Below are 70,126 nucleotides of genomic sequence, written 5' to 3'. Positions count from 1 at the left end.
TCAAACCACAATTTGAATACTTCAATAACTCAGACATAGGTTAGGGGTTTGTTATAGAAGGGGATGGTCAGGATTCTGTGGCCTGCGTTGTGCAGGAGGTCAGACTAGATGATCATATTGGTCCCTTCTGACCTTAAAGTCTATGAGTCTATAACAGCAGGGTTTTGTCTAAGTTAGCCAGTGGGAGGCACTGACCAGAGAGGTGTGTCCTAAACCCCCCTCTCTCAGATTTTAGTGCCTACGTCTGGGCTTCAGGGAGGCACTATAGGTGGCTGCCTCACTCCAAACCAAATGGCTGCGGGAGCAGAGGGAGGAGGTTGCGGCTTCCCTTGAGCCCAGTGGTTATGGTCCTCACCTGCAATATGGGAAACCCCCATTCAGTTCCCCTTCTCCCTACCCAGTGAGGAAAAGGGATTTCCCACCTCCCAGGTGTCCGCTCTAGCCGCCGAATTACAGTCCTTCTCACTCTCTCTGGTCCAATTAATATTAATTAAAGTGGAATGGCTGCCGCAAGTGAAACTCTCAACAGACCATCCCAGAGCCTGTGCTTTGGATGTGGAAGTCTGGCCAGGGTCATCCAGGATATTTGTAGCAAAGCAAGGAATTGCACCCAGGTTTCCAACAGCCCTGGCAATGGCCCCCATCGCTGGACCACCCATGTAAGTACTAAGCAGCATTGCCCCCTTTTGACCCAGGTGGCGAGTCAAAGTTCAGGGCACTGGGGTTGTTCCAGTTGGGCGTAGACACTGATGGAGTCTGGTGCTTTCTTTGATGCCGCATTGTTTATTTACCTGGAATGTACAAGATCCTGCAGAAACTGTGAACAAATGAATAGCCCCTTAGCTTACCGCCCTAAGGTTCTTTAGCCAACATCAGACCCAAAAGCTCTTTCTCCAGCCTTTTTCCTAAGGTCATACACTGTGTCCACAGGCAGCTGTTTGGCCGTCTTGCTTTTGCCCGTCTGTCTCAGTCTCCCGTGTTCTGCCTTCCCTCACAAAACAATACTCAGCAAAACCCCCTCCACCTACTCAGTCCAAAACAAGGCAGGTTCACATTATCTTTTTCTGGAGGACGGGGGAACGAGTTTGTGATTAACTTATCCTTTTCTGGTGGAGGTGGGGGGATTGTGATTAACTTCTTACAGTTATGTGAATTGAAAGGTCTGTGCACACCTCATCAGTCTCACTAGGCTTTTGTTCAACCCACAAAAAGATGACACCCAGCACATAACTGTATTCTTGCAGGTACTAGTGGAGCTCTGGCAGCCAACATCTGATTATTGTTTCAGGTCCAGGTTACACTGCCCAGTTGCCCCCAATTAACAGTTCTCACAGCTCAGGTTAGGTGTCTTAAATAGAAGCAGATTTTATGACTAAATTACAGAAAGAGGGAAAAATCCCCAAATCATTTGAGAGGTACAAAACAAATTTAACTTGGTAATGTGTAAAATGGAAAGCTCTGCTGGGTAGAATAAGTTGCTACTATGCAGAGCTGAAAGTAAGCCGGTATGCCCCAGTACGTCGTACCTGCAAGAGCTGGTACGCTGTGCTGGACTGGCTTCCCCAGGCTGGAGCCCCGGGACCTTTAAATTGCCACCAGAGCCCTGATGCCAGAGCCAGTGGAGATTTAAAGGACCCAAGGCGGTAGCAGTAGCTGGAGCCCCGGGCCCTTTAAATCACTGACCAAGCCCCGCTGCTGGAGCCCCGGGGTAGCAACGGTGGCCAGGACCCCCAGGGCTCCATCGGCTATTTAAAGGCCCCAGGGCTCAACTGTGGTAGCAGCGGCTGGGAGCCCCTGGCCCTTTAAATCACCACAGGCGCCCCCGGCTGCCACTATTACCCCAGGGCTCCGGCAGCAGGACTCAGGTGGCGATTTAAAGGGCCCAGGGCTCCACTGCAGTAGCAGTGGCCGGAGCCTTTAAAGGGCCCCGAGCTCCCAGCCACCGCTACCGCCTCTTCTGATTGAGGCCGTGCCCCTTCCAGTTGAGGTCCTGCCTCCTACTGAGGACTCCGGCGTACCGGGAAGTCCTTTAAGTTACTTTCACACCTGCTACTAAGCAGTATGCCTGCAAAATCTTGCCTGGTTTAGAATAAACCTGAATGTCTGCCCTTTTTAAAGTGCCCCCCTTTGACACACGGCCCAGAAAAGTGCTGGTTGGTTCCACAGCTGGTATAAGTCAGTGTAACCTCATTGATATCACTCGAGCTAGGCCGATTGACACCAGCTGTAAACAAAGCAAAGCTGAGCAAATCGTTCATATTTCTATTATAGTGCCACTGTCATGAACATCCAGCTAAGGGTAGCATAAAATCCCTCCTTTACCTGTGAAGGGTTAAGAAGCTCAGATAACCTGGTTGGCACCTGACTCTTTCTTTATCCTCCAGGGCTCTCTTGTAGGCAGCTTCTTCTACCTTCATCTCCGAGTGTCCTAAGGCCACCTGTCTATCATGTTCTTTTTGTCTCTCTTCTGCTTCAAATCTGGCTAATCCTAATTTCTTTTGAACTTCACTGTCCATCATCCAAGCCTTCCTGTGCTTAACCTAGCCTAACCCGAGAGCTAGAAAGAAAAAAAAAAACACTTGTGAATTCCCTTCCAGGAAGTTAACTACCCTGTCCTCAGGCAGAGAAAAAAAACTCCAGCTGCTCACAGCTTAAAAAAAAATAAATCCTTTAAAGAAGCTTGCTTGCTTTCCAAGCAGCCAAAAGGAAAAAACGTTTTTTTCCTTTTAAAATCCTACTGTGCTTTTGGTTCAAAATGATCCCACCACTCTGCCATCATGTCAGGGTTCCTTCCCCACTCTGAACTCTGGAGTACAGATGTGGGGATCTGCATGAAAGACCCCCTACGATTATTTTTACCAGCTTAGGTTAAAAACTTTTCCAAGGCACAAATTCCACCTTGTCCTTGAAAAGTATGCTGCCACCACCAAGTGATTTAGACAAAGAATCAGGGAAAGGACCACTTGGAGTCCTATTCCCCCTAAATATTCCCCCAAGCCCTACACCCCCTTTCCTGGGGAAGGCTTGAGAATAATATCCTACCCAACTAGTACAGGTGAACACAAACACAAACCCTTGGATCTTAAGAACAATGAAAAATCACCTCTGTAAAATCAGGATGGAAGATAACTGTACAGGGTAACAAAAGATTCAAAACACAGAGGATTCTCCTCTAAGCAAAACTTTAAAGTTACCAAAAAAAAAACCCCCAACCATCCAGGAATAAACCTTCCTCCTAGCACAGGGAAAATTCACAAGCTAAAACAAAAGATACTCTAACGCATTTCCTTGCTATTACTTACTATTTCTGTAATATTAGATGTATCATTTCAGTGGGAGCTGGATTACTTGCTTGGTCTCCCACCTAATGGCCTCAATCCAGATCAGGCCCCATTGAGCCGGATGCCTTACATATACATGGTAAGAGACAGTCCCTACCCCAAAGATCTTAGGCCAAGATCCACAAAAGGGCTTTAGCACTTAACTCTCCAAATGTAGGCACCTCTGAGATCCTCAAAATCCCTGCTCCTCATCCCTGATGGTTCCTACAATCCCTCTGCACTTAAATTTTCACTATACAAGTCCTCATGGTGGAGGCATTTAAGTTTCAGTGCCTCCGTCTAGGCACCTATCTCATGCCTAACCTCAACAGATCCACAAACTGGGCCAAACCAGACGTTGCTGTGTCATTCTCAGATCACACCTAACTCCACACAAGCCTCTCTTGTTAGCTCAGTGGTTAGGACGCTTGGCTGGGATTTTGGGGGACATCCTGTTTCAGTTCCTCACTCTCTCTGATGAGGAGAAGTTTCCCCACCTCTTCGGCTAGAGCCCTACCATTGTGCTATAGAGCCATTCTCAAGCTCTCTTTGGCCCAGTGGAACAGCCTCACCAGGGGAGACCAAGCAAACCCCTCAGCAGAACATCCCATAGCCCTGTGATTAAGCAGGAAACCCCTTTTCCACTCCCTGCTCCTCATCAGGCAGAGGGGGTCTCCCACATCCTGGGGAAGTGCTCTAACCACTGGGCTAAAGCTTATATGGGAGGCCACCTCTCCACCAGTATAGAGTTAAGCGTGTGCCACTGAAGTTCCTGTGAGACCTGGCTTAGCTGCCTGACTGCAGAACAGGGGTTCCCTGCAGGGGTGGTAGTACAGGGGGGATCAGGGGGCCATGGCCTCATCACTTTTTACCTGCCTTAAGGGTGAGCAACAGGGGGAGGGGTGGAGAGAAGTGAGCAGGGGGCGTGAGGCCCTGGGGGAAGAGGCAGAGCAGGGCCACAGTTCAGGTCTCGGTGGCCCCCATTTCTAGGGAACTTCCGGCACTCCTGGTTCCCAACTGTGGCTCCTAAACTGAGACTGATGTCTCATTCCAGCCCACATTTAGGCAGTGTTTCCCCAGGAATTGAAATTCGAGGGAGTGTTTGAATTTGCGGGGGAGGTCAGGGCCATGGGGCGAGACCATGAGGGTGAAGGTGTGCCATACATTTTCGTCAGCAAAGCAATTCAGCCCCACATTTTAAACATCATGAAGCACCAGTAAACATTAGCATTCGAATTTACACTGATTTATGGTTCTTTATAAATCATCATTTGAAATTATGAGGTTGGCCAACATGGCCAAAATGATTGCACTGGCACTGTCATAACATACGCAGCTATGTGAGGAAGCTAGTCTTTGTATAATTTTCAAACCGATCCCGCTTTTTCAGACACAAGTATTTGATCATATATTTGCTTTTAAAGTATGTCTTAAGGTTTCAATTTCAATTCAAATTTCCAACCAGCAACTACGTGGAATTTTTTTCCCACAAGAAAAATTTAAAACAAGATCTAGCTGGGAAATGACTAAATTGGCAACACTTCAATATGACTAGTTGACCACTGGGTGGAGGTGGGGGAGAAATCAGAGGGGGGTAGAGAAATCCCTGGACTTAGGCACCAATCTCCTCTTGGCTAGCTCAGGTGGCTCCCTGCCTAGCATGCTGGCTTTTGTGCATCCTCTTCTCAGGCACCGATCTCTCCCCGTACATTGTATAGGGAGTTTAGGGGCTTAAGCCAAGGTTTGTAGATCCCCTAGGTGACGAGGCTTTGCAATACCTGAGTCCCTTTGTGGATCTGGGTTTTTTAAACAGACACAGGGCAGAGGAGAAACAGAGGCATAAGGAGGTGAAGTGACTGACCCAGTCCAGTCCTTGGCCACTAGATTACACTGCTTCACGATTATATGGGCATGAATTCAACTCGTTGATTTACTGTGGCCACTAGAGTGGAGATACATCAGGGATCAATTCTGCTCCTTCCCCCCACAAAAGTTGTAAGCTGAGGTCCCCCTTCCTTATCTGGGGTACCTGGGGAGGAATGTATCCATTACATCATCCTAAAGTTAGTGAGGTTGTCTTATTCCTTTTTGCAGATCAATTTTATGATGGATGGTTAAACAAAACAAAAATTGGTGGAAATATATTTTTTTTAAAGGTACTGACTCTTGAACTACTTCACTCTGACTCTAATCATAAAGCACATTTCTCCATTCCTCGCTACTTTCCTCTTGATCTTCTGTGTTTTTTTATAGACCACACATTGACAGACAATCTCAGGCCGTGACCAAAGCTGAGTTGATCACCAGCAAAGAAGAGGAGCTGTGGAAGCAGACTCAGTTAGTTATGAAGCCCTACACCAACTGGGAGGAGTTCTTCATGCCGGCCCCCATCTTCATCACCAAGTTGGGAGAGCTGATGTCCATCTCTGCAGGTGAGGAACATGTCATCTTCAAGGGGAACACCACAAAATTGTCAAAATCCTTTGGGGCTTGCTTGCAGTTCATGAACAACCAAGTCTGGTGGTTCTTTTTCAACACCGAAAAGATCATGACTGAAATCAATGGGCATTTCATGGGTGTCCCAAAGAAGATGGCAAAGATTGTCCTAGCCTTCTTCCAGGATGAAGTGGGAAAGGGTCCCTCCAAGGAGGAGCTTGAAAGCATACAACTTGTATTAAACAACTGCAGAGATTCAACACAGAAGTTTAACAGCACATTCTCTCCTGTGATCGACCTGATTGAGAAGCTGCTGCAGGCCTGTGAAAAGGCCAGGCAGGCCTACGAGGATGAGCTGAAGGAGGTACAGAATCTGAAGGCAGACATCATCAGGATGAAGCCGGACAAGGAGGAGTCAGAGCAGGATGGAAGGAAGAGGAGACAGCAGCTGGAAGAGGCCTTCCAGAAGTACAAGGCAAGCATCCCCACTTCGGGCAAATCTGTAGGCATGTGCTTGCTGCAAATGATAAAAAGCTATGTCACTGACCCTGGAGCAGCACCTGGACCTGTTTTCGAAGAGCAGGATGGAACTGCGCTGACAGAGACTTTCTTAAAAGTGAAGGAGAACTGGGAGGTGCTGAGGTCAACCCTGGAGGAGGAGGAGAAGAAATTTCAGCTCACCGAGGAGCAGAACCAGGAGCTGATGAAAACCGAATGTGACATAAAGACATATGAGACAAGAGAAAAAGAGTTAGAGATAGCTGGAAGGATACTGGGCCAAGGGGTGGAAGCCCTAAAGAGCATGAAGAGGCAGTGGGACAACATGATGCTGTTCTTTCAGATGATCTCCAGTGAGATCGAATCCTGCTTCAGGGAATATTTTGATTTTGTTAAAGCTATCACAAACTGCTCCACAATGGACCCAATCTACACCCCGGCATTCAAAGCTCCCAACATGGCTCAGTTTGTGTACGTGATCTCCAAGACCTATGTCAAGGTATCTAATGAACACCTGATGCCTCTGCTGAGCGAGCTGAAGGAAATCTCTACAAAGCCTTCCAAAGACAGTTTCAAATCTGAGGAGGCTGAACTAGCTAAGTGGTGTGACATCTCCAGCCTAGTGCAGGAGAAGGAGGAAGAGTTCAAGAAGAATTTAAAGGGCCTGGAGGAGACCATCAAAAAAGATATGAAGGCCATGCAGCCCCCAATGAATGAGGATAAGCTGAAGGCGATTGAAGGCGCCATGCAGCAGGCAATGAAGGAGCTGAGAGTCCAATAGAAAGATCAGTATGAATATAACGTCCCAGTGGGGTCCCAGCTACTGGCCCAAACTGAGATTAAAAATTTCCACCTCTTCCTGTCGCTTGATTTTCTGCTTGGAGATCCCCACCAGATGCTTTCTCAACGCTCACCTTGGGAAAAACTCCATTCGTCTACTCTTCGACCCTCTGGGGAAAGTCTCGCCAATTCCCAACTCAGCCATCCCCGTCAAGCCCTTGTCATGATTGTTCTTTTCAGTCTATGTCCCCAGGGCTCTAGCACTAAATGTCCCAAGTGATGCATCTCCCAGCCCTTCCCTTGAGGAGATAATTCCAAAGTCAATGACCCAGGAGAACAATGAGGTTCTCCGCTAACTCAGCCCAGGCACTGGATGGTTATTGGATACACTCCAGAGGAGATGTGGTCCATAGCCAACATCAGGGACTCACCTTATTTCCCTGGTTAGAGGAGACATCAAAGATATGCCATCTCCATTTCTTCCTTCCCTTTACCCCACTGAACCCATAATGAAGTGTCTTGAATCAGCCCCACTGCAAGAAGTGGGTTTATGCAGATCCTGTCACGTTAGCTTAGTTTAGAGGGGGAATCAGCAGCTGGGAAAGGGAGGAGGAGGAGGGGAATTGGAAAAGGAATTGGCAGCTGGGAGGAAGGTGGGTCATGAAAATTGGTGTGTGTGGAGGGGTCAGCTTATTATGGATGAACCCCATGTTCCCTCAAGGGGACAGGAGAAGCCAGACACCTTGACAGGGATGGAGACAGAAGAAAATGGACCCAGAGTGCCCTGAAAGAGAAGTGGAGGCCTAATGGTGCCACCTGAGCTGCTGCTGGGTAGGGTTCAGCTTGGACCCTGTCCTGACCCCTCAAGAGCCACTAGCTTCCTAAGCATAGCAGCTGGTGAAAATATTCTTGGGGTAGGAGCTGATCCCACCCTGCACTCACCCCACAGCAGTGACTCCTGTCTTTTAGGGATGGGTCCAGACACCTCAGAATCCCTTTCTCCCCTTGGGCGCCCCCCGTCATCACCTCAGGTTCACTCTCCTCCCCCAGGACTCTCACTTCGTCCCAGTGAACCTGTCCAGGAAGAAGCAGTCAGAAGCCTGGGCCTCCTGGTGGAACTGAGGAATCTAGCTCCACCTGCCTGGAATCCAGTGTGCTGATGGGGCCTTCCCCCCATGACACCCCACCTCACTCCCTTCTTGGCCATGTGGGGCTTCACCTGTCAGGACAAGTGCATGGGGTGGCTCAGAAAATAGATTGGAGGAGCTGAGCCCCCTAGCCACCCTCTGCCTATGCTTCCAAGGGAGTTGATCATCTAGGGCTTGTTTAGTTTATTGTGTCTGGTGCAAGCTCCTGATATTGATCAGCTGCAGAGGGAGTGGTTGGTCCCCAGCCAAAGAGAGAACCATTAACCTGAACTTTTGCTCTGCTGTATTTGCTGATGGTTGTCTCAGTAGGTTCTTAGCATGTTGCTGCACTGGTACATACAGCATTTGCATTCCTGGAAAATAAACTGGGAGTGCCAGCTAATGGTTAGAGCAAGAGATTCAGAGCTGGGACTCCACAGCTCTATGACTGCATGGTCTAGCGGTTAGAAAGGCAGGCTGGGAGTCAGGACTTCTGGGTATAGACCCAGCTCTGAGAGGGGAGTGAGCTCTAGTAGTTAGAGCAGGGTGGGGCTGGGAATCAAGTGCTGGTTCCCTGTTGTGGTGGGTGTGGGACGGCTGAGTTCATTTTTATCTGCAGTGCATTTCTGCTGCGATTCTTTCCTGTCATTCGCTCTGTGGCGCTGAAGCAATAAAGCAGTGGTGATTGCAATGAACCAAGGCATCTGAGTGTCCTTCTGTCTATAACGACTTGGCTGCACCCCAAACACCAACATTCTGGGCCCTTTGGGTGCCGAGCCAATAGCAACAGTGTTAGATCATCGTGATGTTCCCATTACGCCTCTGCCTCCCAGCCAGCGGGAATGCGGAGCCGGTGCTCTGGGCAGGGGCAGAGCGCGGACCCCCATGGCCCCCCTGCCTAGGAGCTGGACCAGCCGCTGGTCACTTCCAAGGCGCAGCGCGGTGCCAGCCCGGACAGGTAGGGACTAGCCTGCCTTCATGCCGTAGCACCGCCGATCGGACTTTCAATGGCCCGGTCAGTGGCACTGACTGGAGCTACCAGGGTCCCTTTTTGACCCGGTGTTCCAGTTGAAAACCAGACACCTGCTCACCCAGAGCCCACACCCCCAGCTGGAGCCCACATTCCATCTTGCACTCTGAATCCCCCGGCCCCAGCCCAGAGCCCCCTCCTTCGCTCCAAACCCCTCATCACCAGCCCCATCCCAGAACCTGCACCCCAAGCCAGAGTCCTCACCCCCTCCCGCACCCCAACCCCCTGCCCCAGCCTGGTGAAAGTGAGTGAGGGTGGGGATGAGTGAGAACAGAGGGAGGGGGCATAGAGTGAGCGGGGACGGAGACTCAGAGAAGTGTCAGGGCATGCGGGGGGCCTCAGAGAAGGCTGAGGCTTTATGGCAACCACGTTGTAAAATCAAGCAGGATGTTTAGTTTCTTCCGCAGAAATCTGCAATGTTTGATATTCATGGGAACTCATAGTCCTGTTTGCAAAGCTTTGGCACATATTTACCAGGCATTCTTGGAGGTGCCTAACCCTCTTCCCAAACAATAATACATACCCTTTATCAAAGCATTAGGCAAGGTTAATTGGTTATAGTTCATAAGAGTGGAAGTCAGGACTCCTGGGTTAGAAATCTAGTGGGTTAGAGTAGCAGGGGAGGCTGGGACTCAGGACTCCTGGGTTCTGTTCCTGCCCCTGGGAGGGGAATGGGATCTAGCAATGAGAAGCAGTTGGCTCTATTTCCAGCTGTGCTATCAGCTGGTTGACTTAGGAGAACCTACGTGGAAGGGAATTTTCAGCAGGGCTGCGATGGGAGATCTGTGCTGGAACAAAGCCCCCTCTTTATCCTTTGTGGGTCTGAGGTCAGGGTTCTCTATCACCAGCCAAGCCTGGGAAGGGAGCCTAAGGCTCCCCCAGCAGCGCCCACTCCAGCCTTTTTCTATCTGAATGGGCACATTGGGCTCGGTACGTTCAGTAACAAGTCTAGAGAGAAAATGGCATCCACAAGCCTGGATGAGAACAGCTGCATTTCTGGTTCATTCACCCCCCAGGGATGAGGCCATAGGCTTCCTGCCCCTGTATTGTGAAATCAAATGAGATTTTTGTGGTTTATTCCATGGAAGTGCACAGGGTTTGGTGTTCGTGGGAACTCACTCCCATGTTTATAAGTTTGGGAGTGTCTGAAACATGAGACATGGCTACAGTGAGCCCAGTCTGTCCAGACGGGCAGTTCCCATAAACCTGCCACTGAACACTTGATGTTATAGCATGAACAATGGGAACTATTTAGACATTATTTTAAATGGGAGAAGCAAAGGATGGTCCACGGTCTGTGAGACCAGCACTCCAGTTAATGCAGCCCTTGTCCCCACCTTATTCTGTCCTTGTGAACTGCATCGCTTTCCCAACACTGCCCTTCCTGCACACCCCCCATCCCCTTCCCACCCTGCCCCGGTTTCCCTTGTGTGGCCCAGTGGCCACGCTATCCCTCACAAAATGCCATTATCATGAAGGACGTGCATAGGTGCCGGATCTGTAATGTTTTTGGTGAGGCCCAGGGGTGTGAAGATTCCAGCAGGGGTGCAAAGTCTTACAACCTGGGCTCTGGGAGGGGAGTGGGGCTTAGTGGGTAGAGCAGGAGGGCTCTAAGCAAGGATTCCTGGGTTCTATCCCTAGATCTTGGAAAGGGAGGATGGATCGAGTACACCAGAGCGAGGGCCGGGACACCAGAACTCTGGGTTCTGTACCCAGCTCTGGGAGAAGAGGGGGGGTCAAATGGATCACAGCAGTGGGGGCTTGGAGTTAGGTCTCCTGGATTCTATTTCTGGGTGAAGAGTGCGGTTGGTTGTCATAACTGGGCCTACACATGTATCCTAATTGTGAGCCCAGCTGTAAGAAACTGAGTAAAAGTTCATAAAATACAGTGAGTGCAAAGGAATCCTCATATTATCCTGTATTTTACAGATAGGGAAACTGAGGCCCACAGAAATGCAATGACTTACCCAAGATCACACAAGGCATCGGTGGCAGAGCTGGGAACTGAGCCCAGACCTCCGGCGTCCCAGCCCAAGGCTGTAAGGTCGAAAGAGGGGGAACAGGCGCATACTTAAGACATTAGTCTGGGAGCTGAAGATTTTGATTCAATGTCTGGCCCTGATCTTGATAAACGATTCTGTTTTGGCCCTGTCCTTGGGAAGGTATTTGGGGTGAAGTCTCATTGCTTAGTTGTGTACTGACCAATATGACCTTCAGCCATGCCCCGACTACCCAAAACCAATCACACTCTACCCAATAGTCCCTAGGAAATTCACTCTTTGTTAACCAGATGGAACAACATGAGGGTTTTCAGAGGTGAGGTTAACAGAGCCGCCTGCTACCCTGAGTCAGTGCAGGGTATTGGAATTGATTTTTGTTAACAGCAGCAGAAAATATTCCAGGCCTCAGATCACTCCCTTCATTCGCTCACCTTTGGCCAGTTCCCAGCAAGCAGAGATACATATCACCCTGCGTGTATTATTTCACTAGGAGTGACTTCCACAGAATTAGCTAATTCAGCCATAGGTGCCTGGCCCTGGGCCCAGGAAGCAAAGAGACGCACCTTCCTCGTAAATCTTCTGGCTGCCTCATCACATTTGTTCTGTTTGTACAGAACCATGTCTGATGGCCCTGGTCCGTGACTGGCTTATTGCAGGACAAAGACTAAATACGAAGAGGAGGGTGGGAATGTTTGTAAGAGACAAAATGGTAAATCTGAAGCTCTTTGGAAAGCAGAAAAATAAGTTCACAAAAAATATTGACATTTCAAATTTGTTACCAGGTTTTTTTGATATTTTTTCAGAGAAAATTGATAGTTATGAACATTTTGTTTTTTTCTGTTTTTCTTCCCCCCCATTACAACTCCTTCTTCTCCCCAGCTCACTTCCCCCACCCCCCCTTTTTAATGCTGCAGAAAAAGAGAGGGAAGAAAAACTGAAAAAAAATGGAAAAGTATAGGAAAAACCTCTTTTGCTGAGGAATATTTTCAATGCTTTTCTTTCCCAAATACAATATCTTCACTGAAAAAGCTTCAACTAGCTCCAATTCTCTGGGACCCCTTCACGCAGCTGGAGAGATGACAAGGGACATTAGATTTAAGAAGAATCAAATACAAGGGGGTCTGATCCTTCCCTATGTTAGTCCAGATACAGCCCGTGCAATGATGCAGCGAGGAGGGTAAACATGACCCTTGGAGGGAGAAGCAGGGGGATCCTGAGTAGGAGCAGGGATGTGGGATCATCTCTGCACATGGCGCAGGTGACACCATTTCTAGGGTCCACACCTGACCAAGGATGTTGAAACACTGGAAAGGGTTCAGAAAGAGCTACAATAATTATATGAAAACCTACCACATAGTGAGAGACTCAGGAGCTAAATCTCTTGAGCTTAATAAAGAGAAGCTTTTATGTTGGTATAATACATCGTGAGCACCTGACAGGCGTGTATGAAGGAATCTTCACGGTATCCCTAGTTTTACCGATGAGGAAACTGGAAGCCCAGAGAGCTGCACTGACACAGGGAACCAATGGCAGAGCTGGGAACTGGATGCAGATCTGCTGAGTCCCAGCCCACTGTTTGAACTTTAAGAGCAGGGGAATGAGCTTGTGGGGGAAGCATTGGGCTGGGTTTTGGAGAGCATTATTCAGTTCCCAGCTCTGACATCACTAAGGTTGGGGTTAGTCCTGCTTTGAGCAGGGGATTGGACTAGATGACATCCTGAGGTCCCTTCCAACTCTGATAATCTATGATTCTTCTACGATTCTCAGGTTATGCCCATGCTACAAGCTCACATACACATACCCGTGCTGCCTCTCCTCGAGCTAGCGTGACTATAAATAGCAGTGTGCCATGTAACAGGTGCAGAGAAGGGCTACTAGGATGCTCAGTGGAATGGAAAACTGACCTTATGAGATGAGACTCAAAGAGCTGGGCTTGTGTAGCTGAACCAAACGCAGGCTGAGGGGAGATATGCCTGCTCTCTATGAATACATCAGAGCGGTAAATGCCAAGGAGGCAGAGGAGTTATTCATGTTAAGAGCCAATGTTGCCACAAGAACAAATGGATTTAAACTGGCCATCAACAAGTTTAGGCTTGAAATTATACAAAGGTTTCTAACCATTAGAGGAGCGAAGCTCTGGACAAGCCTCCCAAGGGGAGCAGTGGGGGCAAAGACCTGAACTGGCTTCACGGCTGAGCATGATAAATTGATAACGTTGCCTGCAATGTGGCTGATCTGCAACTGCTAGCAGCAAATATGCACAGTGGTCGTGATGGGACACTAAATGGGGAGGGCTTTTGATTCACTGCAGAAAATTCTTTCCCAGGTGTCTGGCTGCTGGGTCTTGCTGACATGCTCAGGGTCCGACTTACCAACATACTTGGGGTCAGAAAGGAATTCCCCCCCACACACACACAGGTCAGATTGGCAGAGACCCAGGGTGTTTTTCTCCTTCCTCTGTAGCATGGGACATGGGTCAATTGCAGGTTTAAAGTACTGCAAATGGTGGATTCTCTGTAACTTGAAGTCTTTAAATCACTATTTAAGGGTGTCAGTCACTCACCCAGAAGTTTGGGATCTATCACAGGAGTGGGTGGCTGAGGTTCTGTGGCTGCGATTTGCAGGAAATCAGACAGATCTTCACGATGGTTCTCTCTGACCTTAAAGTTTATGAGTCTATGTAGCACAGGCAGCAGCGACAGAGGTACAGCTGAGCTGGGTATGTACTCAGCACAGCTCAGCCATATCTCTGATCCCCATGCTACCGCATCTACACTGCTGTTGGCACTTGTGTTACCTCAATCAGTGAACACAAGCAGGGACTCACACCCCTAAGTCCTAGTGTAGAGACAGGCTGCGTCTACACTGCACTTTCAGCCTTAAAACTTTTGTCCCTCTGGGGTATGAAAAAACACCCCCCTGAATGACAAAAGTTTTAGTAACAAAAAGAGCCAGTGCGGACAGCGCTTCATCAGTGGGAGAAATAAAATGAATAATGTCCATCTTTGTTGGGGTTCCCCCCCAAAAAACTTTTTCCATTTTTTTCACTCTAATTTTTTTAAGCTTCCTCACCTGTGGAAAGTAACACACTTGTGTAGTGACTGGTTTCATTTTTTTCCTTTTGCGGCTCTGTCACTTCTCCAAGGTTAGAGACACTTGGACAGGTAACTACATGGAAGAAAGAAAAAGGAGGGGAAATGAGGGTAAAAATCTGAAAATTCCATTTTTCAAAAATTAATTGAAATTGACGTTTCTAGTGAAACAAACGCAATCATTTTTTTTTGTTTTATTCCGAAACTTCCCACCCCATAAAAGAGAGAGAAGGGGGTGAGGTGGTATCTTTTATTGGACCAACTTCTGTTGGGGAGACAGACAAGCTTTGGAGCTTACAGAGCTCTTTGCCAGCTCTGGGAAATGTACTCAGTTCTGGGCTACTCCATTTACGTCGGTATAACCACATTGCTCAGCGGTGTGAAAAATCCACCCCCCTGCATGACATAGTTATACTGAGCTTAACCCCCCTGTGCAGACAGCGTTATGGCGATGGGAGACCTTCTCCCCCAACATAGCTACTGCTCCTTGGGGCGGGGGATTAACTACGCCAACGGGAGTGCTCTGTCCCGTCAGCATACAAGAGTCTTCACGTAAGTGCTGCTGCAGTGCGTTAAGTATAGACCTCCCCTCCGAGTGCCACAGCTAAATACAAGAGATAAAGGAGAAGTAACGCTAATGCTTGTGCCATCAAGTTAATAAAATACGCCTGTGCTGAAAGAGGCAGTAAATAAAAGGAACCGAATAATGTGCTTTCAAACACTTGCCCACAGAGGGGAATAATCAGAAATGTAACTGGTTGGTTAATGCACAGACTCAGCTCAGCCAGACGTACTAAGGTGCCACCATTTGTTGTTAAAAGGAGAAGAGCAATGGAAGATTCCTAGAAAACCCAGAGATTTCATGCAAAAACATTTTCCACCCTCAGAAAAAATACAAAACATTCCCTGCCTAAAATTGACATTTCCCACCCAAAACCATGACACTTCCTGTTTTAAAAAATCATTTTCAGTGAAATCACAGGAAAAAAAATCTTTGTGCGAAAATTCTGCTGGCTCTAGTTAGGGATTGAAAAACCTCCAACTATCAATACATCTGAGCATGAGAAGTGGAGGGAAGGGAGATAAAATTCAATATTGTGTGTTCACACAGGGGCTGGTATAAATGCAAATTTGGAGGATATGTTTGGATTGCGACACCTGAGTAAACATCTTATGAATGTTGACACTCTTGAATTTCCTTAATATTTGTCTAGCACGATGTAGGTGTGTGTTTTCTTCTCATTCCTCCCCTCCACCTCATAAACCAATACTCTGCCACCATATGATCTTTGGGTGCTCATTATAGCCTCCCTCGTTAGACCATCTTTGCCCCTCAGCTCTTGGAGAAGCAAACCTTACTTGGGTGTTTGAGGTGGCATTGCCATGTAACTTGGCTATCTCTACATTGCACACTACAGGCGGCGGTGCGGAGGGTGTGTATAGCTTGGCCCTTTCCCCACTGATGGAGGCTTTCCCTATTGCCTCCCCACTGCCAGAGCTTCTCCTCATTCCTGGAGTCTCTCACTGCAGCAGGGTTCAGGCGTGTCCATCCACACTGCTATTCATCCCTGTTCAGTGTACGGACTGTACACGCCACCTAAGAAGTGTGCAGTTTGGAATTTCTTTGGGGCAGGCACCATCTTTTTGTTTGGTTTGTACAGCACCTAGCACAGTGGAGACCTGGTTTGTGACTCGGCCCTGAGGCACTACTGCAAAGCACATGATAATGCTATGCAGTCCTGGCTTCTATTCCCAACTCTGGGTGAGGCTTATTGGTTAGAGCTGGGAGCCAGGGCTCCTAGGTTCTATTCCTGGCTCTGCAAGGTGAGCATGATCTAGTGGTTAGAGCAGGGACAGCAAAGTTTTATTCCCATGGAATGTGTGGACAGAGAGGTCCTGAAAATGAGATGATTTTCAGCTTTCTGGTAACCTATTCAACGGGGAAATGACAGGATGGAAAGATACAGCAGTGCTGGGGCCAAGGAAGTTATCCACTCAGCCTTCTGTGGTCAGTTCACTAGCTCAGGTGGCCAGAAGCTGAATGAATTACAAAATCCAGAAGTACTGGGTTGTGTCAAGTCAACCAGAAGAGGCCCTCAGAAGAAGAATGTGCATACCCTGTGGATAAATGCAATGTTGTGCCCAGGCTGTAACTCCAGTTCTGTTTAGGGGGGTATGAGAAGTAATTATTAAATCAAGATGAAATCTTTTTTTCTAGAAGACGTGCAGTAATTCAAACCGGAATTAATTCACGGAAGTCCTGTGGCATGTGCTATGCAGGAGATCAGATTACATGATCACAGCGGTACCTACTGGTTTTATAGATAGAGATCTATAAAGCAGCAATCATTGTTGAAGTTTGAGAACTGTATGGAAGGAGCAGGATTGCTGAGAGGGGGCAGAGAATTAGCAGTGAGGAAGTCCTGTCTGGTGATCAGGAAACCTCACCTAGAGCTGAGGAGATCAGTGCAAGCAACATTGCAGGGACTTTGGACTCTTGGGTTTCCAAAAGGAGAATCCTGTATCTATTTGGAACTAGCTTTTAGGGAGGTTAGATGGAACCATCCCAGCTGCAATTCATCCACGGAGGCTGAGGGTCAGTGCTCACCTTCTGGACAAGTGATCAAAGGTGTTTTCCTACGTGTAACCTCATTGCATGTTGAGATTTCAAGATTCAGCTGAGGTCATGCAGAAACACTAACACACCATTAGGCAGAGTCCTTGATCAACAGAGCCCTGTATAAATATCACCGCAACTCAGGCACTTGGTTCAGTTACAGAAGGGAAGAGGTTTGAAGCGAGCAGAAAGGTAAGTGGTGGTGGTGGTGGCGGCGGCGGTGGGTGGGGTAGAGATTATTTCATGGTACTTTTGCAATGGGGAGCTTGGGGAAAGCCTGTCCCCTGGAGGCACTGTCCAGTGTTGTACTGGGGGACAAAGAGAAATCAGAAGGTCTAATCCAGTGTGTGGGGCGGGGGGTGGGGGGCAGATGGGAAATACTGAGCTAGATGATCCCATTGGTTTGATCCTGGGTGGTGGTGGTGGGCTGCAGATTGGGCTGGATGGGCACACTGATTTGATCTGGTGTGGCAGGGGATGGGCAGGGGATGGCAGGGGATGGATTTAAACTGAGCTATAGATGGTCCGATTTGGTCCAGGAAGGCAGCCAGGATTGTGGGTTAGACAGACTTGGTTCCAGATGGCAAATTCAGTGGGACAGATTCTCCTCTCAGTTATTACACTGTTCATGCAGAGTCAGTAGGGTCATTCAGAATTTACACCGTGGGAGTGAAGTTTAGAATCTGGACTTCACTCCAGTGAGCTCAGTGAGGTCAATCTAGTCTTGCACTGGACTAATTAAGATCAGAATCGGTCCCAGAGTCCATTTAGTTCCATGTAGTCACTAGATTTACTGCAGGGTAACTGAGATCAGGATGTGACCTTGACTGCATTGACTTTGGTGGAGCTCCGATTTACACCAGGGATTAGTTTTTAGAGGCATTTCCCATCCCCTAGCTCCTTCTCAATCACCTTCATTCCCCATCGCCTGGTTTTCTAACCATTTAATATCCCACATGCTGGAAGGGTACAATGTTCAGAAGGAACTAATTGCCTTCACAATACCTTTTTTTGGGTGGGCATTCAACCCTAATTGTAGAGAGACTGCCATTGTTTCCTATGGGTAGGGCACTTGGAGCTAGGGTGAGAGTTCCTATAAGTAGGGCACCTCAGCATAGTGTTAGCGTTCGTATGCATAGGGCATTTGGAGCTAGGGTTAATCTGCACCTTCCTATGCATCTCCCTTCATGGGAGTTGTAGTTTGGGTGCCTCATCCCCTCATTTTTCCCTATGGGCCAGGCTCCCTGGCTGGACTACATCTCCCATGATGCATCCATGGTAACGTGACTCCTATGATGCACCACACAACAGGCAGACCCTGGTGCACCATGGGACATGTAGTCCAGCCAGAGAGCCAGTCCCAGAGAGGTGAATAGGAGCATAAAGCATCCGAACTTCAGCTCTCATGTTATAACTCTGAACTCAGAAAATGTTTTATTATGACCGCAAAACAGACAGACACACACTCAGGTATTTAATATCTCATAACTTAAAAACAATCTCCAAAAAAAAATGAAATCTTACCCTCTGTGTGTGCTCCTAGGGATTCCCCAGTTTGGGTCTCCAGTTCAGATGGCAGCGTGTCTGGCGGGGGAAAGGAGAAAAGAGGAGATTTCAGGCTTTCATATTTATAACACAGAACTCTCATGTTTATAATGCTGAACTCAGAGAACTGGGTTTTAATTATAACAGCGAAACAGACAGACCCACACTCAGATATTTAATATGTCATAACTTAAAGACAGTCTCCACCTGCAATCTCACTCTCTGTTTGTGCTCCTAGCGATTCCTCAGTTTGGATCTCCAGTTCAGGTGGCAGCATGTCTGGCAGGGAGAAGGAGAAAAGAAAGGAGATTTCAGATTTTCATAGTTATAGCAGTGGAATTCTCATGTTTATAACTCTGAACTCAGAGAAACTGGGTTTTAATTATGACAGAGAAATAGACAGACACACACTCGGGTATTTAATATAAACTAATCTGAAACCTTCTATTTCTCTCTCATTCAGGCATCTCTTAGCCATGGAACCAACATCTATGAAGCCCCACAACCATCCTAGGACAGACAATCTGTAAGAGAGATGTACTTTTTCCCTCCTCATCTCTTCCCACCCTTCAGACTCCAGTTGGTCTGTCTCATTCATTTCCTGCCTTTGTCATAACTTAGACCCCACCCCCTGTTATGCAAAGACTTTGGCATGAAAGTAACTTTACCCATGTTGGTTCCCTTGGCACAGGCTGAGGAAGTTCTGAAGCCAGCCACAGTTACATGCCTACGACAATGGCCCCCATGTGTCTTGGCCAAGGAGCTGAGTATCAGAGGCCCAGCTCCATTTTGCCCACTTCCCTCTATCCCTCGTCCATCCCCTCCCTCTTCCACCACACCCCCACCAATCCCGCTCCATTTCCATCCCTCTCAGGAACACGCCCTGTGCCGAAGTTCCCGTGGAGGAGGGATTCCTTACCCCATGGAAGGGGCCATACGGCACCAGAGCACAGTGATGGGCTGGGTCCAGCTTTAACAAATGGCCTTTAATGTAGCATCTAGATTTTGGACAGCGACCTCCCAAGGCCTGGTTCTCAGAGGGGTTGGGCACCTGCAGCTCCCATTGACTCTACCTGCGGCTGCGGAGGTTACTCTGCTCTGGAGAACCTGCCCTGCAGTTCTTTAGCTGGGAGCGAGAAAGCAGGTGTCCCAAGTTAGGCCAGTTTGCTAAATTGGGGCCTGTATGTGTGACCTTTGGTAAATCCCAAATTCATGGAGTTCAACGGGGAGCCCTGCAGCTCTCAGCTGCTGCTGGCAGCAGGCCCCCAGGAGTTCCTAGTCCCGGCGGACACTGAGGGAACCCTGGAGCTCCCAACTGCTGTGGGAGACAGGGAAGGGGACCCTCCTTACTCTCCATTTTACAGGGATATTTTTAGGAAAAATCCCAGACAGGTCATGGGCTTCCATGAATTTTTGTGATTTTTACTAAAAATATCTGAGACGAAATCTGAATCTTAATAATAATTCAGTCAGAAAACAGAACAAGAACAGGCACATGGCCTGGACATCCAAAACCCCTCCAACTAGAAAGTCTGTGTATGTGTATTGGATGGGTTACATAATCTACTAATATTCCTAACTCTCAAAGGTGTTTGGAAAAGAACCAATACATACCTAATTTGGATCTGTATAATACATCAGACACTGGAAGGAGTTGTCAGAGTTTCATAGGAGAAATTCAGTGTGACCTGCCTGATATCGGAATTTCATATTCACATTGTCTCCCTCTCTGGGCAGATCATGTATACAGTGCGGGGACCATCATCCACAGCGTGCGCAATGCACTGTGGGTTCCGCTCAACACCTTCTGTCGCTAGGTGTTGTGGGAAGGCAGAGCGTAGTGCAGTGCATCTTGGGGCTGAGCTAGATGTCCCGTGATGCATTGTTCTGTCCCAGCACTCCATGGGCTTCTGGCTTTCTTTCATAGCATTTTTGCTATGCACCTTGGCATCTTTGGGAGAAGGGATGGATCCTGCACTGCTCCTCTACGCTCTGTTAACTGCCATGAAGACGTCACAGAAGGCAGTGCAGTTAATCGTGAAGTTGCTACCTGAAGAAGACTCTCAGGTGCCCGACATTCTGCGTGATACGGATAGGAGCAAGCTTAGATTTTGCTTTTGGCAGTCACAGAGCAGCTGAAGAGGGTAGACGGTCGCTTTTTGGCTCAGGAAACAAGCACTGAATGGTGGGACTGGGATTGCAGCATCATGCAGGTGTGGGATGAGAAGCAGAGGCTACAGAAATTTTGGATGCAGAAAGCCACCTTCCTGGAATTAAGTATCAGAGGGGTAGCCGTGTTAGTCTGGATCTGTAAAAGCAGCAGAGAATCCTGTGGCACCTTATAGACTAACAGACGTTTTGGAGCATGAGCTTTCGTGGGTGGATACCCACTTCATCAGACGCAGGTAGTGGAAATTTCCAGGGGTAAGTATATATATGCTAGCAAGCAAGCTAGAGATAACGAGGTTAGTTCAATCAGGGAGGATGGGGCCCTGTTCTAGCAGTAGAGGTGTGAAAACCAGGGAGGAGAAACTGGTTCTGTAATTGGCAAGCCATTCACAGTCTTTGTTTAGTCCAGAGCTGATGGTGTCAAATTTGCAGATGAACTGAAGCTCAGCAGTTTCTCTTTGAAGTCTGGTCCTGAAGTTTTTTTGCTGCAGGATGGCCACCTTAAGGTCTGCTATAGTGTGGCCAGGGAGGCTGAAGTGCTCTCCTACAGGTTTTTGTATATTGCCATTCCTGATATCTGATTTGTGTCCATTTATCCTTTTCCGTAGTGACTGTCCAGTTTGGCCGATGTACATAGCAGAGGGGCATTGCTGGCATATGATGGCGTATATTACATTGGTGGACGTGCAGGTGAATGAACCAGTGATGGTATGGCTGATCTGGTTAGGTCCTGTGATGGTGTCGCTGGTGTAGATATGTGGGCAGAGTTGGCATCGAGGTTTGTTGCATGGATTGGTTCCTGAGCTAGAGTTACTATGGTACGGTGTGCAGTTGCTGGTGAGAATACGTTTCAGGTTGGCAGGTTGTCTGTGGGCAAGGATTGGCCTGCCACCCAAGACCTGTGAAAGTGTGGGATCATTGTCCAGGATGGGTTGTAGATCCCTGATGATGCGTTGGAGGGGTTTTAGCTGGGGCTGTATGTGATGGCCAGTGGAGTCCTGTTGGTTTCTTTCTTGGGTTGTCTTGCAGTAGGAGGCTTTGGGTACACAGTCTGGCTCTGTTGATCTGTTTCCTAATTTCCTCGTGCGGGTATTGTAGTTTTGAGAATGCTTGGTGGAGATTTTGTAGGTGTTGGTCTCTGTCTGAGGGTTAGAGCAGATGCGGTTGTACCTCAGTGCTTGGCTGTAGACAATGGATGTGTGATGTGCCCGGGATGGAAGCTGGAGGCATGAAGGTAGGCATAGCGGTCGGTAGGTTTTCGATATAGGGTGGTGTTAATGTGACCATCACTTATTTGCACCGTGGTGTCTAGAAAGTGGACCTCCCGTGTAGATTGGTCCAGGCTGAGGTTGATGGTGGGGTGGAAGTTGTTGAAATCGTGGTGGAATTTTTCTAGAGTCTCCTTCCCATGGGTCCAGATGATGAAGATGTCATCAATGTAGCGTAGGTAGAGAAGGGGCGTGAGTGGACGAGAGCTGAGGAAGCGTTGTTCCAGGTCAGCCATAAAAATATTGGCATATTGTGGGGCCATGCGGGTGCCCATAGCAGTGCCACTGATCTGGAGATATATTGTCATCAAACTTGAAATAGTTGTGTGTGAGTATAAAGGCACAGAGCTCAGCAGCCAGTTGTGCTGTGGCATCATCAGGGATACTGTTCCTGACAGCTTGTATTCCATCTGTGTGTGGGATGTTTGTGTAGAGAGCCTCTACATCCATGGTGGCTAGGATGGTGTTTTCTGGGAGGTGACCAATGCATTGTAGTTTCCTCAGGAAATCAGTGGTGTCACGGAGATAGCTGGGAGTGCTGGTGGCATAGACCAGTGCCAAAAAAACAAATAACAAACTGCCCATCCATGTACTGGCTTTTGAAAAATGCTACATACGTAGAGTGTCAACTTCGGCCAAGTTGAGACCGCCTGTTGTATTTTATTTAGCAGTTCAGTTCTGCTCACCCCACTATTCAGGTGATTTCTTTTGTCTGGTGTTCATGGAGTTGGCTGGCATAAGATTTTACATGTAGATATCTCCAGCGGACTGCTCCAAAAAAAATGCAAACCTGCTTTGCTGCAGGCGGGCGTGTCTGCTGCTTCAGACAGTTGAGCAGCCCGAGCCTAATGCCTCAAGACAGAGTAAGCGGCGTGTAGTGAATGGGAAGGCCGTAGTTTAGTGCATGTTGGTCCCCAGTTAGATGCCCAAGTCATCTGCCTTTAAGCACCCTCCTTTGGCGACGCCTCTTACACGTGTAGGTCTATGAGACTGCTCTTGACTCATGCAATGACGTGCCCACTCCTTGGTTCAAGATGGTGAGTGTCGCGATCGATCTCATGCGCGCAGCGAAGATGGCTGAATATGGGAAAAATGAGTGACAGTGAGTCTCGTGGGAGACAATGCATGTCATATTCGCTTTCAGTTACTTGGCATGTCAGAATGAAAGGCAGACCGTATCAAACTGGTATAGAGGGGGCCGCGGAACTTAGTATGTAGAAGCCATGCAGTGTCTAGTCTTATGAGTGTGTGGAGTCCACCTCTCGGGCAGTTTTCCAAGTGCAGGGAAATCCCGCCTCATAAGCCAGCGCCCTGCAATAGAGTTGCTTTGCTTCAACTCAGTTGCGTGTCTGTCAACGCAACAATCCGTTACTGTGATGATTTGAATTTAAGACTTTGCGTCCTCCACAGTAATGAAATCTTGACAGAAACGTTAGCTTGGCCAAAGAGGGTTCCCTGAGTTCGAATATCCCTTTCCAGGAGCCGGGATTCGCTATCGAGCGAGAGTGTGTTGGCGTGATCCCTCCAGCCCCGCATATAGTGGGAAGCCACCTAACTCATCATTCATTAATGATACTATTATGCTAGCAAGGCAAGCAATCATGCGATAACGAGAGCTTAGTTCAAATCAGGGATGAGATGGAGCCTCCTCTTGTGTCTCTAGCCAAACGTAGAGTGGTGATATATATATATACCAGGGTACGGAAGAAACTCGGGTTCTGTCAAGGATTGGCAAATCTCCAATTCCATCACTTCTTAACGATCGTTCTGTGACTGATAGTGCGGTGTATTCACCCACGAAAAAAGCTCACGCTCCAAGAGCAGTACAGTACTTAAAGTATAGTCCATATAAGGTTTTCCACAAGGGGATTCTCTGAGCGGGCTGTTCTGGTAATTGTTGCAGTTGAACTGGCCCTAGGCCTGCGGCACAAGGATACCAGAATGAGAACTGCCCTCTCGGTAAGCAATCGCTGTGTGGAAGCTAGTGACTCCAGACTGCTACCAGTCGGTCACGTATACATTTGGAGTGGGGAAGTTGACCGTTGAGGCTGTGTTAACACAAGTGTGCCAGGCAATAAATCGCATCCTGCTACGGAGGATTGTGACTCTGGGAAATGTGCGTGAAATATTGGATGGCTTTGCAAAAATGGGTTTCCCTAACTGTGGAGGGGCGATACTTGGCACACACATTCCAATTTTGGCACCAGACCACTTTGCAATGGATTACATCAGTAGGAAGGGGTACTTCTCCATGGTGTTGCAGATGCTTATGGATCTCTGTGGGCATTTCACTGACATCAACACAAGGTGGTCCGGGAAGGCGCATGACACATGCATCTTCAGGAACACCAGCCTATACATGAAGCTGCAAGCAGGGACTTTCTTTCCAGACCACAAGATTATCCTGAGAGATGTTGAAGTGCTTATCTGGAGGAGATGCTTGGCCGGCGTGCGTGAAGTGTTCCTGAAGGCCACAGCTGGCAAAGCATACACAATACACAGAAGCAGGTTTGTTCAATTCACAAGTAATATTGAAATATGACAGCTAAATACACCTTTTGCAACACTGCAATCACTTTCACACTGACCTTAGCCAGGCCCAGACACACAGAGAGAGACAGTCCCTGCCCCAGCTGAGATCAGGCCCCGTTGTGGCGGGCGCTGCACCGACACACAGCGAGAGACAGTCCCTGCCCCAGCTGAGATCAGGGCCCCGTTGTGCCGGGCGCTGCACAGACACACAGGGAGAGACAGTCCCTGCCCCAGCTGAGATCAGGGCCCCGTTGTGCCGGGCGCTGCACAGACACACAGGGAGAGACAGTCCCTGCCCCAGCTGAGATCAGGGCCCCGTTGTGCCGGGCGCTGCACAGACACACAGGGAGAGACAGTCCCTGCCCCAGCTGAGATCAGGGCCCCGTTGTGCCGGGCGCTGCACAGACACACAGGGAGAGACAGTCCCTGCCCCAGCTGAGATCAGGGCCCCGTTGTGCCGGGCGCTGCACAGACACACAGGGAGAGACAGTCCCTGCCCCAGCTGAGATCAGGGCCCCGTTGTGCCGGGCGCTGCACAGACACACAGGGAGAGACAGTCCCTGCCCCAGCTGAGATCAGGGCCCCGTTGTGCCGGGCGCTGCACAGACACACAGGGAGAGACAGTCCCTGCCCCAGCTGAGATCAGGGCCCCGTTGTGCCGGGCGCTGCACAGACACACAGGGAGAGACAGTCCCTGCCCCAGCTGAGATCAGGGCCCCGTTGTGCCGGGCGCTGCACAGACACACAGGGAGAGACAGTCCCTGCCCCAGCTGAGATCAGGGCCCCGTTGTGCCGGGCGCTGCACAGACACACAGGGAGAGACAGTCCCTGCCCCAGCTGAGATCAGGGCCCCGTTGTGCCGGGCGCTGCACAGACACACAGGGAGAGACAGTCCCTGCCCCAGCTGAGATCAGGGCCCCGTTGTGCCGGGCGCTGCACAGACACACAGGGAGAGACAGTCCCTGCCCCAGCTGAGATCAGGGCCCCGTTGTGCCGGGCGCTGCACAGACACACAGGGAGAGACAGTCCCTGCCCCAGCTGAGATCAGGGCCCCGTTGTGCCGGGCGCTGCACAGACACACAGGGAGAGACAGTCCCTGCCCCAGCTGAGATCAGGGCCCCGTTGTGCCGGGCGCTGCACAGACACACAGGGAGAGACAGTCCCTGCCCCAGCTGAGATCAGGGCCCCGTTGTGCCGGGCGCTGCACAGACACACAGGGAGAGACAGTCCCTGCCCCAGCTGAGATCAGGGCCCCGTTGTGCCGGGCGCTGCACAGACACACAGGGAGAGACAGTCCCTGCCCCAGCTGAGATCAGGGCCCCGTTGTGCCGGGCGCTGCACAGACACACAGGGAGAGACAGTCCCTGCCCCAGCTGAGATCAGGGCCCCGTTGTGCCGGGCGCTGCACAGACACACAGGGAGAGACAGTCCCTGCCCCAGCTGAGATCAGGGCCCCGTTGTGCCGGGCGCTGCACAGACACACAGGGAGAGACAGTCCCTGCCCCAGCTGAGATCAGGGCCCCGTTGTGCCGGGCGCTGCACAGACACACAGGGAGAGACAGTCCCTGCCCCAGCTGAGATCAGGGCCCCGTTGTGCCGGGCGCTGCACAGACACACAGGGAGAGACAGTCCCTGCCCCAGCTGAGATCAGGGCCCCGTTGTGCCGGGCGCTGCACAGACACACAGGGAGAGACAGTCCCTGCCCCAGCTGAGATCAGGGCCCCGTTGTGCCAGGCGCTGCACAGACACACAGGGAGAGACAGTCCCTGCCCCACCTGAGATCAGGGCCCATTGTGCTGGATGCTGCACAGACACACAGAGAGAGACAGGCCCTGCCCCAGCTGAGATCAGGGCCCCATTGTCCTGCACAGACCTACAGGGAGAGACAGTCCCCGTGTCGAGGGGCTTACAATCTCAATAGGCCCAGGGTCAGGGGAAGGATTATGACACACAAGTGGAGCATGGCATGTTAATTGTGTAATATTTCTGAGAGGGTGGAGTTTACTAAGGAGGGCACAGAGAGGGGCCAGGAGGACAGGGCAGAAGAGATATGAGGAGCAGGTGTGGAGTGAGGCTGAGGTGAAGCAACCCTGGGACAAAGCCCGGGATGGGGTTACAGCAAACAGCCAATCAACCAGGGCTGAGGAAAAGAAATCAACCAACCAAGCCCCGTTAGCTATTTCAGTCTCCCCTTGTGAGCCCCCGATCAGTTTACTGCCCCTCTCTGAACTCCTTGAAGTTTGGCAGTAACTACCCGCTGTTCAGCTGGGGACTTCGCAGAGGGGCTGAGTGCACAGTCCAGGTAAGGTCTCCCCTGAGATTTGTGATGACCGAAGAGCATATTCCAGGTATGGTAGCTCTCAGCCAGGCTGATCTTCACCAGAAAGCAGGCTGCAGCCAAAGACCCCTGAAGGGGTTCTCATTTTCCAGCTCCAGCCTTTATAACATTCGTTTGATCCATTCTCATGCAGTGTAATGGCCTTTTAAAAAAGCTTCTGTTGTTTTTTAGATCAAACTAACTGGGAACTGTATTTAATTTATGTGGGGGGTGGAAGGATGTTTATGAGTCCACAGAATTACGGTTACATTGATTTGATTATTTTAAAGTAAGTCCTTCTGATCATGTTAAGATGTTTTGTATCACTTGATTAGTCTCATGGAAATCAGGGAGATTACTCACACGAGTAAAGCGACTGATGTGTCCACAGGATCAGGGCCCTCGAGATAAAAAGCGTTTCTCCACTTTTACTCTCCAGTGGGATCTCTCTGCATTTGACAGCACTTTGTGGACAGTCTCTCTCACAATTTCTCCTACACACTTTGTCAGTTTCCCGTGTTGGTGCCAGTTTTTCACAGAGCAGCTGGGCAGAAAAAAATAATCCTTTAAGATAGTAAAGAGTGACTATAAAACTGTATATAGAAGGACATCTAAGAAGCAGACGCAGAAGCAGAAACTGCTGTTAACCTGTTTTGAAACAGACTCGATTTCAAGCTGGCAGCAGGATTGAGCCCCACACAATCAAATACCCCCTGTAATACCATACGGACAGAGAGCTGCTAAGGACAAGCGTTCGAGATGTGCATCGTTCAGATTGCCTGATGCTCGCCCTAATAATCCGCTATTTTCAGTTGTTTATAACTTTACCTGTTTGTTCCTAAAATCTCTGCCCCCGGGATTCGGGGTTTGGTTGGTTGGGGGGGTTTAAGTTTCAGCCAAACCAGGGCAGCCATGTTGAATAGCAAAGAACGCCAATGTTAACTATTTCCCCCCTCACTGTCTAGTTTGAAGAGCTCTCTCATCTCCCTGGTTTGGAACAGGAACTTGGAGATCTGACAGTGGGTAGCTCTGACATCAGGCCTTTTGCGTGCTCTGTGAAAATCCACCCCACACAGCCACATTATAAACCAGAGGGAGGGAGTCACCGTTTGCGTGTAGTTCGCATTGTCAGAATGGTAGAGATAGAGAACTATCATTGGCATGGTACCTAGGGGAATATCTGTTTGCCTACCTTCAATTTATTCCACCTTATCCCCTTTCGGTTGCCTCCTTTCCAAAGGGGCAGTATAGGCAACCAATGCACACAAAAAATAACCCCAGGAGACAAGCACAAACTTCACATTCCACCATCTCTCTCGCAGGAGCAATGGAAGACACAAACTCTGTCCAGCATCTCCGGGGGCTCGTTACTTGTTCTCTCTGCCTGGAGCGCTGTCGAGATCCAGTGATCAGACACTGCGGCCACAACTTGTGCCAGGCCTGCATCAGCCGGCCCCGGAGAGAAGTAACAAAGCAAATCACCTGCCCGTGGTGCAAAGAAGATTTTCAGGAGGGAAAATCCAGCTCTGACAACCAGCCCTGGAAGGCAGAAGAAATAGACAAGCAGCTGCTGTTAGAGGAGCTGAGTTTGTGGCCAGAAAGGGTGTGTGAGAACCACAGGGAAGAGCTAAAACTCTACTGTGTAGAAGATCAAACCTTCATTTGCGTTGTCTGCATGGAGGCCCAGAATCATAAATCACACACAGTGATTCCCAGAGAGGAGGCTGATGCCAGCATAAACCAGGTAGGATATTGTGCTAATTGGGAAATTATCACGTGTGTTACAGCAGCTCCTGGGGACCCCAGCTGAGATCAGGGCCCCGTTGTGCCAGGCGCTGCACAGACACACAGAGAGACAGTCCCTGTCCCAGCTGAGATCAGGGCCCCGTTGTGCCGGGTGCTGCACAGACACACAGGGAGAGACAGTCCCTGCCCCAGCTGAGATCAGGGCCCCGTTGTGCCGGGCGCTGCACAGACACACAGGGAGAGACAGTCCCTGCCCCAGCTGAGATCAGGGCCCCGTTGTGCCGGGCGCTGCACAGACACACAGGGAGAGACAGTCCCTGCCCCAGCTGAGATCAGGGCCCCGTTGTGCCAGGCGCTGCACAGACACACAGGGAGAGACAGTCCCTGCCCCAGCTGAGATCAGGGCCCCATTGTGCCGGGCGCTGCACAGACACACAGCGAGAGACAATCCCTGCCCCAGCTGAGATCAGGGCCCCATTGTGCCAAGTGCTGCACAGACACACAGGGAGAGACAGTCCCTGCCCCAGCTGAGATCAGGGCCCCATTGTGCCGGGCGCTGCACAGACACACAGCGAGAGACAATCCCTGCCCCAGCTGAGATCAGGGCCCCATTGTGCCAAGTGCTGCACAGACACACAGGGAGAGACAGTCCCTGCCCCAGCTGAGATCGGGGCCCCATTGTGCCGGGCGCTGCACAGACAGACAGGGAGAGACAGTCTCCGCCCCAGCTGATATCGGGGCCCCGTTGTACCGGGCGCTGCACAGACACACAGGGAGAGACAGTCCCTGCCCCAGCTGAGATCAGGGCCCCGTTGTGTCGGGCGCTGCACAGACACACAGGGAGAGACAATCATTGCCTTGAACAACTCGCAGTATAAATAGACAAGGCAGACAACAGAAAGCTCATTATCCTCCGAGCACACTGACATTTTTTCAAAAAAACCTTTTTTTTAAAAAAGCCAGGGAAACGGGCCATTTTTCTAAATGAAAATTTGGGGTTTTTTTTCCAAATGGACAATGAAATTGGTATCAAAAAGTTTAAGTGCCCCACCCCACCCCAGTTTTCCTGCTGCCCTTAGGAGTCTACGTGTAATACATATGTACCATGGCACTCTCTAGTGGCCGGTCGACATAGTGGATAACAGCCTCCTACCGCTGCCAACTAATGGGTTACCCCCATATGGTTATCACAAGCTGTACAGGTGACAACCTAAGTAAAGCGCTCAGAATCTGAGGGTAACAAAAATACATTTTTAATAACAATAGGAAACACATGAACAATGTGAACGATACGCAATGGAGGTCACCCATTCACAGGCCCCTTTCTGGTGTCAGCAATGTCTCGCCCCTACAGGGGATCTTTGCTTTCTCTTCTAGGACATCAGGCATCCCTTGGCTGGGTAAGTGGCTCCTGCTAACTGCTGCCCCTTGAACTTTGTTCTGCTGGGAAGGGGTCTGGGAAACAGGTTTGGTTCCTAAGCAAATCTCAAAGCCACGGTCCACTGACTTGGGCTCCCAGGACTCATGCTACAGGGGTAATAATGGCAGTGTAAACTTTCCGGCTTGGGCTGGAGCCCAGGCTCTGAACCCTGGTGAGGGCTGGTTTGGTTTTTGCGGTGTAGACGTACCCCAGTGTCTCTCTAGCCCCCTGAGCACAGTTTTTGCTCTTTTCCAAACCCTCCACTTTGGCTGCCTTGTCATGCTGAAAGGTGTTAAGTGGCTACTGTCAAGTGAGCCTTTCATCCAAAGACAGCCCCACATGTGGTTAAAGCCGGTGGGTGGCCAAACACTTTCAGACTCAATGGAAGGAGCAACTAAGCCCCTCTTATGTAGAAGTGAGAGCTACAAACCATGGAGGGACTGCCCAAGGCTCATGGCAGGGAAAATCTAAGCTGTGTGGGCCGAGGGGTATCCCTGGCTGCAAATGCAGGGACGAGGATATCAGTAGCAGGATGTGTGTGTTAGAGGGAAAAAGCCAGAGGAAACTATTGTGAGTGTGAAACGAAACAGAGAGACAGGGCTTTCTGGGCACAGAACTCTCTGGAAGGGAAGATGTGGGCTATTTGAGCAAGGAACTTGCCAGCTTCGTTTGTTTTTCCCGTGTTCAAAGGAACAGGACTTTGTGGGCACTTTTTGTGAATAAACAAGATGACACTGAGAACAGACCCAACTGATATAATTGATTTCTCCTGTTAATGGAAATAACCCAGCAAGGCCCTGAATACTGGTGAACCACTCAGGCCAAAAGAGTTAACCATATCTTCCTGGGACTGAACACAGAATCCCAGAAAAGTTGAAATATTTTTTTTCGAGTCAATTTAACATTAATCTGCACCTTCCTATTCATCTCCCCTCATGGAAGTTGTAGTTTGGGTGCCTCATCCCCTCATTTTTCCCTATGGGCTAGGCTCCCTGGCTGGACTGCATCTCCCATGATGCAACCATGGTAACGTGACTCCTGTGATGCACCACACAACAGGAAGACCCTGGTGCACCATGGGACATGTAGTCCAGCCAGACAGCCCATCCCAGAGAGGTGAATAGGAGCATGAAGCATCCGAACTTCAACTCCCCTGAGGCACCGCGACAGCTCAGGCAGACACAGATTAATGTTGAACTGACCCAATACAAAATGTCCCGTTTTGGTTTTCCCAAAGGAAAATTGAGACAAAAAATTGGCAATTTTGAAATGTTCCTGCAGGAAATTTTGATTTTTCTGGAAACTGCATTTTGCATCAGAAATTCAATTTGATGGGAAGTTCCTGACCAGCTGTTGTAGAGATGGATTAGCCACTGCCGGATCTGGCATTTAGTACAGAGAGGGAGTCTGATCCAATGATTAATTCACTAGCTAAGCACTTGGCAGCCTTCGATTCAAAGCCCTGCTCATCACAGACATCCTGGGTGGCCTGAGACTTTCTGTGCCTCAGTTTCCCCCTCTGATAAAGGCCCTCTGTGGTAGGTTAGTGCGATAGCCAGCTGGTCTAGTGGTCAGGCCAAGGCCCTCCTACTCCACTGGATCCTAACCCAAGACGCTAAAGGGGTATGGCAATGTCCAGGTAACATGTTGGTCCGCTCCCCTCTGGGTGGGTTCCTACCAGGTCGTGGTTCCTGCATGTGGTCACAGTATCAGCTCAGTCTGCTGAAGGGACACCAATGTCCCATTCCTGTGTATTCCAAAGCCAGACAGGACTATTGGGATCATCTAGTCTGACCTCCTGGATAACAGGCCAGAGAACGTCACTGAATTAATTCCTAGAGCAGATCTGTTAGAAAAATATCCCATCTTTATGTGAAACGTGTCAGTGACGGAGAATCCACCGTGACCTTTGGTAAGTTGTACCCATGATTAATTACCCTTACTGGTAAAAACATAGATCTTATTTCCAGGCTGAATTTGTCTAGCTTCTATTTCTAGCAAGTGGGTCATGTTGTAACTTTCTCTGCTAGACTGAAGGGCCCTTAAAGTATTTGTTCCCCATCTAGGTACTTATAGCCTGGGATCAAGTCACCCTGAATCTTCTCTTTGTAACACTAAATAAATCGGGCTCCTTAAGTCTATCACTACAAGGCAGATTTTCTAATTCTTTAATCCAGTGGTGCCCTAACTTCTCCTCTTGGGCCCCCCCCCTTACCAGTAATGGAATGTGTCCGCCCCTCCCCACCCCCAAGCCAGGAGCTCTGTGCCCAGAAAGCCCTAAATCTCTGCTTCCCTTGGCTTTCTGTCTCCAAGACACACATGCTGCAACCAGCCTCCTAGCCCCTGCATCTGCAAACCCTCAGTCCGCTGATGTGAGGGATTTTGACTCTCAAATCCGGGTCCACAGTCAGTCCTCAGACTGCAGCCACCATCTGGCAGCTTGCTGGTACCAGCAGGGGATGTGGGCTGGCAGACCCTACTTCACCAGAAGCCCTATCCACAAAGCTCCTGATTGGAGGAGATGTCTGGCCTCTCTGATTGGCTCAGACTTACTATTTAAGCCAGATGGAGGCACAGGAAGTTGTCTGAGTGGCTAGGTGAATCTGAAGTTGGCTGCTATGTTGGACCCTGTCTTGTTCCAGATCCATGTTTCTGTGCCCCACTCCAGGCTACTGACTCTGGCTCTGACCCTAATTCCTGCTCTGACGATATATGTCTCAGTACACAACAGTCATGTGCCTTGGGTGGTCCCTCCATTGTTTGTAACTCTCCCTCTTGCATAAAGAGACTTAATTGCTCCCTCTGAGCTTAAAAGAGGGGGCTTGGCCACCCATTGGTTCTAATGAGGCCTGTGATTGACTTTGGATGAAAGAATCATTTTATAGCACCCAATAGCAAATAATTCAGTAATTCACCACTTGCTCTTCCCCCATTCTCCATCCCTTACCCATGCTGTGCAGCGAGAGAACATTCAGGTGTCTTCAATGTAATATTGTGTTTTTGTAGCCAGAAGAAGTTTCCAAAATCAAAGCCAACTTCTACCATTAGCAGAGACTTAAATAGGGTGGAGCTGGCGAAGCAGGCTGAGGATGGTGACCCAGTCGGACTCAAAGGTAAAGGAAAACAGTCGTATGAGGGTGGGTTCATCTTAAATACATAGAAACTGAACCGGAGGAATGGAGAAAGGGAGCACCGCCCATTTGAAACCCCACTTCCAGGAATAATAATGCTTAGCATTTTTCATTGGTAGATCTCAAAAGAGATTGGTATTATTGTCTCATTTTGCATATGGGGAAAGTGAGGTACAGAGGGGTGAAATGAACACAGGTCTGCTGCATTCCAGGCCAACGTGCGATCCACTGCCTTGCTGCCTCCCCCCAAAAACCTCCAGCGTCTGTCTACACGATATACGAAGCCTGGGCTCTGACTCTGAGTAGCTCTGTCCCCAAGGAATTTTAAATGGCTTTCCCTCCTCCCCATTGCAGACAATCCATCTTTCTCCAAGATCCAGACATTCATGGCGTGGATGGTCCTACTCATTTTCCTGATTGCAATCGGAGGATTGAGCGCCACCATATTTGTTTTCACACGTGAGTGGAAAGGGCCCAGGCTGGCTCCATCTCCGCAACTCGGTTACACATTCTGTCCTCCCAGTTCCCTTTCCTGTGCAAGGCCAGATCCTGCCCCCCTATGAGCTACTCCAGGAGCGTAAACAGGATGGAAACTGACATCTCTCCAGCTAGGAATACCCCTTCTGTAGGGGAGATCCCTACTAACGTAGACAACCCTGACATAGGGAATGTCATGACATATGAAGTCACGATCTATGTTAAACAGGAGGGGATTATTAAAAGAAAACTGATGCAAACTATAGCCCCAAACAAGCAAATTTCTACACAGCTCGCTCCCCAACTTTGCCTCTCTTGTTGACCAGGGACTAGGAGGACCAGATAGCAAGTGTGAAAAATCAGGACAAGGGATGGGGGGTAATAGGGACCTATATAAGACAAAACCCCGAATATCAGGACTCTCCCAGTAAAATCAGGACATCTGGTCACTCTACCAGAGACCTGGATCCTGTCTACAACTCTGTACAAATCACAAAGCCATCTATGGTTGAATGAGACACCGTATGTCAAGATCTCATTACAGGGAACACGTGGAGGCCAGGTTGGAACTCCAGCTGGACTTCCTCTCCCATAAGGCTAAGGGTTGCCATGATGCACTCCCTTCTCTAAGAGGGGAGACCATGGTGCATCATGGGAGATGGCATCTGACCAAGGAGTCTCGCCTATAGAAGAGAATGGACACATCAGACACCAAGCCTACAGCTCCCATGATGCACTGCATTGACATGTCCAAGTCTTTGGTTTTCAGACGAAACACTTGCAATTTTTTTTCTGTAAAATCAAAATTTTCCACATTTTTTATTCTCATCCAAATTTTTAGCAGCGGAAAAAAAACATTTTCCCACCAGCTCTAAGTAGCTGCATTGATTGTAATTGTTCCACTCTGCTCGGCACTGGTGAGGCCTCAGCTGATGCACAGTGTCCAGTTCTGGGTGCTGCACTGTCAGAAAGATATTTGTTCTCTATGTGCCCTCAGGGTAGTTAACAGGCTTACAAAGGAGGTTGTGGATCCTCATCTCGGAGGTGTTCAAGACCCGGCTGGACAAACACCTGTCAGGGAAAGTCTGGGTTTACTTGGCCCAGCCCCAGGAGACTTGATGACCTGTCATTGTTCCTTCCAGCCCAACACGTCTACAACTACAGCTGTGTCGACCCTGGAGCTGATGTGAAATGTACTGACTGTTCCCGTCGCACCAGTACAACACCCCCCCGTGATGGTGGAAGCACTAACTTGTTGTTATCCTTGTGCATTACCAGGAGCTGCCATCAAACCTGACACGGCTGCTCTGAGAGCATCTGCTGCCCCATGCTGTGATGAAGGCTGGATCACCTTCCAAGGAAAGTGCTACTATTTTTCTGAAGAGGAAGGGAATTGGAAATCCAGCCAGAATTACTGCTCTTCGCACGCTGCCTCTCTGGCTGCGAACAGTAGCTTAGAGGCTCTGGTAAGACAGAGCCGTCGAGTCCTTGTAATGGCAATAGACCAGGTTGCCCACAGCAGGAGGTGTTGGCATTAGACTGGGAAAACATAAGGCCATCCAAACTCCGCCCACAAAACAAGCCCCACCCACTCATGACACCAAGTGTCCCTGGTGGGGCAGCGGTGACCAATCCTGTTCAAAAAATCACATCACCCCTGCCCCCTTCAAAAAAAAAATCATGGGATTTGGCTTAAAAATCATAGCATTTTGAAAGCCATGCTAAACTTGGAGGTTCTTTTGCGCACTCAGGTCACGTTTTGGAGCTTTCTTCTGCAAACACAGAGCTGGGAACGTTATAAATGTTTAATCAAAGGCTGAGATTTTTATGTATTCCCATGACTCAGGAGCTGTGGCTTCAGGACTAAATACCGAGTTTACCGACAAAATCATAAGAGATGGCAACCCCAGTTAGGATTAAATATCAATGTGTTGTCATTAGGGTTCCAATTTAACACCCAGTGGAGATGGGCAGGACATGTTCCATCCTGTTGAGTGAGTGGCCCAGGCTATCTGCAGACTCCGGCATAAGTGACACGGGGCAGTTCTTTCTCTCAGCGATTGCTTCAGGCTCTCTGCAAACTCAGGCAGGTGTGGCTCTGTCACTTACACTCAGTTCTTGTTTTGAACCATAAGGGGTGGAGCGTCTTCGTTCTCTTAATTCATTAGTTCTATTATTGTAGGCCTAGAGGTCACAGTCAGGGATCAGGTTTGCATTGATATATGGAATCACTGTCTATCTTCAACAGCAGGGGGTTATTAAAAGAAAACAGATTCAAACTATAGCCTGGGTTTACTTGGCCCTGCCCCAGGCGACTTGATGACCTCAAGTAGGCAGCAGTCTTCTCTACACAGCTCACTCTCCAACTTTGCCTCTCCTGTTGACCAGGGACCCACATCCTCTTTGTGACTCTATGCAGATCATAGAGGCTGAATGAGACACTTGTACAGACATGTAACAAATCCATTCCCCAAAGAGTCTGTAATCTGTGGTTTGAGAACACAAAATAGCAGGCCCCATGTGCCAGCTCAGTGACCCACATCCAGGCACTGAACTGCAATCTATAGCTGGCATCTGCAATACTGCTTAGGTAGCTCAGCCCAGATGGGAGCTGGGGAGAGAAGCAGCTAGCGCAGGTTGGTTTCACCACGTGGCCCCAAAGTTAGGGCAATGACCTGATGTCTAAGAGACCTAGGTTCAATTCCTAGCTCATCCACAGACCTTTGTGGTCACCCAGAGAGTATTTAGGTGTCAGGTGACCAGCTGTCCCATTTTTAAAGAGACAGTCCTGTATTTAAGCCCTCCTACAGGTGTCCCTTTTTCTAAATCGGGCAAATTCTCCTATATTTTCTATCTCTCCACCGCCCCCCCCCCCCCACCCTGTCAGTACTGGTGGGTCCTGCTGCTGGCTGGATCGGTGCTCAGAAGCTGCCTGCCCACCAGTGGGGGGGTCCAGTGGCCAACGCTGAGAGTGGGTGTGCCAGGCTGGTGGCAGGGCGAAGACTCAGTGCGCGGGGCCAGACGCTCCCCTTGTTGCTCCATGAGAACAGCCAACGCTGCGTGCTGGCTCTCAGCCAGCAGGGCCCCATTCTGCATCCCATTTCCGGCTCAGTCAACTTGATGTGAGTTTGAATGTTTGTCCTGCACAGTTCTGATTGACAGCCGCCGAACTCACTTCAATCCCAGCAATGTTACCAGGTGTCCTGTGTTCAGCCAGGGAAATATGGTCCCCCTCAATAGGAGAACCTGGAGACAGGGCCCTGGCTATTCATTCACCTTAATGGTGACGTCAGCGCTTTTCTAGGGCAGCTGCTGCTAATGCTCCAGCTGTGGGGAAGGATCCTGCTTCTGGTCACGCATCTGCTGCGGGGCTTTAACCCGCAATGGGAGGGGGAAATGCAGCCCACCCTGTGGAGCATCAGCTGAGCTCCAGACTGTCCCGTGTGGCCAAAGCTTAGAACTAACAAGCAGAGTTTAAAGCTGGAACTGGGACTAACCTGGACAAGCAGGACATAAAGACTATGGCGTTGCGTGTAATCTTGGGTGTGTCAGTGGGGCCTGGCTGGACAAAACCCCCAGTGCCCCACCCGCCTTGCTATCTGCTTGCTCCAGCTTTACCCTCTGTCAAGTCTACCTTTTGGTCACACGGGGGCAGCACGAACAGTCTCATCTAGATGCTGTTTGCATCTGACCCTTCAGGTTTCAGAAATAACCCAGCGGGCAGATCTCTGGGTGCAGCCAAATCCTCCCCCAAACTGACAGTTTCAGTAGCAAATCCCCTCAGTGTAGCCACTTTGCCAGTTTCAGACCCACGCAGTCCTTGCTGAAGTCCAGGGATGAGAAGCAGCCCTTAGCACGCTCCATGTTCTCTTGTTTGTCAAAGAAAATAACTTCATTCTAAACTTATTTTCTTACCAATAATAATTATGGAGTTGAAAAACATAGAATCATAGGACTAGAAGGGACCTTGAAAGGTCATTGAGTCTAGTCCTCTGCCTTCACAGCAGGACCAACTATCATCCCTAACAGATTTTTCCCCCAGATCCCTGGGTGGCCCCCTCAAAAATTAAACTCACAACCCTGGGTTTAGCAGGCCAGTGCGCAAACCACTGAGCTATGCTGCTCCCCCCCTTTCATTTTTATTTTGCACTGAAAAGAGCAAGTGATTTGCTTTTGCCTTTCCAAGGAGGCTTCTTTTTGCATGCTCCATATAGTCGCTCTAAAGTGCTGGTAACATATATTAAAAGTTCTAGTATTTTTAAAGAATGTTATAAGGATACAACAAAATGTCACACAAATGTCGTCTTAAGTGAAACATGCACTTTATCTCTTTTCAAGCTGTGCAAGCACGAAGGCAGCCAGTGGTGAGGTTATGTCCTGTTATCTGGCCTCGGTCTGAAGGCTGTTCAATAAGGGGCCGCTGGTATTTTTCCACATTTCTATTCTGGAACCACCTGACTCACGTTTCCCCTTACAAGCAGCTATCAACACAGCCAGGCAGGGAGGGTTGGCTTGGTTGGTCACCGCACCCCACCCCATCCTGTGTGAGAGAGGGGAATGGGAGAGTGTATGTGTCACCCCTCCCTGTGTGAACCTTAGAGATAAGAAGGCAGATAAAAATAATCCAGCTACACAGTATTTCTTTTTTAACGGGCTCAGTCAACTTGATGTTAATTTGAGCATTTGTCCTGCACCATGCGGATTGATTGCCTTTGAACTCGCCTGAATTCCAGTAATTTTACCAGGTGTCCTGTATTCACCACAGGGAAATAGGTCACCCTATTTAGTCCCCAACTCCCATTGAGTGACCTGGTGGCCTCCATTAGCACCTTCCAGCATAACAGCACGTTACACCCCATGGCCACGTAGGGACCAGAAACAGACAGAGATGGAATGGGTGGGGGAGAGGGACACGAATGATGTGTGATTTCCCTTTGCATTATTCAGAATACCGCAATGCACCATAAAGGCCCCTCTGATCACTGGGTTGGACTCCAGAGGGAACCGGGCCAGCCCTGGAGATGGGTGGATGGCACTGCATTCAACCACCTGTGAGTCTCATTCTCTCTGACTGCACATGGGGGGCGGGGCAGGATTGAGGGGATCCACACCAGGATATAGGGCAACTATGGCCAGAACCCCACCCACCACTTGGGAGCCTTAGAAAAGCCCCATTCCCGGAGAGGCAGCAGCCTCCTTTTCCCCCCTCCAGAAGTGGCAGCAGAGGCCTGTCTACTCCCAGAGAGGTATTGGTGGGAGCGGTGGGATCTGTCAAAATCTCACCCAACAGCTGGGCCTACTGCTCTCCTCTTTCCTTCCCCACCGCGCCTCCTGCTGGAGTGGGGTTAGCATGGGCTGTACCTACTAGCAGGGATCCAACACACTGTCTCCTGTGGCACCTTATAGACTAACAGACATTTTTGGAGCATGAGCTTTCGTGGGTGCCACAGGAGACAGTGATGCATCTGACGAAGTGGGTATTCACCCACGAAAGCTCATGCTCCCAAAATGTCTGTTAGTCTATAAGGTGCCACAGGATTCTTTGCTGCTTTTACAGATCCAGACTAACACGGCTACCCCTCTGATACTTGACACACTGTCTGTCATCCGTGTATAGACTCATAGACTCATAGACTCATAGGTCAGAAGGGACCAATATGATCATCTAGTCTGACCTCCTGCACAAGGCAGGCCACAAAACCCTACCCATACACATTTATAACAACCCCGAACCCATGACTGAGTTATTGAAATCCTCAAAATTGAGATTTGAAGACCTCAAGCTGCAGGGAATCCACCAGCAAGCGACCCATGCCCCACGCTGCAGAGGAAGGCGAAAAACCTCCAGGGCCTCTGCCAATCCGCCCTGGAGGAAAATTCCTTCCCGACCCCAAATATGGCGATCAGCTAAACCCTGAGCATGTGGGCAAGACTCACCAGCCAGCACCCAAGAAAGAATTCTCTGCAGTAACTCAGTTCCCATCCCATCCAACATCCCCTCACAGACCATTGAGCAGACTTATCTGCCGATAATCCAAAATCAATTGCCCAAATTAAACTATCCCATCATAACATCCCCTCCATATACTTATCAAGCTTAGTCTTAAAGCCCGATAAGTCTTTTGCCCCCACTACTTCCCTCGGAAGGCTGTTCCAGAACTTCACTCCCCTAATGGTTAGAAACCTTCGTCTAATTTCAAGTCTAAACTTCCTAATATCCAGTTTGTACCCATTCGTCCTCGTGCCTACATTAGTACTAAACTTAAATAATTCCTCTCCCTCCCTAACGTTAATCCCCCTGATATATTTATATAGAGCAAGCATATCCCCCCGGAGCCTCCTTTTGGCCAGGCTAAACAAGCCAAGCTCTTTGAGTCTCCTTTCATAAGGCAGATTTTCCATTCCTCACACTATAAGTCACACTATAGGTCACACTATAAGTCATGGCTGGGAGTTTACAGCAGCAGCCAGGATCAGCCTGGGCCAAGGCTGATGTCATTAGAGAAGCATTACACAAGAGCTAAGCCTCTATCTGTGTATGTATTGGAGCTGGCTGGGATTTTCCCAATGCAGTGTTTTTCCATCATGCAATCCCCACGCCTCCAATGGGAAACCCTTAGCAAAACCGTGTGGGTTTCAACAACATTTCATTTGGAAAGAAAAATGGAAGAAAAAATGTTTTGACCTGTTCGAAATGGAATGGTTGGATTTCCCATTTCAAAATGCTGCCTCTGTTCCATTTTTTAATTGTATGTAAAACAAGTTTTTTAAAAGTCAAAATCAGAACGAAATGTTTCAATTGTCCCGAAATAACGACAACAAAAACTCTGCATTGTTTTTCAGGACATTTCCTTTTGTTTTCTTCCATTTTGGAAGAGAAAAAAATTAAAACTCAGCTATTTTCCTACAAATTGAAAAATCTGCTTCCCAGCCCACTACAGGGTGTATGGAGGTGGCTCTTGTAAAGCGCGTCATCCAGTGGCAGTTAAGAATACGTAACATTTTTCACATATGCCAAGTTTACTCAAGTCACTCAATGCTCCCTTCTACTGATTGGAGCATATCTGAATGATGGCTCTTCTACAGCCTGTAAGCTAACAGAGGTTGGTCTTTTAGCTCAGGCAGTAGAGGTGCCTGCACTTAGACCCAGAAATCTCAGATTCAATCCCTGCTTCTGTCAGCCACACACAGGTGTGGTCTTATATTCACAATTTTGTAGGACCAATGAAGTTATTGTTGTCGTGCACCACAAACAGCTTCCAGATGGCACAGGTCTTAACATGGTGCCAAGAGTGGGAGGGCTTTGATTCTTTGGAGTCACTAGCCAGAAACACTTCTGCAAGGGTGGTGGGCAGCATTTGTGCACTCAGAGCCTATATTAGGTGTAACAGCCTGCACGGAACTTGGAGGGAGGAGCACAGGTTGCGGGGGGGAAGAGTCTGGAGAAAGCACCAGTCAGTCGGTCTGTGTGCACATGGCTGGAATGTTAGCTGCAGTCACAGCACCTCTGTCAATTGTTCTCTTAACAAAGAGCCAGTTTAGTTTAAGAACATGGACAGTGTCACTAGCCCAGCACAAACCCCCAGCGTAGGAGACCCACACCAGCATAATACAGGGCTTGTCCTAGTATTGAATGTCTTCACTGCAGAGTTAACTTGGGTCGCAGCACATGGATTAGCCTAGCAGCCCTACCTGAATGATTGGGTTAGCCGGTGCACCGCTCCCCTCCCCAGTGTGTGTCACTCTGACTTCTGAGGACGTATCCCATGGGTCTTTGTGCTTCAATAAGACAAGCCACTCTGATTCTTTCCCAATGAATTGTGGGAGAATGTGTCTGTCCTTTCTGGGCACATGGCAGGAGAATTGTGGGAAGGCATTGGAGGATGATCAGCGCTTGAGGGGTATCACTTGTGTCCACTCCGCAAACTGGACGGGTTACCAGCTCAGAGGAGAGCAGCCAGACCTGCTAGCCCAGGTTGAAAGCACCGTGAAACTCAGCCCAGAGGATTGTGGGTGCATGGAGGGGGGTCAGGAATATATACTTCAGGGGAATGGTTGGTGTAGCTACATCAGCGCAAAGATCCCCCCCCTGCACTGTTAAAACGTGTCCCTTATACCTCACATGTCTGGGCTTTGACTTCCAGCCAGTTGTTCTCGGTGCCTTTTTCCGCTAGCTTCACCGGGGCCTTTGGGATTGATCCTCTTCCTCTCCACTGCAGCTTTGAGATCAGAGGAGCCGGACTCTGCGCTTACCTGGATGACGGCGTTGTGAACAGCGCGGGCTGCGACACCGAGAGGAAGTGGGCCTGCAGCAAGCTGGACGGAGAGACCAGGGGGAAGCAGAGGGCCCCACAGTGTTAAGAGCAGCCAAACTGCAGGCTTAGGCTACAGCATGACTGTAATAAGACCCCTGTGGCGGGAACCAGGCTGAACCTCTCTGGATGACACCAGAGCAAATCTTGGCAGTTTGCCTCTAACTAACATTATTCTGTAAATGTCACCGTCACAGACTGGGAGGACAGACAGATCCATAGTCATCTAGAAGCCCAGTGCTAACATCCGGCCATTCTGAAGGATCTGATTTTTAAAACAAGTGATCTATTTAAGCAAGCCACAGAAATCATAAGAACACAAGAACGGCCATCCTGGGTCAGACCAAAGGTCCATCTAGCCCAGTATCCTGTCTTCCAACTGTGGCCAATGCCAGGTGCCCCAGAGGGAATGAACAGATGGGGAATCATCGAGTGATCTATCCCTTGCCGCCGATTCCCAGATTCTGGCAGACAGAGGCTAGGGACACCATCCCTGCCCATCCTGGCTAATAGCCATTGATGGACCTGTCCTCCATGAACTTATCTGGTTCCTTTTTGAACCCTGGTATAGTCTTGGCCTTCACACCATCCTCTGGCAGGGAGTTCCACAGGTTAACTGTGCGTTGTGTGAAGAATTACTTCCTTTTATTTGTTTGAAACCTGCTGCCTATTAGTTTCATGTGGTGACCCCTAGTTCTTGTGTGATGAGAAGGAGTAAACAACACTTCCTTCTTTACTTTCTCCACACCAGCCATGATTTTATAGACCTCTATCATATCCCCCCTCAGTCGTCTCTTTGCCAAGCTGAAAACTCCCGGCCTTATTCATCTCTCCTCATACCTTTTTGCCTCTCACTGCTTCTTTTACTTTGTTGTTTAGCCACGGTGGCACGTTTTTGCTTCTCTTACTGTGTTTTTTAATTTGGGATATACCTTTAAGTTGAGCCTCTATTATGGTGTCTTTTAAAAGTTTCCCTGCAGTTTGCAGGGATTTCACTTTTGGTGCTGTACCTTTCAATTTCTGTTCCGCTAACTTTCTCATTTTTGTGTAGTTCCCCTTTCTGAATTTAAATGCTACAGTGTTGGGCCGCTGTGGAGTTTTCCCCACCACTATTACCAAGCGGTCCAGCTATACCAGTGGTCTCCGAGCTTTTTACGCCCAAGATCACTTTTTGAATTTAAGGGCAACTCAGGATCTACCCCGCCCCTTCCCCGAGTCCCGCCCCTTCCCAACTCCCCCCACTCCATCTCCCCACCCCATTGCTCGCTCTCCCCCACCCTCACTCACTTTCACCGGGATGGGGTAGAGAAATTGGGGTTCAGGAGGGGGTGCAGGCTCTGGGCTAGGGCCGAGGGCTTTGCAGTGTGGAAGGGGACTCTGGGCTGAGCCTGGGGCAGGGGATTGGGGTGCAGGAGGGGATGGGGGTGCAAGCTCTGGGAGGGAGTTTGGGGGCAGGAGGGGGCTCCGAGCTGGGGCACAGTGTTGGGGTGCAGGGTGCTGAATCTGGGGGGAGGCTCAGGACTGGGGTTTACAAATCCTTTAATCGTTCTCGTGGCTCTTCTCTGACCCCTCTCCGATTTATCAACATCCTTCCTGAGCTGTGGGCACCGGAACTGGACACGGGATTCCAGCAGCGGTCGCAGCAGGGCCAAATCCAGAGGTAAAATAACCTCCCTGCTCCTACTCGAGATCCCCCTGGTTATACGTCCCAGGGTCGCACTAGCCCTTTTGCCGTCAGCACCTCACTGGGGGCTCGTGTTCAGCCGATTGTCCCCCAGGACCCCTAGATCTTTGTCAGAGTCACTGCATCCATCCCTAGCCATATGCAGCCGTCTATCCCCATGTCCGTCCCTCCCTCCATCCATCCTCCCCCATCCCCACAGACATCCCTCCATCCCCACCCACATCCCTCCCTCTATCCCTCCATCCCCACCCACATCCCTCCCTCCATCCCTCCATCCCCACCCACTTCCCTCCATCCCTCCATCCCCACCCACATCCCTCCCTCCATCCCTCTATCCCTCCATCCACACCCACATCCCTCCATCCATCCCTCCATCACCACCCACATCCCTCCATCCCTCCATCTCTATTCACATCCCTCCCTCCATCCCTCCATCCCCACCCACATCCATCCCTCCATCCCCACCCACTTCCCTCCATCCCTCCATCCCCACCCACATCCCTCCCTCTATCTCTCCATCCCCACCCACATCCCTCCATCCATCCCTCCATCCCCAACCCACATCCCTCCCTCTATCCCTCCATCCCACCCACTTCCTCTCATCCTCCATCCACACCCACATCCTTTTTCCATCCATCCCTCCATCCCACCCACATCCCTCCATCCCCACCCACTTCCCTCCATCCCTCCATCCCCACCCACATCCTCCATCCCCACCCACTTCCCTCCATCCCTCCATCCACACCCACATCCCTCCATCCATCCCTCCATCCCCACCCACTTCCCTCCATCCCTCCATCCACACCCACATCCTCCATCCACCCTCCATCCCCACCCACATCCCTCCCTCCATCCTCTATTCCTCCATCCCCACTCACATCCTCCATCCCTCCATCTCTATTCACATCCTCCCTCTATCCCTCCATCCCCACCCACATCCCTCCGTCCCTCCATCTCTATTCACATCCCTCCTCCATCCCCACCCCATCATTCCTCCAGCATCAGTGCCAGCGCTGGGTGTCACTGAGAGATGCCTAGGGCCCCGACTTTGGGTGAAAAGGGCTGGAGGGTCCCAGGGCAACATGACACGGTCCCCAGTCCCCCAGCCCCACGACCCTCGGCTACCAGCCTGCAGGCTGGGGGTTGGGGGGTGGAGCAGCCGGGTACGGCCAGGTGGGGTTACAGCGAGTGCTGCTGCTGGCACTGTCGGACCGGCCTGCTCAGTCGCTGGGCTGGGCGACTGGCCAGGGCTGGAGATTGTTACATGAGGAAAATAGGAGTCTGGGCAAAATCGCGGGGTTAGACATATTTGGTGGGGTGGGTCCCATACACATACGCACCTTACAGCGCGAACCTATTTCCTACCACCAGAGGGCAGTGCTAACACACACACACAAACACACACACACACACACCCCAGGTCTCTATTCCCACCACCAGAGGGCAGTGCTAACACACACACACACACACACACACACACACACCCCCAGGTCTCTATTCCACACCAGAGGGGCAGTGCTAACACACACACACACACACACACACAACACACACCAGGTCTCTATTCACCACCAGAGGGCAGTGGCTAACACACACACACACACACACACCCCAGGTCTCTATTCCCACCACAGAGGCAGTGCTAACACACACACACACACACACACACACCCCTCAGATCTCTATTCCCATCACCATAACGGGGCAGTGCTAACACTGCACAACACAACAACCGCCTCAGGTCTCTATTCCCATCACCAGGAGAGGGCAGTGCAACACACACACAACACACACACACGCACACACAACACACACACCAGGTCTCTATTCCCCACCACCAGATGTGGCAGTGCTAACACACACACACACACACACACACCAGGTCTCTATTCCCATCACCAGAGGGCAGTGCTAACCACACACAACACACACACACACCAGGTCTCTATTCCCACCACCAGAGAGCAGTGCTCAAACACACACACACAACACACACACACCAGGTCCTATTCCCACCACCAGAAGAGCAGTGCTAACACACACACACACACACACACACACACACACACACACAAAGTCTCTATTCCCACCACCAGACGGGCAGTGCTAACACACACACACACACACACCAGGTCTCTATTCCCATCACCAGAGAGCAGTGCTAACACACACACACACACACACACACACACCACGGTCTCTATTCCCATCACCAGAGAGCAATTGCTAACACACACACAGCACAACCCAGGTCTCTATTCCCACCAGCAGAGGGCAGTGCTAACAACACACACACACACACACCACACATAAACACACACACCAGGTCTCTATTCCTAACCACCAGAAGCAGTGCTAAACACACACATACAACACACACACACACACACACACACACACCAGTCTCTATTCCCAGCCACCAGAAGGCAGTGCTAACACACACACACACACACACACACACACACCACACCAGGTCCCTCTATTCCCACCAGCAGGGGCGGCGGCGATGCTCTCTCACGTCACAGCAGGGCTGCAGAACTGGGGCTGGGGTTATTTTCTCACTAGCATGTGACCCCTGCTCCCCATGGGCAGACTCAGGCTGAGTGTTACAGTCTCTCGGGCCTGTACCCACCAGCCAGGGGCCAGTGTGCATCTGTGGGGGGAATCCAGCGCCAGCGGGTTTGAACCGGGCGAGCCCCTTTCCCATATGCCTCCCTTTCAAAGGATCCAGGAAATTGTCCTTCCCCCACTCATCCTCAGGTGCTGCTGTGAGCTAGGGACCTGCTGCCCTCCCAGAGCTGGCTGCATCTCAGTGCCGGGTGAGTCATCCCCATGGGTGGTGTCGTTTGTGGCTTTTCCCCAGCCGCCCCTCCCAGAGCTGGCTGCATCTCAGCACCAGGCGAGCCATCCCTGTGCAGTGTCACTGTGCAGCTTTTCCCAGCCACCCTTCCCCAGAGCTGGCTGCATCTCAGCACCAGGCGAGCCATCCTGTGCAGTGTCACTGTGCAGCTTTTCTCCAGCCGCCCCTCCCCAGAGCTGGCTGCATCTCAGCACCAGACGAGCCACCGTTGTGCAGTGTCACTGTGCGGCTTTTCTCTCAGTCCACCTTTCCCCAGAGCTGGCTGCATCTCAGCACAGGCAAGCCATCCCTGTGCAGTGTCACTGTGCGGCTTCTCCCAGCCGCCCCTCCCCAGAGCTGGCTGCATCTCAGCACCAGACGAGCCACCGTTGTGTGCAGTGTCACTGTGCGGCTTTTCTCCAGCCACCTTTCCCAGAGCTGGCTGCATCTCAGCACCAGGCAAGCCATCCTGTGCAGTGTCCTGTGCGGCTTCTCCCCAGCCGCCCTCTCAGAGCTGGCTGCATCTCAGCCCAGGCGAGCCATCCCTGTGCAGTGTCACTGTGCGGCTTTTCCCCAGCCGCTCCTCCCCAGAGCTGGCTGCATCTCAGCACCAGGCGAGCCATCCCTGTGCAGTGTCACTGTGCGGCTTTTCCCCAGCCGCCCCTCCCCAGAGCTGGCTGCATCTCAGCCCCAGGCGAGCCATCCCTGTGCAGTGTCACTGTGCGGCTTTTCCCCAGCCGCTCCTCCCCAGAGCTGGCTGCATCTCAGCACCAGGCGAGCCATCCCTGTGCAGTGTCACTGTGCGGCTTTTCCCCAGCCGCCCCTCCCCAGAGCTGGCTGAATTATCACAGCCAGTGCTTTGCGATCTATTGGTCTGTTCACACGCTTGGGTGCCCCTTTCGCCTGGTACAATCCCACAAATGCCTGCGTCATGGGGCACGTCAGGGACACTCAGCCCCGAGCAATTCTGGAACAATCAGCTACCCGGGCCACGTCCGGTTAATATTGCCCTAGGGCTGCACCCCCACCCCCACCCTCCTGTGTCAACGGGGTCCTCAGGGCGTAGGGGGCTGTTAATGAGTGACCAGGCCCCATTCCCCCTGCAGAGCAATGAGCTGTAATTAACAGGACAGGTCAGGGGGTGACTGGGCCGGAAAGAATGGGAGGGGAGCAGGTTAGATCTAGTGTCAGCCTGTGAGACACAGACACAGAGACACACACAGAGTCCCTCCCCGCTGACCCAGCCAGTCCCCCAACCCTGGGCCCAGATGGGAGCCAGCGTCCCCTAGAGGGGAAAGGCCCCGTGTCCGTTCCCCAGCCCCACACCCATGTCTGGAGAGAAGTTAGAAGTTGAAGCGTGGAAGTGCCCCGCCCACCCCCGCCTGAGTCCTTGGCCTGCAAACCGGTCCATCCCCTGGGGCCTGCAGGGAAAAGATGGGATGGTGACACCAGCTTGCTCATCCATGCACTGCATGACCGTCCGTGCACTCACACTGCACGCTGACTCACCGGCCACTGCTGGGCCTCCACCACAGGGGACTCCAGCAACCAAAGCAGAGCGGGAGAGCAGGGCTGGGCTTGGGAATGGGGATAGATAAATAGATAGATAGATAGATAGATAGATAGATAGATAGATAGATAGATAGATAGGGTGGATGGGGGGGAGAGAGATGGAGGTGTGGGGATAGATAGAGGAGGTGGATGGGGATAGACAGATAGATAGATAGATAGATAGATAGATAGATAGATAGATAGATGGGGTGGATGTGGATAGATAGAGGGGGTGGATGGGGGGAGAGAGAGAGAGAGATGGGGGTATGGGGATAGATAGATAGATGGAGGAGGTGGATGGGGATAGATAGAGGGGGTGTATGGGGATAGATAGATAGATAGATAGATAGATAGATAGATAGAGGGGGTGTATGGGGATAGATAGATAGATAGATAGATAGATAGATAGATAGAGGGAGTGGATGGGGGGGAGAGAGAGAGAGATGGGGTGTGGGGATAGATAGATGGGGTGTATGGAGATAGATAGATAGATAGAGGGGTGGATGGGGGGAGAGAGAGAGAGATGGGGTGTGGGGATAGATAGAGGGGGTGGATGGGGATAGATAGATAGATAGATAGATAGATAAAGGGGGTGGATGGGGGGAGAGAGAGATGGGGTGTGGGGATAGATAGAGGGGGTGGATGGGGATAGATAGATAGATAGATAGTGTAGGTACAGCCATACTGGGTCAGGCCAAAGGTCCATCTAGCCTAGTGTCTTGTCTTCCAACAGAGGCCAGTGCCAGGTGCCCCAGAGGGAATCATCAAGTGACCCATCCCCTGTCGCCCACTCCCAGCTTCTGGCAGTCAGAGATTCAGGGGCACACAGAGCTTGGGGTTGCATCCCTAACCATCCTAGCTAATAGCCATTGATAGACCTGCCCTCCATGAGCTTATCTCATGCTTTTTTGAACCCAGTTACACTTTTGACCTACACAACATCCTGCGGCGAGGAGTTCCACGGGTTGGCTGTGCGGTGTGTGAAGAAATACGTCCTTTCCTTTGTTTTGAACCTGCTGCCTGTTCATTTCATCGGGTGACCTCTAGCTGTTTTGTTCTGAGAAGGGGCAAATCACACTTCCTTCCTGGCTTTCTCCTCACCAGTCATGACTTTATCGACCTCTGTCCTAGTCATCTCTTCTCTGAAGAAAACAGCCCCAGTCTTTTTAATCTCTCCTCATCCGGAAGCTGTTCCACCCCCTTAAGCCCTGCTCTGTACCTTTCCCAGCCTAACAGAGCTGTGCTGAGCCAGAGCCTGGGCGCTGGGTATACGAGCCTCGGGGCGCGAAGCCTCCGCAAACGGGGCAAGACATGCAGGATGTGGGGCACCTCCCTCCTCATGCCCACCCCAAAGCAAGAGTCACACCCTGCCTGTGAGATGGGGCAACAACAGCTGCACGCAGCATTTAAGGTGTGTAAGTACCATGGATTTGTATAGAGGCAAGAAGATCTTTTCTGTCTTATCATCTGTCCCTTTCTTAATGATTCCCAGCGCGCTGTTTGCTGTTTTGTCAGCCACCGCACGTGGAGTGGGTGATTTCAGAGAACCCTCCACAATGACTCTAAGGTCTTTCTTGAGTGGTAACAGCTAATTTATCTGTCTAGTTAGGATGATGTTTTCCAATGTGCATTACTTTGCATTTATCAACATTGAATTTCATCTGCCGTTCGGTCGCCCGGTCATCCAGTTTTGTGAGATCCCTTTGTCGCTCTTCGCAGTCTGCCCGGGACTTAGCTATCGGGAGCAGTTTTGCCACCTCACTGGTTGCCCCTTTTTCCAGATCCTTTATGAACATGTTGAACAGGACTGAGCCCAGTATGGACCCCAGGGGGACACCACTGTAAAAACTGATCATTTAGTCCTACCCTTTGTTTCCTGGCTTTTACCCAGTTACTGATCCATGAGACAACCTTCCCTCTGATCCCGTGGCTGCTTCCTTTGCTTAAGAGCCTCTGGTGAGACAGATAGATGGGGGTGTAGGGACTGGACAGACAGACAGATGGGGGTGTAAGGGACGGACAGACAGACAGATGGGGGTGTAGGGGATGGACAGATGGGGGTGTAGGGACTGGACAGACAGACAGTGACTTCCGGTGATGTAGGGACCTGGACAGGACAGACAGACTGGGGGGTGTAGGGGTTGCAGACGATCAGGGTAATGGGATGGACAGACAGACAGATGCGTGTCTGTTGTAGGAACGGTACAGACAGACAGTATGGGGGTGCAGGGGCATGGAACAAATGGACAGGGATTAGTCCAGACACGATGATGCTGGTTGCCAGCGGTCTTTCCCCACCGGGCGGGTGTCTCGGGTGGACAGGCTCTTGCTGATGTTTCTTTCCCTGTCTCCTCTCTTACCAGGAAGCCCTGCCTGGGTGGAACCGGGCTGGCTCAAACTCAGCGCCTGGGGGCCCAGATCATTAAAACACAGCAAAGCTTCCCATCGTCGACAGGTTCTGTGCAGGCCCAGCACAACGCGGGCCCTGGCTCCCATCTTCCCCTGTGCTTAACCACTTGTCCCCACTCCCCTCCAGGAGCCAGGGAGAGAACCAGTGTCCTGGTTCCCAGCCCCTGCCCGCTCTGATCCCACTTACGCCCACTGCCCTTGCAGAGCCAGGCAGGCCATTGGAGTTTTGCACTTTGCTAGGGCCAGAGCGAAGGGAAATGACGCACTCACCCGCTGTGTTTATCTAAAACAGCCGAGGGGTTCGTGCACGGCCTGGGCTGGTTATTTCCAAAGTCGAGTTTTCTTGGGCATGGCTCGGGGTGAGGCAAGAGCCTGAGCTCTGCCCGATCCGGCCCCCGCCAGCTTCGACTTACAGTGAATTTGAAACGAGCCCGCCGGCCTCTGGGCATCCGGCTACCAAAGGGGCCCTCGATCACTGGTGCGTGTGTGGGGCAGAGCAGAGGGGTTGTGGGTCAGTGGAGTGAGGGCACCGGCACGGCTGGGGCGGCAGGGCGGCTACAAGGGGCGCATGGCGGAGTGAGGGGCACCGGCAGAGCTGGGGGGGCGAGGAATGGTCTGGGCTAGCAAGAGGGCTGCGGGTACAGGAGTGAGGGCACTGGCAGAGCTGGGCTGGCAGGGCTTGGCGGGTCGGCGAGTGAGGGAAGGCAGCTCGGCAGGCTGGGCCTCAGCAGGGGCTGCGGGTGCGCGAGTGAGGGGCACTGCAAGAGGCTGGCTGGAGGGCGGCTGCTGGTGGCGAGTGAGGGGCACTGGCAGGGCTGGGCTGGCACAGGGGCTGCGGGTCTGGAAAGTGGGCACCGGAGGCTGCGGTGCGGATAAGCTTAGGCAGGCTGGTGAAGGGACGGCAACCGGGGCAGGCTGAGCTAGCAGGCGCGGCGTCGAGTGAGGCCCGGAGGCTGGGGGCAGGGTGGGAGAGGGCGCGGTCGGGAGGGGCCCCACTGGCAGAGCTGGGCTGGCAGGAGTGGCTGCGGGTCAGGGAGTTGAGGTGGCACCGGGCAAGCTGGGGGAGTGCTATACGGGTCGAGAAGCATAGCAGGGGGCTGCGGCGTTGGGAGTGAGGGGTCATCTGGCACGGCTGGTGCTGGCAGGGCGCGGTCGGGATCGGGATGAGGGGCTACTTGGCAGGCTGCTGGCGCTGCGGGGCTGCGGGCCTCGGGCCAGCAAATCGGTAGGGGCACACGGCAGAGGCATGGGCTGACAGGGGCTGCGGGCTGGGAGTGAGGGGCACGGCTAGAGCTGGGTAGGCAGGGCTGAGTAGCAGGGGCTGCGGGTCAGGAGTGAGGGGCACCGGCAGAGCTGGGGGGGCAGGGCTGGGCTAGCAGGGGGCTGCGGGTTGGGAGTGAGGGGCACTGGCAGAGCTGGGCTGGCAGGGGCTGCGGGTCGGGAGTGAGGGGCACTGGCAGAGCTGGGCTGGCAGGGGCTGCGGGTCGGGAGTGAGGGGCACTGGCAGAGCTGGGCTAGAAGGGGCTGCAGGCTGGGAGTGAGGGGCACCGGCAGAGCTGGGCTAGCAGGGGCTGCGGGTCGGGAGTCAGGGGCACCGGCAGGGCTGGGGTCCTGGCAGGGGAGGGGGCACCCAGGGCCAGGCCAGGCTAGCAATCTGGAGTGGAAATTTATTTCTTTTTTTCTCCCTCTCCCCGTCTCTTTCACCTTCCTGCCCAGAACAATTACCAGGCCGCCAATTGCTCAGGAAACCTGCCCTCGGCCAATGCACCAGTTCCAGCCATGTTCCCGGCACCTGGCTCACTCCCCACCTCCCCGCCGCCCCACTGCTGAGCCGTCCGGGAGCAGTGGCCCGAGACGCCCTGACCCAGGGCAGTTCCTGCCAGGCCCCAGTTCCTGTTCCAGCCCCAGGCGCTGGCGGAGGCCGGAGACCAACAGGCTCTGTTCACACCCAGATACAAATACCCCACTGCAGACCACTGTTTGTAGGAGTGTTGCCGGTGCCCACTAGTGTTTCTTAGTGGGTCCTGTGGCTGCTCCCCCCGCTCTCCGTAGCGGGGACCCGAGGGGCCCACTGCAGAGACACTTCTGGTGTCAGTGGTGGGATCTGTGGTGAGAAGGAGTTTGAGTCCCTTGGGCTCGGAGGGCAAACGAGAGGGCGAGACGTGTTTGACTGGGCTCAGCTTGAGGGCTTCAAACACGCACATGCAACGTCCCCATACACAGTACACCTAACACACACCACCACCCTCGCTCTCTCACACACACAAAACCTCCTCCCTCCATCATACACACACACACACACCCTTCCTCACCAGACACAGACACACACAAGCATGCACCCAAACACACAGTCACAGCAACTGACACCCATTCACAGCAACACAAATGTGTTACAGAAACACAAGCACACACAGTCAGAATCACACACTTAAAGAGTAACGCATACACAGCCACCCAGTCGCAGAAACACACATCTAGACAGCAACACACCCAGCAACACAAACACACACATGTCAATAGCAACATCAACACACCCCGTCACAGCAACACAAACACACACGTTCACAGTCACGCGTGTAGACACCAACACACACACACACTCACAGCAACACACCCAGAGCCATGCACGCGGCTGTCCACACACACTCCATGCTACAAACGCGCGTGCACACACCCACACACACACTCACAGCCCGAGGTGCGTGCCAATCTCGCTAGGACCAGGAGTGGGGTGACTCAGCATTGCTGACAGAGGCTGGGCTCCAAGCCCAAGGCAGGAAAACTTTGCAATCTCGAAAACCCCACATGCAACCACATTCCCGGGATGCCTCTGCCCTGAGCGAATCCCTCCACAAGCCCTGATTCCAGCAAGGTCACGCCAGTTTTACACCGGAGTCACTGAGATCAGAACTGGCTCTGGCACCATTGACGGCAGGGGGGTCACTCCGGTTTCACACCAGAGTCACTGAGATCAGAACCGGCTCTGCCTCCATTGACGGCAGGGGGTTCACTCTGGTTTCACACCGGAGTCACTGAGATCAGAACCAGCTCTGGCGCCATTGACGGCAGGGGGGCACTCCGGTTTCACACCAGAGTCACTGAGATCAGAACCGGCTCTGGCTCCATTGATGGCAGGGGGGTCACTGCAGATTCACACTGGAGTCACTGAGATCAGAACCGGCTCTGGCTCCATTGATGGCAGGGGGATCACTCTGGTTTCACTCCGGGTTCACTGAGATCAGAACCGGCTCTGGCTCTATTGACAGCAGTGCGGTCACTCCGGTTTCACTACGGAGTCACTGAGATCAGAATCGGCTCTGGCTCCATTGACGGCAGAGGGGGTCACTCCGGTTTCACACCGGCGTCACTGAGATCAGAACCGGCTCTGGCTCCATTGATGGCAGAGGGGGTCACTCCAGTTTCACACCGGAGTTACTGAGATCAGAACCAGCTCTGGCTCCACTGACGGTAGTGGGGTCACTCTGGTTTCACTCTGGGTTCACTGAGATCAGAACCAACTCTGGCTCCACTGACAGCAGTGGGGTCACTCCGGTTTCACACCAGAGTCACTGAGATCAGAACCAGCTCTGGCCCCAGGGCCGGATTCCAGGCGGGAAGCTGAGCTCAGAGCTGGGTCGTGCTGAAGTCATATTTACAGGGGCTACACGAGTCATTTCTAAGTGTGTGGCCGGTGACTCAGCCCATCCAGGACACCCCCCCCCCCCCCCACCTTGGCTAGCCGGGCAGCCGCGGCCTGCTTGTGTGTTCAGAGCCCCAGCCAGGAGTTCCAGGGGCCCCCTGGCTTTCTCCAAAACTCAAACAAACCCAGCCCCGGGCTTGACTATAAAGTTTCAGCGGACTTACTCACCTTCCTCCAGCCACCTATGGACCGGCGAACCCCAGAGCCAGGCCACTGGCCAGGGAATGGGGCTTGAGTTGTGGGGGGCAAGAGCCAGGCCTCCTGGGTTCTTTCCAGTGCTGGGAGGGTGGCTCTAGTGGTTAGAGCAGGGGTGGGCTGGGAGCCAGGGACTCCTGGGTTCTCTCCCTGGCTCTGCGACATATGCAGGTTCGTATTATTAACTCCATTTGCAGGAATCGGAAAAATCCGGCCATGAGATTGATATGAATAAAACACGCTTTGAAAAGAAGTGAGTTCAGTGGCAAAGAACCCAGGCGTCCTGGCTCCCCCCTACCCCCCGGTCTAAGCACCAACCTCACTCCCCTCCCAGCATGGTTCGTCAGTGGGGGAAGCTGCAGTGGCAGGGTGGTGGAAGCAGGTACTTGCCCTGACCCGTTCGCCCTACCTGCAGCTCCTCTTCCCCCGGCAGCTGTACTTAAAGTGAGTCTCCTCATCCTAGGCCCAGGGCTTGCAGCGTCCTGCTCAGGGACGCCAACACCCCGCTCCTTTGCCCAGCCACCTCGGGACGGAAACCATCCCCCTTGCCCGGGGCTACCACCTTCTGTTCCCTTCGCTTTCAATTGCACCGGCTGCTCAATCCTGGCTCCCCAGCCCCTCACTGCTGTGCCCCTCCTACTCCCGACCCGCAGCCCCTGCTAGCCCAGCTCTGTGGCTCCCCAGCTCTGCCGGTGCCCTCCCTCCTGATTCCCGGTAGCCCCTGCTAGCCCAGCCTGCCCCCACCACCGCTCTTGCCACTGCCCCTCACTCCGACCCGGCAGCCCCTTGCCAGCCCACGCCTCGCCCCCCCCCAGTCTCTGGGCTCTGGATGCCCCTCCCTTCCTGACCTGCAGCCCGCTGCTAGCCACAGCCCTGCCCACCCAGCCCCTCTGCACGCCCTACTGGGCCAACCCAGCCCTCCGCCGCCCTTGCCCCCATCGCCGCCCCCTCCCCGTTAGCCAGCCTGCCCCTACCCCGGTCTGCCTCTGACCTCAGCCTGCCAGCCAATCTGCTCCGCCCAGCTCTGCCGGTGCCCCTGTCCTCCTTGCACCGTCAGCCCCTGTTAGCCCAGCCCTGCCCCCCTAGCCCTGCCGGTGCCCCTCACTCCCGACCTGCAGCCCCTGCCAGCCCAACTCTGGGCTCCGCCCAGCTCTGCCGGTGCCCCTCACTCCCGACCCGCAGCCCCTGCTAGCCCAGCCCTGGGCTCCCCCAGAGCTCTGCCAGGGCCCCTCACTCCCGACCCGCAGCCCCTGCTAGCCCAGCCCTGCCCCCTAGCCCTGCCGGTGCCCCTCACTCCCAACCCGCAGCCCCCACTCTTCCTTTTCCCATCCCTCTTCATGCCTCTGTCCCCATCACACACTGCCCCAGATGTGTCCTCATCTTGATTTCCCCATCCGCCATATTTCCTGTGCCCGCGTTAGCTCGGCTCCCTCCCCGCCACCCGCAAAGTCGGCTCCTCCACGGGAAGTGAGGACTCTGCAGCCCCTGCCCCCACTTCTCGTAACTCCAGGCACAGGCCCTTCCGGGAGCCTGGCTTGTATCAGCTGGGGGGGCCCCCTGCAAGTGACTAAAGCGTCCCTGTGACGGGGGACTGGGGCCTTATGTGGCTTCCTCTTCTCTGTAAGAGTCACCGGATTCGGCTCAGCCTCTGCCCGGGCTCCCCTTGGCCCCACACCTGACCGCTGCTGCCCCCCGGCACACTGGCCTCTGGCCACTCTGTACCCCCTGCCCCAGGCAGTAGGGACAGGCACGGTCCCACCTCCACGGGGACCCAGCTAACTGGCTAAGACAGAACCCAGGAGTCCTGGCTCCCAGCATCCCCCACTCGACCCCACTCCCCTCCCAGAGCCAGGGATAGAACCCAGGCATCCTGGCTCCCGAGAAGCGCAAGTGGGGGGGAATCCGGAAGATCCTGGCCCGTGGGATTCAGGCTGTCGGTTCCAGTTTTGATTTTGCTGACTCACAGCTTAAGTGGCTCTGAAGCTGTTTAGTGGAGACGGATTTTTCCATTTCACCAGCTGAAATTCACTTCCTTTTCCCTGATCTGCCTCTGGCGGGGTGCCTGGGCCACCCCCTCCCGCGACCCCAACTCCCCAGCAAGGGCCCCTCAATACCCACACACAGAGCCCCTCGTGGGGACAGGTCCCACACCCCATTCCCTGTTCCCCTGAGCCAGCCAGTCCCTGCCCTGGGGCTGGACGGGAGCCGGTGCCCCCTAGAAGGGGCAGGTCCCAGGCCCCATTTCCCGCCTCTTGTTCCCCTGTGCCAACGGGGAAGTTGTGTTGCATCACACGGGATGCTGGCATCTGGTTTTTCTAATCTTATGAAATCACGACACGCACTATATCGTGTTTGCTTTGAGCCTGACCACAGATGGGTGCTGGGGGAGGGAGTGTATGTTGTAATAAGTGTGTGTGTGTGTGAGAGAGAGAAAGAGAGAGATGAACTGTGCTTGTGTGTGACTGTGTCAGCGAATGCAAGCTTGCTTTGTGTGTGTGTGTGTGTGTGTGCATTGGGACGCGTGTCAGGGAGTGTGTGTAGCCTGAGTGTACGTGTGGGTCGGTGTGTCTTTGGGTTGACCGTATGCGTTTTGACGGCTGTGCATTGACATCTGTTGTGCTTATTGTGCGCGCGTTTGCCAACGGCCCCGGCTGTGTGGGGCAGTGCGTCCGACTCTTCTGGTAGTGTGTTTGTGCCAATCGTGTGCGTGTGTGTCGCCGTGTGTGTTTATTGTGCAGATCAGGATGTGTGGGGCAGTGCGTGTCTATGTTCCGGCAGCGTGTTTGTGTTGACTGTGTGTGTCTGTGTCTACTGTGTGGGTCAGGCCATGTGTACAAGTGTGTCTGTTTTGTGCGTACGCTGACTGTGTGTGTTGCACAGAGCAGGCTGCAGGGGTCAATATATACAGATACCCTGAGTGTATTTTACAGGCATCTTTGGGGGGGGTGGGTATTTTGTGTGTGTCTATTACCAGGGCAGGAAATGCAAGTAAGTCCCTGTGGATAGTCAGCCGTGTGTGTTTGGCTATTACACATCAGGAAGTGCAAGTCGGGGAGAATTTACATTCTGTGAGCGTGTTTATTCTGGGTGTGTTTGTGTATCGCACAGCCCAGGATGTGCGGGTCAATACGTGTGTATTTTTTTGAGAGCTTTTAGTTTCTGTGTGGGTGTCTATTGCACAGCTCAGGAAGTGTGGGTCTTTGTGTGTATTTATTCGTGTGTGTGTATGTGTTGCATAGCTGGGATGGGTGACATTCCACAGCTCCGGATGTGTGTGCCCGTGGGAGGATATGCTGTGTGTTTATGTTGCACGGCTCAGGATCTATGTGTGTGTGTTTGTGTGTATTGCACAGCTCAAAATGTGGGGATTAGTGGGTGTGTGTAACGTCCTGCTCAGGACGGTTCTATTTTCCACTCCAGGCATCCGATGAAGCAGGTTCTAGGCCACGAAAGCTTATGCTCAAATAAATTTGTTAGTCTCTAAGGTGCCGCAAGGACTGCTCGTTGTTGGTTTTTTGTGTGTGTGTATATATTTTCTCTGTGTGTGTATTTTCTGTGTGTGGCTATTGCACAGCTCTGTGTATGTGTGCATCTATATTGGGGGTGGCGGGGAGTATATTCTCTGTGTGTCTGTTGCACAGCTCAGGGGTGTGTGTATATACTCTGTGTGTGTGAGAGAGAGTGTGTGTGTATTCTCTCCATGTGCCTCTTGCACAGCTCAGAGAGTGTCTATTGCACCACTTGGGGGGGGGTGCAAGTACCCTGTGTGTATTCTCTTTGCGTGCGTCTCTTGCACAGCTCAGGGGTGTGTGTATGTACCCTGTGTGTGTGAGAGAGTGTGTGTGTGTGCGTGCACTCTCTGTGTGTGTCTATTGCACAGCTGGAAAGGTGTATATACAGTGTGTGTGTGTGTGTGTATTCTTGGTGTGTGTTTATTGCACAGCTAGAGGGGTGTATATACATTGTGTGTGTGTATTCTCTCTGTCTGTATTGCACAGCTGGTGTGGGCGTGTGTACTCTGGGTGTATTCTGTGTGTGTATATCTTTTGCACAGCTGAGGATGTATACACATTGTGTGTATGTCTGTGTTGCACAGCTGGGGTGTATACAGTGTGTGTGTTAGACAGCTGGGGTGTGTGCGTGTGTATGTGTTGCACAACTGGGGGGTTGCACACTGTGTGTTTGTGTTTGTGTTGCACAGCCAGGGGGGTTGCACACTGTGCATGTGTGTATGTTGCATAGCTGGGGTGTGTCTGTGTGTGTGTTGCACACTGTGTGTGTGTTGCACAGCTGGGGTGTGTGTGTGTGTCTGTGTGTGTGTTGCACAGCCGGAGGGGGGTTGCACACTATGTGTGTGTATGATGCACAGCCAGGGGAGGGGATTGCACAGTGTGTGTGTGTGTCTGTGTGTGTGTTGCACAGCTGGTGTGTGTGTGTATGTGTGTATGTGTTGCACAGCCGGGGGGTTGCACACTGTGTGTGTTGCACAGCTGGAGTGTGTGTGTGTCGCACAGCCGGGGGGGTTGCACACTGTGTGTGTTGCACAGCTGGGGTATGTGTCTGTGTGTGTGTGTTGCACAGCCGGGGAGGTTGCACACTGTGTATGTGTGTGTGTGTTGCACAGCGGGGGGTTGTGTGTGTGTCGCACAGCCGAGGGGATTGCACACTGTGTGTATGTGTGTTGTACAGCTGGGGCGTGTGTCGCACAGTCGGGTGGGGGTTGCACACTCTGTGTGTGTTGCACAGCGGGGGGGTTGCACTCTGTGTGTGTTGCACAGCGGGGGGTTGCACACTGTGTGTGTGTGTGTTGCACAGCTGGGGTGTGTGTTGCACAGCCGGGGGGGGTTGCACACTCTGTGTGTGTTGCACCGCGGGGGGGGTTGCACTCTGTGTGTACTTGCAGATTTCCTGCATTCATTATTTTCTGCCCTCCCCGCCAGCCCCGCCCGCTACGTGCGGTTCCCCATCGCGCAGCTGCCCGGGATTTTCCCTCGTGATCGCACGCTGAGCTGTCACCCCCGGGCGCAGCCAATGGGGCGCCAGGGGCGGGGCTGGCTCCTTTATAAAGCGGCACCAGGGGGACGCGGGCAGAATATCCGTCTGCGCCGCATCTGGGGATTAGCTCTGAAAATCGCGCTGCGCCACAGCCTCATGAACGCGCTGTACGGTGCCACCAGCATGTGCTTAGCCTGCGAGCCCCGGATGCCTGCCCTGCCCAGAGCCGAGCCCTCCAGCAGGGGCACCGGGCCCCAGTACTTCACCTTCGACCCCCTGCCCGCGGTGAGCCAGACCCCTCCCCGCAGGAACCCGACCCGGGGCAGGAAACGGCTGCGCAAAGTGCTCTACCCCCCCGTGGTGAGTCTGGGGGGGCTGCAGTGGGAGCCAGGACTCCTGGGTTCTCTGGGGGGGAGGGGTCAGGACGCCTGGGTTCTCTGGGGAGCTGTGGTGGGAGCTGGGATGCCTGGGTTCTCTGTAGGGTGAGGGGGGAATCAAGCCTCCTGGGTTCTCTGGGCTGTGGGGAGGGGTCTATTGGGTTAAAGTGTGGGGGGGGGCTCTAGGAGTGAGGGCTCACCTGCTGATCCACCCCCCTTGTGCCTCAGTTTCCCCTGCTGTAGAAGTAGGCTGCTGATGGCTCTCTGGGTCAGTCCCTGCTGCTGGAGGGAGGGTGAGGGTGGAGTGGCCTCTCCCCTCCATTAGCCCATGGGGCAGCATGGCTCCCTGCAGCGGGGAGTGTCTCTCCCCATCTCTGAGCATGTTGGCAGGGGGAAGCTGAGACCTGTAGCCCAGCCCTCTTGCTGTGGGCATACAGACCAGTGCAGGATGAGTCACCCCATTGGACCTGGTCCTGCATGTCTTGGACAGGAAACCCCATGTGCACATCTCTCTGCCCCAGAGGTCCCCTGCTGATGGGGGGGGGGGGGGGGGGCTGTGTGTGTCCCAGGCTCCCTGCTGCTCACTGCCAGGGGTGATTCTCTTGCTAATCAGCCCCCCAGATGGGAGCACTATGGGGCATATGACACACAGGGGAGGCATCTAGATCACGCTCAGTGCAATGAGGGTTCAGATTGCCTGGCTCAGCTGCTGAGCCTGCCCTGCCCCTGAATCACAAGCTGTTTTGGCGGAAGAGGGCATTGTGGGTAGAAGCAGAGGTTTCTGGGTAACTGGGCTGACCTCCCAGCCACGGTGGGGTAGTGGGCTTGCCCCAGGGCTAGGTGCTAGCATTCTGGGTAATCTGTTGGGCACAGGGCACTTGGGGTGGAACCAGTGCATTGTGGGTAATACTTGGGTCCCCCTGCCAGCCAGGTCTCTAATGTCCTGTCTCCTTCCTCCTGACCAGGTGAAACGCTACTATCCGCCCAAGGAACGCAGCCAGGCCAAGCGCCTGCTCTTCATCCTCCTCACCATCATCTTCTACCAAGTCTATAATGCTGACGAAGACATGGCCCTGGGACCTGAGCAGGGGATCCCTGACCACTCTGCGGAGAGTGGGGGCTCCCGCTGCAAAACCCTCCTCTCAGAAGTGCTCCTGATGCCCCTGGATGTCCCAGAGGTGGCCAACGCTACCAGTTTGCATGGGGACCATGAGGCTGCCGAATCCACTATGGAAATCAGCCAGTTCCTGGAGCAGAATCCAGCCGCTTTCTGAGACACCCCCCACCCAGCATTTCTCAGGCCAAGACATGTAAGGGGTCAACCGGGCCTGGGGTCTGACTCAGCCACTAATGGGTTAACCCCGCCTGGCCTGTGGCCAACTCTGTCTGCTGCTGCCTCTGAACTAAGCAGGTGAAGAATCCGAATGATGCCGGACGCTTGACGTCAGTAGCAACATGAAACCTCTTCGGCAGCTGTGAGCAGGGAATTCCTGGCTCCAGCAATGACTGAGACTTTGTGGGGCGGGGGAGTATTACTGACATAACTTATTAATATCTAATATTTATAATATTTATATATTTGTAACTTAAAGATGTTCTATTTAATGATCGAAGCAGGAACATGTCTGCGGGGAAAATGCTGCTTTAATCCAGGGCGGAATAAAACTGTTAAACGTCCTCATCCGTTTAAACAGGGACATGTATCTTGCTCTTGTCTCTATGGGGACTTTAATGTTAGTGTCGTTACCCAGAGGGGGAAACTCCCCTCTAATTGGTAGCAAAGAAGCCTGAGGCGAGGTGGAGCTGACAGGAATAGCTGGCTGCAAATCTCAAGGAGATATTAAAACTACGGAAATGCTCCTAGGAGGGGGTAAACTTTGTGCCAGCCAAATGTGCTAGAATTCATCACTACAGTTCTCCAGGTAGAGGCCAGGCTGGGTTGCTCTGTGGCAAAACAGCCTCTGATCCTTGGGTCTCCCATAAACTAGCTACTTGATTCCAGTACAGAAGTAAGGAGGTGCTGGTGAGTTGGGCGGAGGGAGAAGTTTGGAGGCTGAAAAATATGGCTGATTTAAGCCTGGACCAAATGGGGATTTTTCTGACCCTGGGAGGAGGCGAGAAGTCAGGGTGAGATCGCTGCCCCCCTGCCCTTCCTTCTCAGACACCCCCCCAGCTATGCTCACGCCCTGGGTGTCAGACCAGAAGGGTCCCCGGCTGCTGCGTACGCTTACCGTGTAAGCTGTTGTGAGAAGCTCTGGATGCTTCGGAGGCCAAGACTTGCCCCGAACTGACCAAAATTCAGGTTGATGTTTCCAAGGTGTTTGCCCCAAACTCTTTCCCGGACCAGTTGTCCAACCTGTGTATGTTCTGTGAACAAAATAAACGTGCTGACTCCTTTGGGTGTGTCTGATTTCCGGGGGGCAGGGGGGTCCCACATCCCTTGGGGGAGGGGGTCAGCTGAAGGCAAAGCTCAGCTCACTCAGAGGAGTGAAAGGATCTCATGATGCTGGAGGAGCAAGGAGATTGAGTGTGGGGAGGGGGCAAAGCTCAATTCAACTACAGCAGCTTCAAGGGGTGAGGTGGGGGGGGGGCCTTCATATTCCAAGCTCCACCCACTTCCTGCATTACATCAGTTGGACACATTCTCATCGGCTGATGGTGGACCATGGGGGGAGGGCCTGGGGGGAACTCTTCAGAGAGGCTAGTCCATTTCATGAGGGAGGGGTGCAGCTCCAGAGTGAGGAAACCTGGCCCAGCCTTGGGAGGGGAGTGGGGTCCAGTGGGTTAGGGTGACCAGATGTCCTGATCTTTGGGTCTTTTTCTTATATAGGCTATTACTTCCTCATCACCTGTCCCAATTTTTCACGTTTGCTGCCTGCTCACCCTATGTGGGTAAGGGTGGGGGAGCTGGGAGTCAAGACACCTGGGTTCTCATTCTCAGCTGAATGGTGGTGGTATCTATTCCCCTATGCCTCCCCCCGCCTCACAAGGCTTGTTACCTTTGACAGAGTAACAAGCCTTGGGGACAGCGGGGAAGTGGGAAATGTGGTCTATGTTGACTTCAGTAAAGCTTTTGATACTGTCTCACATGACCTTATACACAAACTAGGGAAATGCAATGTGGATGGAGCTACTATAATGTGGGTGCAGAACTGGGTGGAAAACTGTTCCTAGAGAGGAGTTAGCAGTGGTTCACAGTCAGGCTGGAAGGGCATCACGAGGGGTCCCGCAGGGATCAGCTCTGGGTCCGGTTCTGTTCAATATCTTCATCATTGATTTAGATCATGGCACACAGAGCGCACTTATAAAGTTTGCAGATGATACCAAGCTGGGAGGGGTTGCAAGTGCTTTGAAGGACGGGATGAAAATTCAAAATGATCTGGACGAAGTGGAGAAATGGTCTGAAGGAAACAGGATAACATTTAATAAGGACAAATGCAAAGTCCTCCACTTAGGAAGGAACTATCAGTTGCTCACACACAGAATGGGAAATGGCTGCCTAGGAAGGGGAACTGCGGAAAAGGATCTGGAATCACAGTGGACCACAAGCTAAATATGAGTCAACAGTGTCACACTGTTGCCAAAAAACCAAACCTCCTTCTGAGATAAACTGTAGTGTCGTAACTAGAAACTTAAGTCATTCTTCTGCTCTCCACTGCATTGATTAGGCCTCAGCTGGAGTGTTGTGTCCAGCTCTGCGCGCCACATCTCAGGAAAGATGTGGAAAAATTGGAGAAAGTCCAGAGAAAAGTAACAACAATGATTAAAGAGCCAGAAAACATGAGCTATGAGGGAAGATTGAAAAAACTGGGTGTGTTTAGTCTGGAGAAGAGAAGACAGAGAAGGGACATGAGAACAATTTTCAAGTATGTGAAAGGTTGTTGTAAAGAGGACGGTGCTAAATTGTTCTCGTTAACCTCTGAGAATAGGACAAGCAACAGGCTTAAACTGCAGCAAGGGAGGTTTAGGTTGGACATTAGGAAAAATTTCCTAACTGTCCGTGTGGTTAAACTCTGGAACAAATTGGCCAGGGAGGTTGTGGAATCTGTGTTGATGGAGATTTTTAAGAGCAGGTTGGACAAACGCCTCTCAGGGATGGTCTAGATAATACTGAGTCCTGCCCTGAGTGCAGAGGATGGGACTGGATGACCTCTCGTGGTCCCTTTCAGTCCGACCCTGCTATAGCCAGTATTACTATGGGTTACATGTAATCCTCTGGAGGTTTTCATTCTACCTGGGTTTTTAATCGTTAACTGTGATTTGGCATGACAGAAAAATCAGTCAAATCACCAGTTTAACAATGTTTCCTGGTGTCCCAGGACTCTAAGCCACCCCCTCATGCATCCCAGCGTGTCTCTGGGAGTCAGGGACTCTGGCACACTGGACCTAACCGGGGAGCGTGTGTATCTGCCAACCTGCCTTTCTCAGCCCCGTCCTGCCATCCTTAGCTCCAGCAAATCGCTCCTTCTTGAGTGATCCATAGCTCCAGCCACCCTCAGCTGGGGCTGCCCAATCCCCCCTCCCCCAGCCGGGTTGTTATCCATCTCTCTCTCCTCTGGAGTATGCTTAGAGCCAAGCTCCCAGCCAGCGAGGGCCGGAAGGGCTGGGCAAGCCACGCCCGGCGCCCTTGGACACACGGATAAGCCCAGCGGCAATGGCTGATAAGGGGCTATTCCGGGCTCTCTGCGGGGGCAGAGGAACTGTGGGTTCCTGCCGGTACCTGTCTGGGCCACGAGGGGAGGGTTATATATAGCGAGTGCCCACGTACAGATAGTGCCTGCGGCAACAGACACTCAGCCCAGGGTGACCTCAGCAGGATGCCCGGGTTCTACCCCTGGGGGCTGGGAAGGAAGTGGGGTGCAGTGGTTAGAGCAGGGGAGCTGGGAGCCAGGACTCCTGGGTTCTCTCTCCGGCTCTGGAAGGGGAGTGGGGTCTGGTGGTTAGAGCAGGGGAGCTGGGAGCCAGGACTCCTGGGTTCTCGCCCTGTCTCTGGGAGGGGAGTGGGGTCTAGTGATTAGAGCCGGGGGGCTGGGGGGCTCCTGGAAGGCAGTGGGGTCTAGTGGGGGGGGCGGGGTTGGAGCCAGGACGCGGTTCTAATCCGGCTCAGGAGAGGAGTGAGGTGTCAGTGGTTGGGAGGGCTGGGACCAGGACTCCTGTGTTCTCTCCTGGCTCTGGGAGGAGTGGTGTCTAAGTGTTTGGCATGCTGTGGAGCCAGGACCCCTGGTTCTCTCCCCGGCACTGGGAGGGGAGGGATCTAGTGGTTAGAGCAAAGAGAGGCTCTGTGTGTGGCTGTGTGTGTTCTCATGGCCCAGCCCTGCCTGGGCTGTGTGTGTCTTGCACACACACTGGTCACACACACAACCTCTCGCTCTCAGCTTTGACGAAAACAATGACGGAAAAGTGCTGCTAGGGCCCTGGACCCAGGCCAAGGGGCTGGAATTGCCAAGGCTCCGTGCTTCCGAGCTCTGCCTAACTGCACGGCGCGTTTCCTTCCCCCAAGGTTGAGAACACACGCGAAAGGGAAGCGGCAAGAGCCCATGGTCCGCCCCGCCCCCCCACCCGGCCCAAAGACCCCAGGGCCTTAAAATATAAAGAGCCACAGGGGGCAGAAGAGTGAAAACAGGGCACTGGAAATACACAACTCTCCCCCACCCCTCAACACACACACCCTGCCCCTAACACACCCCTGCCAGTCTGACTTGGGGGCAGCTGTCTGGCTTCGGGGGGCAGGGAATGGGGAACAGGGGCCTGTCCCAACTACGGGTCTGTCTCCCATCCGGACCCCAGGGGAGGGAACTGGTGGCTCGGGGCAGGGATAGGGGCGGGGGGGGTGGGAAGTGGCGGTCCTATCGGCCCAAGGCAGGACTGGCTGGCTCAGGGGGGCAGGGAGTGGGGCAGGGGCCTGTCCCCTCTAGGGGACGCCGGCTCTGATAATTCCAATGAGTCCGGCTCCTTTCTGTCTGTAACGAGTTTGCTGGCTCTCTGCCCCTGTTACCAATGCCCCCCCTGCCCCTCCAGGCATGAACTGACCCCTGGCCAGCAGAGCGGGTGGGGGGGTCAAACATGCCACTGAGATCAACCACCCCTAGTGCCCCCTATCAAGCCTCGGGGCAGGCACGTGGGGGGCTGGCTCGTGGGGGGGCTCTCTCTGCCCCTATTCTGGGGGGGACACAGGGGCCTGGGGGGCGGTTATGGGCTGGGCACCCCCCACACACACACCGAAAGAAGCAAATTTTCTCCCCCAGGCTCAGACGATGCCCCCGCCCCGGCGCTGCACTATTGGCCGCGCGCGCCACCTGGTGGCTACATGGTGAACTGCCGCCCTGACAGTTAACAGGAGCCAGCCAGGGGCTCTAATGCAGCCACCTCTGGGTGGGGACGGGGCGGCCGCTTCACGGGCGCTACGCCACCGAGTTTGGGACCGGAAGTGACGCAGACGCCACCCTGTGTCTTCTTGGAAAATCAGGAGAACGGGATGGGGGTTCTGGCCAAAACAACAGGGTTAACTCACGAAATCCTGATCCCCCCAGCAGCTCTGCCAGTGCCCCTCACTCCTGACCTGCAGCCCCTGCTAGCCTGGTCCTGGGCTCCCCCTAGCTCTGCCGGTGCCCCCCACTCTTGACCCGCAGCCTCTGCTAGCTCAGCCCTGCCAGTGCCCCTCACTCCCAACCCGCAGCCCCTGCCAGCCCAGCCCTGCCCCCCCGCAGCTCTGCTGGTGCCCCTCCCTCCTGACCCACAGCCCCTGGTAGCCCAGCCCTGGGCTTCCCTCACCAAAAGGCTTCATAGATTTTGGGGGGGGGGTCCCAGAGAATTTGCTATCTCCCCACTTCTCTCCAAGCCAGGCAGCCAGGGATTTCCTTACCACACCCCCGAATTTCCCCAACACGCCCCCCCTTCAGTTGTGTGAACTAGTTACATGCAGTGTTGCCAATTTAGTGACTGTTTGGACATTCAGATTGAAATTGAAACGTTAATACACACTTTAAAAGCATATACAGTGTATGATAACATACGTGTACCTGAAAAAGTACAATAGATTTGGAAAGTATGAACATAGACTAGCTTCCTTATACAGCTGTTGTTTTTTATGACAATGTCAGGGCATTCATTTCAGTGATGTTGACCAACCTAATGATTTCAAATGATGCTTTGTAAGCAGTCTAAATGAGCTCTCCCTGATGGCTAATGATGTGCTGGGGGCTGTGGGGAAAGACTTCAGGACCAGATTGTATTTATATTCACACCTAATCTACGTAGGTATCCAGCAAACAGAGCTGTGTTGCCCAAGTGATAGATTTTGGCTGGGGTTGGGTTACAAATTACTTGAATGTGGGTTGAGGGGGATGAAATGTTGTTGTTCTTATTGTACGAGTAAAGGGCAGTAGAACTGTACTTCGCCTGTGCTGATTGAGGGCATCGAGAGAGGGTGGGGACGGGTGTTTGCTTGATGGGCTGCCTAAGTCACAAGTACCATTTGATCTGCCCCTCTCCACTGTTTAAAGACAGAGCTGATTAGGCTCCATAGAGAGTCTTTTGCTTTGTTAAATGACCCCTACAGCTGAAATCACTGAGAATCAGGTCTAAGGGCTTAGTCCTGCCGTGGGCCAGTGTTTCTGTGGAAGAGACGGCCCAGCCTGCACTAGCAATGAGGTTCCCCTGCTGAGAGCTCAGCTGAAATCACTGAGAGCTGGTGGAACCTCAAGAGACCAACTCGCAGAGGTCACAGTGGCAGATGGCAGCAGAAGATGAAGGCGCAGGGCCATTGGCAACAGAGCAATGGCGTGAATGGTGGCACAATGAACAACAGCGTGCAGAGTGAACAGTGAGCAGCTGGAGGAACGAGCAAGGTGCCTTCTTGCCCCCAACGTGGGGGGTGAACTCATGTCAAAGCACCTCTGAACTCTGAGCCTCCACTGACCAAGGACAACACCGGTGAGTATTAACGAGGCTGTTAAGAATGCTGGAGACACAACACAGTTCATGCGAACAAACAAGGCTGTGGCATCCTACTTTCTATTTAAGCAAGAGATACCACACGGTACAAACTGGAGGCCAATGTTAAGTGCATTGTCACTTGTTCATCCTGAAGTTGAACACTGGTTCCGAACAAGACCAGCAAATGCTCACTGTCTTTCTGCAAGAAACTCAGCTGACTGGCTAGAAGCATGTGGTGCAACAGTGAAAGACTCCACAGCTGAAAAAGTGAAAGAACTCACTCACCACATTCAGAAAATGTCCATACATGGCTGATGAATGCATCAAGTATTGTCACTGTGTCCGTTATCTTGATGTCAGTGGTAGGCCAGTAGATGTGTTTCTCGATGTTCAAGTTACAGAAGACACATCGGCTCCATCTGTGACAACCCACATCTTAGAAGAGTTAAATGCTTGTCAATTGGACCCCAAACAGATGCTGCTTGTGCATTTGATGGAGCTACAAACTTCTCTGGAAGACATGGTGGGGCACAAGCTTTGCTCAAACAAAGTGTAACCCTAATCTCTCCTATGCACACTGCAGACGCCATCTACTCCAAATAGCGCTAGTGTGGGGTGCAGACTCTTCAAAAGACATTAATAAGCTAGAAATTTAATGGCTTCATTATATTCTTTTTTCAGCAAGAGTCCAAAAAGACTGAATATCTTGGAAAATAGAGAAGATACACTGGGACTGCAGTTCCAATTAGTCCAACTTGGGAAAACCCGCTGGCTTTCTCGTGAGCGATCCTTGGCTGTTGTCTCAAAATTACTCCAACCGTTGTTACTGGCTTTGGAAAGTATCTGCTAAGATGGGACGGATCTGAGTAGTGAAGCTGGTGGGTTACTTTTGCTGCTAAGTTCAGAGACGACTGCTGCCATTCCCTCTCTTTTGTAAGTCTCCTGTTAAAACCACTTGGGTCATTAAACAAGGCCATTCAGGCATCTGCTACAACAGCAGTAGATCTTTGTCCAGCAATGGAAGCTACAGTTGGATCCAGGACTGGCGCTAGGGCTTTGAACGCCATAGGCGGATGGCAATTTCGCCGCCCCCGCACTGGTCCCGCAGCTCCGGTAGAGCTGCCGCAGTGGTGCCTGCGGAGGGTCCGGTGGTCTGCGGGTCTGGTGGAGCTGCCGCAGTCGTGCCTGCGGGCAGTCCACCGGAGCCACGTGAGCAGACAAGCGTCCACAGGCACGACTGCGGCAGCTCCACCGGAACTGCTGGCCACCCCCTCCGCCAAAATGCCACCCACCAAAAATTCTGGCACCCTAGGCGATTGCCTAGGCTGCCTAAATGGTAGCGCCAGCCCTGGTTGGATCAGTCAGAGAGCTATCCATTGAAAAAGTACTGGAAGAAGCAAAGACTTCAGTCCAGAAGTTGACTAATGAAGGTATTTATATTGAATCCTTAAGTGAAGAGGACAAGAAGTGTTTGTGAAGGCAACTGAAAAAGTACACAGACTTGATTTCTTAAAAATCTACAACAGCGACTTCTAGATTCGACTCAACCTCGATGTGGCTTTTACAGATCCCTGTCCTATAAAGCACTGACAGTTGAGTGGAGTGAGGCACTACCAGCTGCGGGGCTGCCATGTGATCAGGACAGAACAGAGAATTTGAACACAGAGTGGAATATCATATGACGAATAAATGATTTGACTTCAACTAGTGGCTCGACACGATCTTTGTTCTGTTTCCTGGGATGAAAGCAGTGGGAATTCATCTCCTGCTACGCCCAGTCACAACAGCTACAGAATGTTGTGTTCTGAAAGACGTCGCCTTCTGCCTGATCCTGTGAATGAACTAACGAGCGTATCAGCTGAAGGGATGGAAGTACCGGACACAAGAGAAGCCACCAAAGATGAACATGTTGCATTCAAGAAGTTCGTTAACAGAGTTGTGCACAATTACAAGAAGAAACCAGGAAGGATGTAAACGTCGTGTTTCATGGAAGGCTTGAGTAGCCAGCTTTACTTTGTGTGATGATTTGAAAACATGAGTTAAATCTAATAAAATGATCGTGAAACATTTTTCTGTTTTTACAGTGGTGCCATAGGGATTTGGGGCTTGGCCCTGCTTTCTGCAGGGGGTTGGACTAGATGATCTCTTGAGGTCCCTTCCAACCCTGATATTCTATGATTCTGTATAGGGTGGCCAGACAGCAAATGTGAAAAATCAAGGTGTGGGTGGGCGGTAATAGGAGCCTATATAAAAAAAAGACCCCAAAATCTGGAACGTCCCTATAAAATTGGCACATCTGGTCACCCTAGATACAGCCCACCTCTGTCCTCATGGTCTCACCCCATCGGCCTTGACCACTCCCAACCCCCCCCCAATTTCAAGTCCCGGGGCAAACACCACACGCAGCCCCCTGCAGCTGCCTGGTTGCCACGCGGGGCTGCGGCCAGCAGGTGGCAGCACCGCCTCAGCCCTGGGAAAACTGCAGGGGCTGACGGGATAGTGGCGGTCACAGGAGGGTGGGGCGTGTTTGCAGCAGGAGGGACAGACGGACGGGGAGTTGGTCGGAGCAAGAAACCCGGTCAGCAGAGGTGGGGGGGTGCACGGGCAGAGGGGGGTGCACGGGC

The 70,126-nt window shown here is 52.1% G+C and overlaps 3 protein-coding genes and 1 long non-coding RNA gene across 6 annotated transcripts in view; 3 read left to right on the top strand and 1 right to left on the bottom strand.

Moving 5' to 3' along the window:
- Positions 1–23,793: 23,793 nt before the first annotated feature.
- LOC116835986 (uncharacterized) lies at positions 23,794–32,905 on the bottom strand. Its single transcript, XR_004376347.2, has 3 exons — positions 32,845–32,905; positions 27,095–27,275; positions 23,794–24,359 (listed from the first exon to the last, which is right to left on the bottom strand). It is a non-coding gene; the product is annotated as an uncharacterized LOC116835986 (long non-coding RNA).
- Positions 32,906–32,928: 23 nt separating this feature from the next.
- LOC116835985 (C-type lectin domain family 2 member D-like) lies at positions 32,929–42,950 on the top strand. The gene is made up of 5 exons (XM_032799294.2): positions 32,929–33,010; positions 33,383–33,487; positions 34,784–34,971; positions 38,453–38,556; positions 41,725–42,950. The coding sequence occupies exons 2-5, from the start codon at positions 33,415–33,417 to the stop codon at positions 41,864–41,866; spliced, it is 507 nt and encodes a 168-aa protein (XP_032655185.2). The 5' UTR covers positions 32,929–33,010; positions 33,383–33,414; the 3' UTR covers positions 41,867–42,950.
- A 13,828-nt stretch (positions 42,951–56,778) lies between these two features.
- On the top strand, positions 56,779–61,964 carry IER3 (immediate early response 3). The gene is made up of 3 exons (XM_032799289.2): positions 56,779–56,876; positions 59,136–59,550; positions 60,533–61,964. The coding sequence occupies exons 1-3, from the start codon at positions 56,779–56,781 to the stop codon at positions 60,839–60,841; spliced, it is 822 nt and encodes a 273-aa protein (XP_032655180.2). The 3' UTR covers positions 60,842–61,964.
- An 8,042-nt stretch (positions 61,965–70,006) lies between these two features.
- The window catches only part of FLOT1 (flotillin 1), an 11,108-nt gene continuing 10,988 nt past the window's right edge, over positions 70,007–70,126 (top strand). The window contains exon 1 of one of the 3 annotated variants that reach the window (XM_032799286.2): positions 70,007–70,080. The gene's annotated coding sequence lies outside the window, so the exon portion shown is untranslated. Of the gene's footprint in view, positions 70,091–70,126 lie in introns of all 3 variants that reach the window. The other 2 variants (XM_075071523.1, XM_032799288.2) reach the window with 2 other exon arrangements.

This window comes from Chelonoidis abingdonii, chromosome 12 (assembly GCF_003597395.2).
Source record: "Chelonoidis abingdonii isolate Lonesome George chromosome 12, CheloAbing_2.0, whole genome shotgun sequence".
In the NCBI taxonomy this organism is placed as follows: Eukaryota; Metazoa; Chordata; order Testudines; family Testudinidae; genus Chelonoidis; species Chelonoidis abingdonii.
The sequence above is the reverse complement of the archived record's forward strand: the minus strand, read 5'-3'. Positions and strand labels throughout refer to the sequence as shown.

Coding starts and splice junctions, on each gene's coding strand:
- LOC116835985 (XM_032799294.2), top strand. CDS start 33,415: ATGGCGTGGATGGTCCTACTCATTTTCCTGATTGCAATCGGAGGATTG. Junction 33,488..34,783: donor CACCATATTTGTTTTCACAC/GTGAGTGGAAAG, acceptor GTGCATTACCAG/GAGCTGCCATCAAACCTGAC. Junction 38,557..41,724: donor GGCACTGCATTCAACCACCT/GTGAGTCTCATT, acceptor TCTCCACTGCAG/CTTTGAGATCAGAGGAGCCG.
- IER3 (XM_032799289.2), top strand. CDS start 56,779: ATGCGTTTTGACGGCTGTGCATTGACATCTGTTGTGCTTATTGTGCGC. Junction 56,877..59,135: donor CAGTGCGTCCGACTCTTCTG/GTAGTGTGTTTG, acceptor CCTCCCCGCCAG/CCCCGCCCGCTACGTGCGGT. Junction 59,551..60,532: donor AAGTGCTCTACCCCCCCGTG/GTGAGTCTGGGG, acceptor CCTCCTGACCAG/GTGAAACGCTACTATCCGCC.